Source organism: Rhineura floridana, chromosome 11 (assembly GCF_030035675.1).
Source record: "Rhineura floridana isolate rRhiFlo1 chromosome 11, rRhiFlo1.hap2, whole genome shotgun sequence".
NCBI lineage: Eukaryota > Metazoa > Chordata > Lepidosauria > Squamata > Rhineuridae > Rhineura > Rhineura floridana.
In genome coordinates, this window is record NC_084490.1 from 24,447,852 (window position 1) to 24,519,360 (window position 71,509).

At 42.6% G+C, this 71,509-nt stretch overlaps 4 protein-coding genes across 4 annotated transcripts in view; all 4 read right to left on the minus strand.

Annotated features, from left to right (window-relative positions):
- Positions 1–2,440: 2,440 nt before the first annotated feature.
- LOC133367540 (vomeronasal type-2 receptor 26-like) lies at positions 2,441–14,473 on the minus strand. Its single transcript, XM_061591633.1, has 6 exons — positions 14,250–14,473; positions 13,258–13,549; positions 7,114–7,974; positions 6,079–6,306; positions 3,953–4,079; positions 2,441–3,342 (listed from the first exon to the last, which is right to left on the minus strand). The coding sequence occupies exons 1-6, from the start codon at positions 14,471–14,473 to the stop codon at positions 2,441–2,443; spliced, it is 2,634 nt and encodes an 877-aa protein (XP_061447617.1).
- Positions 14,474–20,497: 6,024 nt separating this feature from the next.
- On the minus strand, positions 20,498–29,243 carry LOC133367541 (vomeronasal type-2 receptor 26-like). Its single transcript, XM_061591634.1, has 6 exons — positions 29,044–29,243; positions 27,766–28,057; positions 25,879–26,739; positions 24,889–25,116; positions 22,387–22,513; positions 20,498–21,396 (listed from the first exon to the last, which is right to left on the minus strand). Exons 1-6 carry the CDS (start codon positions 29,241–29,243, stop codon positions 20,498–20,500), a joined length of 2,607 nt encoding a protein of 868 aa, XP_061447618.1.
- A 20,781-nt stretch (positions 29,244–50,024) lies between these two features.
- On the minus strand, positions 50,025–60,094 carry LOC133367543 (vomeronasal type-2 receptor 26-like). The gene is made up of 6 exons (XM_061591635.1): positions 59,877–60,094; positions 57,675–57,966; positions 54,896–55,747; positions 53,617–53,844; positions 51,398–51,524; positions 50,025–50,923 (listed from the first exon to the last, which is right to left on the minus strand). Exons 1-6 carry the CDS (start codon positions 60,092–60,094, stop codon positions 50,025–50,027), a joined length of 2,616 nt encoding a protein of 871 aa, XP_061447619.1.
- A 5,824-nt stretch (positions 60,095–65,918) lies between these two features.
- Positions 65,919–71,509, minus strand: part of LOC133367544 (vomeronasal type-2 receptor 26-like) — an 18,261-nt gene continuing 12,670 nt past the window's right edge. The window contains exon 8 of the mRNA XM_061591636.1: positions 65,919–66,826. Coding sequence (XP_061447620.1) covers positions 65,919–66,826 — 908 coding nt within the window. The remainder of the gene's footprint in view (positions 66,827–71,509) is intronic.

A 71,509-nucleotide genomic window follows, 5' to 3' on the forward strand; every position in this document is an offset into this window, starting at 1 on the left:
TTCTTTTGACAGCACGGTTGCTATGGTGCTGTGGTCTGCTCGGTAAGTGTAACATAAAGTCTGCTTTCCGACTGCTTCCTGTCCCCCCCCCCAATTTTGACCTCTTCGGTTTTTCCCTTGAGGGCAAATACTATGATGACAGGGCTGTGCCCATGGGATGTTCCATCACATGTACTGCCTTTGAAATATTTAGTACCATGCTGAAATTAGGCAGAGGATTGGCTCTGAGTGTCATCCATTATCTGGATGATTTTCTCTTTGCTGGTGCTGCTGGCTCAGATGACTGTCTCAGGTTCATGCTGGCTTTTGCCTCCACTGTCCTTCAGCTCGGTGTCCCTCTGGTTTCAGAAAAAAACAAGGGACCTTCAAATGTTTTAACCTTATTGGGGCATTGAATAGAATATTAGACATCAATCATCCAGGCTTCCTAGCCAGAGGCTTAGAGATTTGAGGGAAAGGCTGACCCAATAGAGGCTAGGGAACTCTCTTTGATACTAAATTGTTTAGGTTTGTTAAAACAAAAAGGGATTGTGAAGAGCTTCAAAAGGACCTCTCCAAACTGAGTGAATGGTCGGTAAAATAGCAAATGCGATTTAATATTAACAAGTGTAAAGTTATGCATATCAGAGCAAAAGAAAAGTCTTAATTTCACATATACACTCTTGAACTGGCAGTGACTTAAGTTACCAGGAATGAAAACTTGGGGTTGTAGATGGCTTCATGAAGATGTTGACCCAATGTGTGGCAGCTGTGAAAAAAACAAATTCCATGCTAGGGATCATTAAGAAAGTTATTGAAAAAAAAGTCTCTGATAAGGAGTATGACATCTTCCTTGAGGATCTGGGGCAGGGTATCAGATACGACCTCTGGCTCTGGTGGGGGTGTGAGGTGACGTATGCAAGTGCTAGATTTCCTCTGTGGCAGGATCAGTGTGGGATTAGGGGAAAATGGGTAAGTTTGAAACCACATGTTGAGGCAGCTTCTAGAAGATGAAGGTAAACATCCTGAGACATACCCATCAATGTCTCAAGCCCAGATGGTAGGGAGATGAGCCATCCTTGAGGACTGTCTCAGTCACACACTCAGTGTCTCAAGGCTGGAACAGAAGATGAGCTGGACACAGTTAACATGCCAGCGATGAAGGGCAGGGACTAGGTGATGGCTCACTCAAAAATCTGAAGAGTTCGTTTCAGTTTCATAGCTTTCAGATTTTAGGAGTCTGCACTGATCATGAATATTAAATTAATTTTCCTCTGCAGATCAGTGTTTGCTTAATTTGCTTAATTCAATTAATTAGCTTAATTGCTTAAGTGGTTCAACTGGTTCAATTGGTTTAATAAAATTAAATAAAATTATTGCCCTTTTCTAACCTAATATACAATGTCTGCCTCATCATTTTACATGGGTTCAGGTGCAGGCAAAACTTGAAAGCCTTATTATCACCTCATTAGCAAGGTGGCTCCTCAAATTACCTTTGGCTGTGGCAGGTGAAGGCATTGCTCCTGTTCTGAAAAAAACCTCAGAGCTAAGTTTCCTTGGTTCCCACTCCTCTTCACCAGAGCAAAGGATAATAGGGCTTAGAGCAAGAAAAGGACACCAGAAATAATAGAGAACAAGTGTGGATCTGCAACAAGTATTTTAGGGCTTACATCCTTAAAGACTACAGGGAGCAGCTGGAACACAGGGTCTCTTCATTGGCTCTACTGAAAAACCAGCTACATCAGGCTTCTCCCTCAAATGTTATTTAGCAACAACCAATCCATCTGTCTGTAGAAGAGGGAAAGCCAGGAATGCAGGGGCTGTCCATCTGCTCAGCTGACAAAAACCTTTGGCTCTTCTCCTTGAACTCTTTCTTTTCCAGCTGGTTCTTACAAGAACTCAGTAACAATATAATTTACTTCCATGGCACATAGCGCCTTGTACCATATTTGGGGTTAGCGCAGCTGCAACCTTGTCTGGACTTGTGCTTTCTTCTAACTTCTAAGATCGATTACTGCAATGTGTTGTACAGAGGGCTGCTTTTGAAGATGGTTTGGAAACCTCAGCTAATAAGAATGCAGAATGTGAAATCTTGGCCCAGGGCCCAGGGCCAGATGCCTCTGGGCCTCTCTATTGGAGCCTCTATTGGATTTTACCCAGACCACATCCCTCCCCAGACACACCCTTCTGTCCAAGACACTCCCCCCCACCAGCCCTGCTTTGCGCTCTCCTTGAGTGTTTTGGGCTGTCCAGAATGTTTCTTTGAACTCTGATGATGCTTTTGTTTACATGGATTATAGAATGGGGTGTGTAAGGAAATTGCTTGTTGCTCACCCTACTTCTGCTTCTTGCCCCTCCCTCCAGTGGCATAAGGCCCTTGGAGGGTTGCCTAGAAGGGGATATAGCCCTCTATCTGAAAAATGTTCCCCACCTCTATAGCAAAGCAATAGCATTAAATACTTCATTCTTTTCTTATTATTAGCTGTTCCTTGTTGTTCAGCTCAGGCTTTAACACAATAATATAACATTTGGGTGAAAAGATGCAAAGCAATAGCCCAGCACTGGAAGCTAAGATAGAAAAGATCTCCACAGCTACCATATATTTTCCTTTGGTGCTCAAGTAGGTTGGAACAAAGGACAACCAAACACTGCAAAAAACCAACATGCTGAAAGTGATGAACTTGGCTTCATTGAAACTGTCAGGTAACTTCCTCGCGAGGAAAGCCACAGTGAAACTCACAATTGCCAGGAAACCCATGTATCCAAGGACAGAATAAAACATAGTCACAGAGCCCTCATTACATTCTATTATAGTTTCTTCAGTTACTGAGTGCATGTCCACATCTGGGAATGGGGGAGAGGTTGCTAGCCACAGAGTACAGATTCCTGCTTGAACAAGGGAGCAGGAAAGAACAATGGAATTGGCCAGTCCTTTCCCCACCCACTTCCTCATCCTGGATCCTGGTTTGGTGGCCATGAAAGCCAGAACCACAGTGATAGTTTTTGCCAACACACAAGAAACAGCCACTGAGAAGATGATGCCAAAAGCAGTTTGTCGAAGGAGACATGTCACCTTGTCAGGTTGGCCAATGAAGAGTAAAGCACAAAGGAAGCAGAGCAGGAGGGATGTAAGGAGAGTGTAGGTGAGATTCCGGTTGTTGGCTTTGACGATGGGAGTGTTGCGGTGCTTCAGAAATGTTCCTAGCACCAGTGCTGCGATCAAGAAAAGGGAACAAGCAAAGAAGGCTAAACAGATGCCCAAAGGTTCTTCATAAGAGAAGAAACTCCTAACCTTGGGAATGCATACATCCTGGTTCTTGTTTGGATAGTTTTCCTCTGCACATTTATAACAGTCAGTCATATCTAGAACAAGAAAGATGTGGTCCTGATCTCACATAGAGTACTTTCCATTCATTTCAAAGACATGCCATAACTATTCACATTACACAGATCCATTCAATTCCTAGAGTACAGTCAGTGGCTGTATTATCAACTGTGTGTAACTGCTAAAGGGTTACATGGCTTTAAAATGGCATCACTGAGTGGGGAGGGATTCTTCATTGAAAACGAAGTGGTAAGCTATCTGTGATTGTTAATGCATGTGGTAATATTCTCTATCTATGCAAGCTGCCCATGTCCTAAGTACAGCAGTAAACTTTAAATCAGACAGCAAACATTTTTAAAAGTAACACTTTCTGTGACATGATTTGATATGTACATTTCTTGGGATAACAGCCATTTTGTGTAATAAGTCTATTCATATAATTCTGTTCATATACATTTATATACATATTGAATATGAATAGGTTTAATAATGCTGTGCTTCATGTGTTTGCTTGAGACTAACCTAAATACTCTTACGTTACTCTAAAATGAAGTTGTGATGCATGATTTAATTTAGATCCCAGTTATTTTAAGTTTACAATGTTCAATTAACTCCCTCTGGATCCAGCCCTCTATGTGTAACTCTTACCCTTCTTGTTTGAAATCTTCCCTTCTGGACAGAGGATGCAATCGTAGCAGCAAAATGGTTCCCCTTCCTTCACTTTCTTGCTAAATCCAGGTTGGCAACTCCCAGTACATACAGAAAGAGGATAACCCTGACCCGTGAATGAAAGAGAAGAATGATGATGAATGGTAATGAACATTAGTTTGAGAATCCTTCAGTGCAAGGCCCTTCTGTATGGGGAGAGGGAGAAATTACCTACTATGACACACTACATATTGATAAAGATGCTTTACTTGGGTATTGGAAAAATATGTTGAAAAGGGTCACACATCTCTTCATTTCACCTAAACAAACCATTGCTGCTCACTGAAAGCTAATAAGAACACCTTCTGTTTTGGATTGGTATGGAAGTGTTTGAGGAGTAGCCTTTTTATCCAAGCTCACATAGTACAGAAGAGCATACCAAGCACAATATAGTTATATGTTTATAAACTAGTGTGTGTTTTTGTCATTGCAATTACTTAAAATATTACAGAAGATCCTCAGAATGTCTGGTTAACTCTTATTTCAGAGAATACCTGGTAGACCCTTTGCTCAAGGGATCCCTTCTTATCAGATGACCTTAAGAGCTTTATCATTCTTAATTCCTCTATTCCTCCCACTTTTTTCCTGGCTCACCACTGGGTCCCTCAGACCCAGAATTGTAACCTTATGTTAATTATACTGTCCCCAAAGCCTGGTCTCTCCTTGGTGCTTTGCCTCCAAGGAGACCATGCTCTTCACAAAACTTATTGTACGCTTGAGACTCAAGTGCTCTTTTCACCTTTGCTCTCTTGTGTTTTTCCTGCTTGCTGAGGAAGAGGGCAACACCTCCTAATAGCCAAACAGCCCTTTCCCCTGCAAGGTGCTGGGATGCTACGTATGCCAAAATCTGACTAATTGCTGCTGTTTTCCATTATTCACTCTCCCTTCCCCACTATTTAATTCTACTCTCCCTTTCCCTCTAATGCTATTTAATGGCATGGTGGGGAGGGATTGAGGGATTCAATCCAATACTGTTGCTTGAAGGGTGATAGGATGTGGCAGAATCATTTATGTCAGGTGAACCAAGGTACACCACCACCTCAGGAGTTACTGTGTATTGGGAGAGAGATACTTTACAGCAGCACTTCACCAGTTAGCAGGTATGCTGCTACGCTCCTGATGGCATGGGGAAGGGCTGCAGCTCAGCTTTGGATGCAGAAGTCCCCAGGTTCAATTCCAGGGTAGGGCTTGGAGAGACCTCTATCTAAAATGCTGGAGAGCTTATGCCAGTCAGTGTAGACAACACTGAGCTAGATGGACCAATAATTTGATTCAGTTTAAGCCAGCTTCCTATATTTCTATAGCAGCCAAAACAAGTGTGGGATTTGAGAAGGATATAGGGGGAGATTTATTTCTAATTAGATACCCCTTCAGATTCAGAATATGGCCCTAATGATGATGGGATGTTAAAGAAACAGGAGAAGACAAAAGAAACACATTATGTAAAAAAAAATGTACTGCCTTCAAGTCGATTCTGACTTATGGTGACCCTATGAATACGGTTTTCATGAGGCTGAGAGGCAGTGACTGGCCCAAGGTCACCCAGTGAGCTTCATGGCTATGTGGGGATTCGAACCCTGGTCTCCCAGGTCATAGTCCAACACCTTAACCTTATCTCATATCTTGCCCTGCCCATGTAGCCACAATAGAGTGTGTGATATGCTGTAACTCTGTACCAAAGTACAACATACTAGGATCTCTATAATCACTGTATAATTCACCTTAACCATCTCCTTCCCCCTCTTCTACTGGTCCTTATAAAACATTTGGTGTTTCCTATACCTTTTCCTGTCTGCTGTCAATTTCTCCCTCTGGTTTTCTTATGTCTCCTGCTGATTCATCCCTCTGTATCTCTTCCTTCATGCTTTCTGGCACATCAACCAGGGCAGAAATTTGTCAGCTCTCCTTTTTGTATCAATTCACACACATTAATCTTCTTTCAATCAAAAACATTTTTATTAAGTGTTTACAATTGTCAAAGGACATCAGGTTGTGATCACAGGACAGATGACCAGTGCTCATTCAATACTGAAAACTTTTAAAAATAGCTGCCACTAGGACCCCACCTGATTAAACCAGCCATGCCATGTTATGGCATCTTCATCAATGGTGAATGCTTGGCCTGGGGGAGCCTGGGGATCCATCCTCCCAACTTTTACTCTATGGAAGGACTCATTGCAGGAAATAATCCAGTTGACAACATCGAAGCCAGACACGACCTCCCCATTCTGGTTGAAGGAGACCTCATCTCCTGCAGTGTTGTTAAATGAGACACTTCTCAGAAAGTGGTGGAGCTAGATTGAAAGAAGAAAAGGCAGGAGTCTAGAAAAGGCTGCAGATGGAAATTTCAGATTAAGATTTAAGTTGAGAAACAACTGAAGTTTGAACTTTTAGACAAAGGTCTAATGTACGACTGGAGAAAGTTTTTTTATGAAGTGCTGTTGACAAATAAGAAAAAAACACACCTTACAGTGAGCAGATCTGAGAGCCAATGGTGGATGGTGACTGAGTTAGATGTGAATGGAGTCAGAGAAAAAAACAGAGTGAGCTGGACAATTTTATCCCTCACACACACTTCTTTCTCGTTCTATTTATCAGCACCCCATCTGTTTGGAGTGGCGTGGGACCATTTGCTTTGAAGAAGGATTTCGGGGACAGGAAGATATTGGGAGAATGGTGTACATCTCTCTGGTCATTACTACTGCTTTCTGTTTGTGACTGGAATTTCAACACAATTAGCTGAGTGACATCTCACATACAAACCTTTCCTCCTTGCATAATACCTTCCTGCCTCAACACTTTCTGCTTGGAGAAAAAAATGGCCGTATTTAGTTTTCCTCCAACAAATGTTGCCATTGTACAGCTCTACTTTGCAAGAAGCACAATACATCATGAATCAATCAGGCTACCATAACCTAAACTCTTCCTTCTTCTCTGTCAGCAAACTATAGATTCAGTTTTCTCCTTACTCACACTCATGTGCAAAGTCCTAAAACCAAACAGCAAAGAGAAGGTCCATAGTATTGAAGAAGCCCAGACGTTGGGAGGAGGTAATACACAATGTACAGTACTCTGCCACTTGAAAATGTTCAGCCCTTTACCTGCCAAAACTGTGGCTTCTGATTCTTCAGTCTGCCTCTATGCATGATTCCTCTGTGTCTGAACCCAGGTGAGGACATCACATGTAAAGCATGTGCCACCACATACACAGCATTGTGGATGCTGTAGCTGTGACCTGTCATGCTCATTTCAAAAAAAGCCGCAGGAAGGCTCTCCAGCTTCTCCTCTCCTGTACAAATATTCCCCTCTACATCCCCAACAATGGTATTTGGGAAGACACAGTCAAAGGCCTGTTGCCAGAAGTCTTTGATAAAACCATCTCCTTTAGTATTGGAAGGATTTCTGTTCTCAACATAGTGATGAAACCCTGGTAGGTCATTGAAGTGGATTCTGAAAGATATAGTGCCATGGAACAATCCTGAACCCCAATTCCGTTGAAAAACCAGTGAAGTGAACTCAATCTGGTCTGTTGTTATCCATACTTTTGCTTTTATGTTCACTGTCATGTGCTCAAGTTCTGACAGATATGTAAGCCATCTAAAAAATACCATGGAATAAGATTCTCCATAGAGAACCACTACATTGGCTTTGCTGCCCATCATTGTGTCATGTATTCTCCACCCCTGTTGTATACTGTTATAACTTTCAGTGGCAAAACTAAGTGTGGCGATTCTTTCTAGAAAGGCAAAGCAAATACCACTTTTGGAAAACAGTGGGAGCACAGTTTGCACAAATCGCTCTCCATTGTCATTATCCATCACAACTATCCCAATCCATGTCCATCTGAAATGCAGAAGCAAAGAGAGAATCCCATCAAATTGGTGGCTTTCCTGGGGGGCCATTTGATAGAAGAAAAGTCCTGAGATTTTATCATTCATTACAGGAGCAGGGCCATATGTGAGCTGAAGAGAGATTAGAGGAAGGGTCAAAACATAGTATCATTTGTATAGCACACGTATGGAGAAGCTTTATTCTTCGTGGTGTTGCTGAACTACCACTCCTGTCACTCCCGACCGTTAGGCATGCTTGTCTGGGCTGATGTTAGATGTAGTTCAGCAACAACTGGAGGGCCAAAGGACCCCCATTTCTGGTATAGCAGTTTCAGTTGTTGAAAGCCATTCAGAATCATTATAATTACCAAAGTATAGTTAGGTGCTAGGTTGTGATGTCAGATAGATGTTTCAAGGCAAGGAAGGGCTGGATGTAGGCCAGCATACTGAAACTGAATCCTGAAAAGACAGGTGTTATTTATTGCAAGTTCTCAAGTCCAGGAGAATTTAAGAGTCTGTTCTAGATGGGATTGCACTCCCCTGAAAGAAGCAGTTTCATAGCTTGGGGGTACTCCTGGATCCATTATTGTCACTTGAGTAGGGTTACCATTATTTTGTCATTTCAAAAAGATTACATTTGGCTTTGATAAGTGAAAAGTAAGAGTATGCTGTTGCACCATCTCAAAAAGAGTACATGTACTCTTAAAAGAGTACGGTTGGTAACCCTACAATTGAGGCCCAGGTGGCCTCAGAGGCATGGAGTGTCTATTTCCAGCTATGGCTGGTTCACCAGCTCCTTCTCCATTTGGCCAAAGATGACATGGCCACAGTACTCCATGCTTTGGTAATTTCCAGATTGGATTATTGTAATGACCTCTATGTAGGGCTGCCCTTGAAGATGACTTGGAAACTTCAAGTGGTCCAACATGCAGTGGACAGATTACTGGCTGTGGTTGCTCTTAGAACTCATGCAACCCTTGTTCTAAAACAGCTGCATTGGTTGCCAGTTTGTTTCCAGGCTTAATGTCAGGTGCTCATGCTAGTGTGTAAAGCAGCCTTTCCCAACCAGTGTGCCTCCAGATGTTGTTGGACCACAATTCCCATCTTTCCTGACCATTGGCAATGCTGGGTGAGTCTGATGGGAGTTGTGGTCCAACAACATCTGGAGGCACACTGGTTGGGAAAGGCTGGTCTAAAGCCTTACACAACTTAGGCCTCAAATATCTGAGAGATCACCTCCTTCTCTACAGACCCTCCCAGGTGTTAAGATAAGCAGGGGAAGGCATTATTGATAGTTCCACCACCCTCAGAAGTTCAGGGGATGGTGGCCCAGGAGAGGGCATTCTCTGTGACAGCCCCTAAATTGTAGAACTCCCTCCTCACAGAGGTGTGCAGTTTTTACTGAACAGTAAAGTCACACCTCTTTACCCGAGACTTTGACAGATGTAGGTTTTCAGTACCCATCCTATTCCTGTAATTTTAATCTGTTGTAATTGTTTTTAACATTGTATTTTAAACTGTTGTAACCCATCTGGTGACCCGCTGGTGAAGGGCAGATAATACATTTGATGATGATTTATAATAATGGAGCTGAGAAAATAGAGGTTGGTTTCACTTTTATAGCACGAGTGGAGTATCTTTAGCTTTCCAGATGTTGCTGAATCACAGCTCCCATCACCCCTGGTCATTGGCTATGCATCTGGAGGATGAAAAGTTCCCCATTCCTGGTATAGCATTTTCAAATGTTGAAAGCCATTCACATATATTATTTTAAGAATCATTAGAACAACCATGCAAGGTATTTTGATTTTATGATTACCAAACTATAGTTAGGGTGCTGAGAAAATAGAGGGTGGCCTGAGAAAATAGGGTGGGTAGGTGGGAATGTGCACTCTTGTAATTATTTAGTGCAGAGATTTGGGGAAAGAAGGGATTATTATGAATGGGCTTGAGATTGAGATCGAGGTCATCAGCTTTCAAAGATATCTTGGTATGATATACATGATCACATCATGTGTTTTTCAGTCTGCTTTAACTTCCACAAGGCTCAAAATAAGATGATATGCAAGTTGTACATGATCACTGGCAGACTGAATAAAATATATTGATCACATTGCTTTAGATGCTGAAAATGTGGGGCAGACCATGCAGATTTTATCTTTTTTTGGTGGAATTGTAGCTTGGTGTAGAGACCCTGTTTGGAAATTGTGGAAGTAATAGATCAAAAAGCACAGATTAATCACAGTGGATGTCCTATGGTTGTTTTGTCAACTGCCCTCAAATTTCTTTAAGACTTTCCATTTTGAAGATTTACTGCCTGGTAAGATTATCATGCCTGGACACTGGCAAATATTCCTGCCTTGGCTAGTTTCAGAATCAATTGGGCAGGCCCCAGAACTGATACTCAATATTTTCTTCCAGCCTAATGTAACTCAATTGAATTGGGAATAAAAGTCTCTTTGTGATAGAATATCCGCATCGCAGGTGATGAAGACCAGCTTAACATTCCAGGGTCACATCCTATCCTAAACTAACATTTCTGTGTCTCCTGCCATAAAACATTAAGTTAGGGCATTTGTCGTGGATTGACCAATATCAATTACAAGCAATAAAACAAAGCCACAAATTACATGCCTTGGAAATTGCTAATTGAGACACATAAAGTGTTGTCACAGAGTTAATGAGATATATAAAAATTCCTTACTGGACAACTTTTAGTTTATCAGATGCATACCAGACTTTCTCAAATGTCCAAGAGATTTACCGTATATTCCGGCGTATAAGACGACTTTTTAACCCAGGAAAATCTTCTCAAAAGTCGGGGGTCATCTTATACGCCGGGTGTCGTCTTATAGGGCGGGTGCTGAAACTTCCGAGCCGGACTGGAGAATCTGCGGTCGCCGCATATGGTGGGGGGAGCTCAAAAACGGCCGCGGACGCATCACCGCCGTTGCTTCCCTCATGGGGGGCTCCTTTTCCCCTTCGGATTGGAGCGAGGCGACGCGGAGCTGGAGCCTGGGGATTATGCGAATTCCCCGCCTTTGGAGCTCAGCACTCCGCTGCACTTCTACGGCTCCAGCATCAACTCCCTCTATGTAAGTGCCTGCGGAGCTATGGGATGGGAAGCAGGCTGAGGGGAGGAGCGGTGAGTGAGTCCAGGCAAGGGCAAGAACATGAGGGGAGGGGGCAGTGGCCTGGGGAAGGACTAAGGCAGGGATCTCCATGGAGTGCTCCGCAGACAGTGCAGGGCTGAAGGATGAAAGGCGGAGTGAGGAGGGGTTGCTGTCACTGCTCTAGAAAATGGGGGCGGAGGGTCTGCTGTCCAGGCTGCTGGCCAAGCCAAACCGGGCGCGGAGTAAAAGGCTCGCTGCCTGTGGAGGATTTATTTCCTAAAAGGGAGAAATGCTGGGTCTTAAGCCTGTTTGGAACTCCAGCCCTTTGAGCTGGGGGAGGAGCTCTTTGATTCCAAATGTGTTGCATGTCATAAGCAGGGGTAGTCTTATACGGCGAGTATATCCCAAACTCTATATTTTAACTGGAAAAGTTGGGGGTCGTCTTATACGCCCAGTCATTTTATACGCCGGAATATACGGTAATATACTATGTTATTCTGAAGCTAACATTGATTGCATTTCTTTCATACATTCAGATATCTGAGTACTGTACTATCCTGCTATAATTTAGAATGGTTTTTTCTCTGATGATTGTGATAGTAAGTAGTTAAACTCAGGAATGTATCATAAATGTATACTCTTCAAAGGAAAAAATATAATGTTTTCTTCCTTTGAACATTGAGTCAGTTATCAAATTAGAGGCTCACACTTTGCTTGCACCCAGATAGCCTTGTGAATTCAGGTAATTAAGATGGGTATCTCAACTCTTCATCAATGCTTTACATCAATACTGCAGTGCTTTAAGAACTGTAATGCCTTAACCTGTATCTTACTCTGTTTTTAATGTTATTGACTAACCAGATTTGTTTTCTCTTCTGTAATGTTGGAATAGTTTTAATAAAGAAATGAAATGTGTTAACTAAACTATGTCGGAGACTCAATCCTGGATCCTAAATGTTCTATGTGCTGAGATGAAAGGGGGGTAGCTTTCCCCCTGTGTGTGGCAGCTGTCACGGAGGGAACTAGGGTGCATGCTTAACTGTCAGACCTTGGCTCTGGTACACAGAAAGCATGCTTAGTCTTCCATTCTGGACAGAGCAAAATTTGCCATAAAAGATTCTACTCATGCCACCACTGGTTTGTCACAGAAATAAACTGATGAGATATGGTTTCACTGTTAGTAGAAAAGAAGGCAAAGGTTGTCAGTTACTGGAACAAACTTTGTAATTTTATTTGCTTGAGTTGTTTTTTAAGAGTGATATCCAATTAAGTCATAAGTCAGGGGACCCACTGAAATCAATATACTTAAATTCACTGATTTCAACATGTTCAAGCCAAAGGATGGCAGTTCTCTATGTCTGATCTACATAATACATGATGGGCTTGACAAACAGCTCAGAGAAGCCCAGCTTTTTACCTACTCACTTGTGTGTATTAGGATCTGCATCCTTGGCACCAGAAAACACTTCCTCTTAGCAATAAGCAATTGTGTATTCCCAATCCACATTGCTCCACCACACAAAATTTGCACTGGGAGAAAAACAACAACCATTTTCAATGCAAATGCAGGACCTTCTAAGATGGATGGGGACCTTAATGCATGTTTGCAAGGATTTAAAGCCTCAATGCTGTTCATGCCAGAGAACTGATCCTGATTAGTACTCCCACCCCATGGCCCTGCAATTTGCTTTAAAAAGTTAATCATGCAAATTCTATTTCTGTAATTGTCATCTTGTCTGGTTTAGACCTCACATGGATTAAAGTAACTCCATTTTCAAAAGTTGGTTGCATCAATGAAGATCACAGTCCACTTTATTAAGGGAGGCTTCCTCCAAGACCTACAGATGCTCAGTCTCACATGGGAATGGACCTGGCCGTGTTATTGACAAGACACAGTAGTAATCATTAAAGGTATTATGAAAAAATATAAAACGTAAAAGGAATTAACAACTTGGAGCATTAAAAACAATGAATGGGATGTTTATGGCCTGTGACACTGCAGAGATGGTATCGATTTCCAACTTCATAGCTACTCAAATAAATGTAGTTCTCAATCTTGGTTATACTTAATGAACATCATGTTCCAGTTAATTTTTCTTCTTCTTTAAAAATGAATGGTAAGGTTTGGTTTTCTTAGTCTGGGTATGGCATTTACCTTCCTGGGTAAGGAAGTGAAATGAAAAACTGGTTGATAACCCATTTCTGCTTTCAACCCTCAAAATAAAATCTGGAAGAAGCAAAAAAGTATGAAAGCAGCATTGAATTCTCATATTCCACATGAAAACAGACACAAGTACCCTACCTGTGGGATCTTATAGATATGCAAGATAGTGGCCACATGAAGGGAGATTTCAGAATCGAGTCCCCCAATGATGGCTGTCAGATTATTCTGGATATTACATATATAGTTGGGGACAAATTTCTCCAGTGTAGATAAAAGTAGCATTGTGGCATGATATGTCTTCTCTGCAGATGAATAGCTGTCAAAGATGTGGAAACCCAAGGTGTGATTAGGTAAGAGCTGAGGGTGTTCATTGATCTCTTTGACTGCAAATGCCAAGGCCAAGATGTGCTGATAACCCTTAGGCACCACCCTAGAATGAGAGTTGCAACCTGCATCAGAAGGATCTTCAATACTTAAATCCTTTATATACTGTCCAGGCATATACCTATCATACCAAGTTCAGTGTGTCTTACTCCCTGGTACTTGGGTATTAAATTGAAAGACTTGGCCCTCATATACCCTTACCTGGGAATAAACCCTAATGAACCCAATGGGATTTGTTTTCCACCGTGGTGTTAGTTTATTTCCACTGTGCTCTGTATTTTATAAGTATTTCAGTGTGTATCTAGCACATTTCCTGAGAAGGTTTTTCGCCTATGGTTGCCTTTGCAAATATCATAAAATAAAAAAATGCAAATATTCAGCTTCAGAACATAGGCCTTCCTATTCAGTTACGTAAATATTCAGAGGAAGTTTATCAAAATGAGCTATTCAAAGGTGCTATTTCAGACACACAGGTATACATTCCTTCTAATAAAGTTTTATTCATTCTCCTATGGAGAAATGGGAGCGTCTGTTTCACTGTATTCCTTTAATTGCATTAACTTAACAGCACAGTCCTGTGTGTTTTCACCCAGAGTTGGGTCTCATTTAATTCAATGGGAATTATTCCCAAATAGGTTTGTATAGGTTTGCATCCTCAGCTGATGTTATGAGGCTTTAGCTCTAGGTCTGACCATGGCTATGACATAATAAATGGAAATAAAAACAATCAAAAATTAAATTCTTACATAAGATCTTCATGTGATGCAGGTGGGGGTTCTTCAGTGAATGATGTGGAACTGGAAAAGAAGCCACCATGAGAAGCAATGCCACCAATGATAAAATCTCCTGACTGATGATACATGTGAAGTGGAGAGTATGGATTATGGACTCGGCATTTGACGATGTTGGCCTTCCATGCCTTGGCAGAAAATAGTACTAGCACCAGCAGCAAGACCACTAAAACCACCATACTCAGTACAAGGACAATTTAGACAGATTCCAGTATTCTCCTTTTCAGCACTTTCATTAGTCTCCAAGATTAAAATGGTCTAATGTGAATTGTAGTTTAGTTTCCGGAGAAGCCAGAATCTGGGACTAATCAAGATCAGACTAGTGGATCCCACACCCTCCCTATTTGGTCTTGGTTATATTCATGGCAATCTTCACAAACATTTCTGTTAGTTTTGCTTGTGACCACTGATACTCCACAGGGGTTTTCAGAAGCAGCAGAATTAATTACAGTCCTTTTGATAATCAAACAGGAAGGTTATTAATCAAAATTGGGCATCCCCTGTGGAATTGCTGAAGAAAATGTTTGTCACATATTCAGAACTCTCATCTTAAAAGTCTTTCTAATTAGATAATAAAGGACTAGTGGTATAGTGATGAATTTTGAAGTTAGAAGTTACCTCTCCCCCCATAGCCATGCCCCCAACATGCACGTTGGTGTAGTCAGCATCTTGGAATTTGACTTGTAAAGAAGGTTACCATATAAACTGTGAATATAAAGGAGGAAGTCCATCAAAGGAAAGAAGGAATCAGTTTCTGCTTGAATAGTTTCTCATTTTCTGATTTCCAGTATGCTATTCTGTTACAAGCAATAGTAAAACTTGAAAGCCTCATTATCTCCTCATTAGTAAGGAGGCTGACTGAATTACACTTATGTTATGGCAGATGATAAGATTGTTCCTACTCTGTAAAAAAAAAAAAAAATCCCAGACCTGAGCTCCCTTGTCCTGCTCCTCTTCACCATGGCAAGGGGCGATAGAGCTTGGAGCAATAAAAGAATACCAGGAAAAAAAGAGAACAAGTGTGGTTCTTTAACAAAATATTTTAAGGATTATAGCCTTAAAGGGTAGATCTATGAGCCTTTCTCCAAGCCTTGTTCTCAGCATCTGTTTTTAAGAGGTATACTTGCTCTAAAAATAGGGGTATCAGTTTTAGTAGAGAAAGGGATACTCAGAAGATTGTTATCAAAGACTGCTTATGATCTCTTACATGTTGGGTGGAAGATTTTCTTTGATGAAGATCACAAATTTGAAAACAAAGATCGCTCTTTAGTGAAGTCTGTCACAATCCTCAGTTTAGAACAAGAAATACACCAGAAATACTAGAGGACAAGTATGAATCTGCAACAATATATTGTAGGCCTCATAGCCTTATGTCTTTGTAAACCACTTGCCACTTAGAGGGTGCTTTTTTTTCCAATCAAGCAGTACATACTTTTTAAAAATAAATAATATCAAAAGAGTACATTTATGAGGTTTCCTCCAACTTTTTGAGAGGTATACTTCCTCTGAACAGTGAATATCAATTTTTGTAGAGAAAGGGATAAATTAAAGCTGTGTTTAGAGAAGGAATTCCTTGATAGTCCTAAAATATTACAGTAGAAAAGAAGCAAAATGACAATAAAATAGTTTATGAAGTTAAAATATTATATGTAAATGTTAAATGCAATCAGCAGGCTTTTTGCTTATTTTGAGAAAACAGGAAAAAAGGGAGGGGAAAGGTTGGACTACAGGGTCTCCCCATCAGCTCTGCTGAAAGACCAGCTCCACCAGGCTCCTCTCTAAATTGTCATCCAGCAATCTGGCAATCATCTAGCAATGTTTATAGAAGAGGGAAACCACAAATCCAGGAGCTGTCCATCAGTTCAGCTGAGAGTCCAACAACATTTGGGTCCTCTTCTCTTTGAACATTTTTCTTTCCAAGGTTCTTACAAGAATCCTGGAACAATGGCCTCATCTGCAGTATATGTTCAAAGCAGCATTATACCACTTTAGACAGTCATCACATCTCCCAAAGTTTCCTGGGAATGGTAGTTTTGTTAAGAGCACTGAGGGTTTTTAGGAAACCTCCATTCCCCTCCCAAAGCTAAAGTTTCCCGAATTAAACCACTCTGGGATTTGTCATTCTGTGAGGGGAATAGGGGCCTCCTAATAACTCTCAGCACCCTTTGCAAACTACACTTCCCAGGATGCTTTGGGGGAAGCCATGACTGTTTCAAGTGGTATGATACTACTTTAAATGTATAGGGCTGTGGAAGAAACAAGCTTCACAGTGTGGTTGAACCATATCAAGCCAGAGGCACTTTATTAAAAGGGAAAAAAAGCACGCAACTGCTTGGAGAAAAGATTCAAACGGACAAAGAGGCTCCTTGCCTGCCAAAACAGAAGTTCTCTCTCGTATACAACTTTCAACACATTCATGTAGCAAAATTTCTAAGGCGTACAGAAGCAAGTCTCTTATCAACACATAAATATATTTCCATTACTTGGAAAAGAAACACCCAAGCTATGCACATAAGCTTATCTATTTGTGGCCTCCTAGAAGGCTGAACATCAGCAGTTTTCTTGGAAGACTTTGACAAATCCTGTGCATTTACTCTGCAGTATTTCAGTGCCATCATACCCATCACTCCTTTTGTTTCTGCAAGGTTTTGACCAAAGAAGTGAGGCCTATAGAGTTTTATTCCACAGGGCCAATATAACACCAAGGTGACCTCTGTGGCATGGAGTGCTTTCTACTAGAATTGACCAGTCGCCCAGCTATGATCTTGTCTGGACAGGAAAAGCTTTTCTTCATTGGCTATATTCTGCAAATGTCTAGGCTAGATTATAGCAATGTTGTAGGCAAGGTTACCTAGGAAGAGGATTTTGAAATTTCAACTAGTATAGAAAGCAGCAACCAGACTGTTAATGATAACAAGAAGGCATTAACACATGGTATCAGTGTTTACTCAGCTACACTGACTGCCAATTAGTTTCTAGGCTCAATTTAAAAGCCCTATTTGGCTCACATCTCTTTGCACATGAATCTGCCTGGACACTGCAATTGTTACCCAAGGCCCCCCTCTGTGTCCCACTTCCAAAAAAGAATGGATAGAGGTCACCAGAGAACAGATCTTCTCAGTAGAGTATTCCCCTTTTTTTGGAATAATCTTTGTTTTAAGCACCATTCTCAAGGGCTTATGGGCAGTTTTAATAATCATGTTACAGTTAGTCCAAGATTTTGTGTGCTTTTAGCTCATATTATCTATTGTTTTGTCATGTTTTTATCATGTCTTACTGTATTATGTATATTGTAAACAAAGAGCCTTGTGGCATTGTGGAGAAATGTTGTGCATGTGTTTGTGTTTGGGGAAGTGTTGTATGACCTCCGTGACTGCCATGAGGCCTTGTTTTGGTATATTGTTGGAAGTCTGCTGGGCACTGGTTGCTTGGTGACAGGTTCTGAGAGGAGAGAGACACATCACCTTTAAGAATCTAGTAGATGGGGCCTGATCAGGTAAATTATTTCTGATTGGATGAAGATTCCAGGCATTAGGGAATTAACTGTCAGTCAGGGGTAGCAGTTATAGAGCAGTTAGAGAGAACAGTTGGAGTTGGTGAGACTTTGAGTGAGGAACTGGCTGGTGTGAGTATATGAGGGAAGAACTGAGGCCGATATATAGATACATGCTCAGGGTGTCACTAAGAGTGGTCTGGTGAAGATCAGAAGAGAGCTGGTGACTGACATGGTCTGAGAGGCTTTCCTGCAGAAAGCTCTTGCCAGAGGGAAGTAACACAAGTGGGGTTTTAACACTGGCTAAACTATCCAACATCCAGGAGTGCAACCAGAGGAGTTTTGGGGGCACAGATTGGCCCCAGTAGCTGGACTGGGTTATGGAAATAATTGGCTGTGGTGAAGGATTAGGGAAATTGGCTTGGAGGGAGAGTCACTTAAGGCTGGTGACAGCAACAGTGTCTCTGGAGCAGAGCTTGGAAAAGTTATTTTTTTAAACTAAAACTCCCATCAGCCCAATCCAGTGGCCATGCTGGATGGGACTGATGGGAGTTGTAGTTTAAAAAAGTAACTTTTCCAAGCTCTGCTCTGGAGTCTTTAAAACCCATCAGCAAGCACCTATAAAGTCCGCCCAAATAAGTCACAGAATTCCCTTTTGTAAATAACATCCTTTTAATAAACCTACAAACATAATTTAACATTTATACTATCTCTCAGTGGTGGTGTAATCTCACACCTAAAGCCTTCTATACACACTTCTAGGAGTATTTAAATTTTCCTTGTGAAATGGTGGCCAAGAAAGGATTAAGGAAGCCTGTTTCACATGAAGTGAAGCTGAAGGACCAGAGGAATCCCTGACAGGCATCTTAAAGACTGATGCCACATGGCACCATCCTGTCTCATTTTCCTCACTCAGGCATCAGGGATGGATGCTTTTCCACCCTGTTGATATTTTGGACTTTGTGTTCTGGATTGTATGAAATCCAGGGGGCATATTAAATAGGCATGTTCCTTAATTCAATATAAATCTATTTAACCACATATGCTTTTTTTATAGCAATGCTTTATTTCATTAATGTGTATTTTATTCATAAAATGGTCCGTGCATCTGCTGAAACATAATGGTCAAGATAATTTATGTTTTGAATATTTGTAGGAAGTATCTTTTTGTGACAGCTTGAAATCCTTTTTCTGTACCAATGTACTCCTGCCATTTTAAAAGGAACAATGTTCCATTGGTTTTGAAATTTACAGTACAAAAAATTGAGTAATTGCTGCACCCAGCAGTGAACAACAAATAAGACAACAAAACTTTTTTTTGGGGGGGGGGGAGGTACCCATCGGGAAAGTGACAATTATACTTCAATCAATATATTGCAAAACAATTTACATATCTATTGGCATATATTGCGTGTAGTAAAAAAATAGCTGAGAAGTCTGTGTCAAAATGGTGGTCAAACAGGAGGGTGGAAGGAAAGACACTTGATAATCTGTATTCAGTTGACATCCTTACTCACAAAGAAACATGCAAGGGGGAGTGGGGGCACACTGCCAAGCCCCACCTCCTAACGTCCATAGCCTTGATTGCCTTGTAGCCCTCCATGAGCTTGAGGGAAAAATCTGAAGTGGGGAGCCACCTCAACTTCATTTATTTATTTCATAACATGTATATAACGCTTGACTGTAAGAAAATCTCTAAGTGGTGCCCAAACTTTTTTCCCCACTGACCACTTGAAAATTGCTGAGTGTCTTGGTAGACCACTTAACGTTTTTTCTACCTGTTGTAACAATTATAATGTGCTGTGCTAGATGCTGCATGGTATTTAGTTGTATTTTCATTGCTCTTTTATTCCTTATATTGTATTTTATTGTATTGCAGTTTGCATTCTGTAGACTGTAAGATACAAGCAATAAAAATACAATTAAAATCAATGTGAATATTTAATGAAGGCATGCTGCGGACCACCTGAATAAGTCTCATGGACTACTGGTGGTACACGAACAGTAATTAGGAAAATCCTGCTCTAAGTGGTTCATAAGAAATTGTGACTGAAAAGAGTTTAAAACTAATAATTAAAATGTTAAAAACAATTTAAAACTGCAGTGAACTAAAAAAAGGATTAAAACAGATTAATATCTAGGTTTACCTAATCAAATGTTTTAAGCAGGTGCCTAAAATAATACAGTGAAGGGACCTGCCTGATATCAAAAGGTGGGGAATTCCAAAGTTTCGCTGCTACCACACTAAAAATAAAATTTGTGGAGCATCCCTGCATTATATAGAACCCTGATTATGTTTTGTGACTGGAGGAGAGGCTCCCCACTCCAAATTGTAGACCTCATGGAGGGCTGCAAACAGGCAGAAAATGATGTCCTGGTGGGAACAACACTTGGCATTGCAGCCTTACTCCCTTACCCACTTGTGTGTGTGAGCGGGATTGGGTGAGCCTTTGGTCTATTCCACCAGTGCTCCTTGTACAATTTTATGGTATTACAAGAAGGGTGGACTGTATATTCATAATAGCTTCTGTGCAGGCAAACCTTGATTCCATTTTCCCAACACATTTTTCAACATCATAGGAAAAATTATCATAAGGCTTCTGCTGAGAATGGAACTCTTAGAAATATTCTGCTCTGCACACACACACACACACACACACACCACCTCTTGATTACAATCTACAGCAAAGAAATGACATTAAATAATTCATTATTTTCTTCTTATTAGTTGCTCCCTGATGTTCAGTTCAGGCCTTAACACAATAATATAACATTTGGGTGAAAAGATGCAAAACAATAACCCAGCACTGGAGGCCAAGATGGAGAAGATCTCCACAGCTACCATGTATTTTCCTTTGGTGCTCAAGTAGGTTGGAACAAATGATAACCAAACACTGCAAAAGATCAACATGCTGAAAGTGATAAACTTGGCTTCATTGAAACTGTCTGGTAATTTCCTTGCTAGAAAAGCCACGGTGAAACTCACAATTGCCAGGAAGCCCATGTAGCCAAGGACAGGATAAAGCATAGGCACAGAGCCCTCGTTACATTCTAGTATAATTTCTTCAGTCACAGAGAGCATGTCAATATCTGGAAATGGGGGAGAGGTTGCCAGCCACAGAGTACAGATTCCTGCTTGAGCAAGGGAGCAGAAAAGAACAATGGAGGTGGACAGTCTTTTCCCCACCCACTTCCTCATCCTGGATCCTGGTTTTGTGGCCATGAAAGCGACAACCACTGTGACAGTTTTTGCCAGCACACAAGAAACAGCCACTGAGAAGATGATGCCAAAAGCAGTTTGTCGAAGGAGACATGTCACCTTTTCAGGTTGGCCAATGAAGAGTAAAGCACAAAGGAAGCAGAGCAAGAGGGAGACTAGGAGAGTATAAGTGAGATTCTGGTTGTTGGCTTTGATGATGGGAGTGTTGTGATGATTCAGGAATGTTCCCAGTACCAGAACTGTGAGCAAAGCAAAGGAAAGAGCAAAGAAGACTAAAATGATGCCCAAAGGTTCTTTGTAAGACAAGAAGCTTCTGTCCTTGGGAATGCATACATCCTGGTTCTTGCTTGGATGGTCTTCCTCTGCACATTTATTACAGTCATTCATATCTAGAACAAGAAAGATTTGGCCCTGATCTCTCATACTAGCCATCAGTTTCAACAACATACGATAACTGTTCCCCTTTCACAAATCCATTCAAATCCTAGAATACAGTCAGTACTTATACTATCAAATGTGTGTAGGGGTGGTGGTGAAATTAATTTCTTAAGAGTTGCATGGATCTAAATAGCATCTCTGAAGGGGGAGGAATGTTCTAATGAAAATGATGTTGTATGCTATCTGGGATCATATATATTTTCTAAAAGTGGCAGTGATGCCATTCTCTAAGCAAACTCCCCATGTCCTCAGTATTTTAATAATTCAGTATCCTATTCATTGGAACCTTATTAAATTAAATACACTTAGGTTCCTTTGAAAGCAACTTGTTAGCCATGACTTGATTAAAATTCCATTTATTTCAATGGGAATGAAGTGCAGTTAACAGAGTTAGCATTGGTAGGCCTCATCTTGAGTACTGCATCCAGTTCTGGACACTACAGTAAGAAGAATGCAGACAAACTGGGACAGGTTCAGATGGCAACAAGGATGATTGGGGAGTGGAAACAAAGCCCTATGAGGAGAGACTGAAAGAATTGGACATGTTTAGCCTCAAGAAGAGAAGGCTGACAGGAAATACAATAGCACTCTTCAAATACTTGAAAGGTTGTCACACAGAGGAATGCCAGTATTTTTCTTCTATATTATCCCAATGTGCAGGACATGGAACAATGGGCTCAGGTTACAGGAAGCCATATTTCAGCTGAACATCAGGAAAAATGTCCTAATTGTTAGAGCAGTACAACAATGGAACCAATGACCTAGGGAGGTGGTGGGCTCTCCAACACTAGAAGCATTCAAGAGGCAGCTGGACAGCCATCTGTTGGGTATGGTTTAAGCTAGATTTCTGCATTGAGCAGTGGGTTGGACTCAATGACCTTATAGGCCCCTTTCAACTCTACTATTATATTATTCTATGGACTCAGCCCCTTATCTCTTACCTTCTTGGTTTGAAATCTTTCCCTCTGGACATGGGATGCATTCGTAGCAGCAAAATGGCTCCCCTTCCTTCACTTTCTTGCTTGATCCTGGATGGCAACTCTCAGTACATACAGAAATTGGATAAGCCTAATTCACAAATGAAAGAGCAGAATGATGATAATAATGAGACCAATGAGTTTCAGATTGTGGACCCTTCTGTATGGTGAGTAATTCCTTGGTAGGATATATCAGATACTGATGAAGCTGCTTTATTTGGATATTAGATGAGTATGTTGAAAATGGTCATGCATATGTTCATGTTCATGTCAATGAGCATTGCTGCTCATTGGAAGCTAGTAAGAACTCCTCGTATTTTGGATTGGTCTGGAGATGTTTGAGCAGAGACTTACAGTATTAATCAAGCTCACACACTAGAGAGGAGGAAGACAAGCACCTTATAACCATGTATTTATAAAGTATTGGGTATTTTAAGACTTGTCTTTTTTATTCTTTCAGTCAGTTACATCTTTACAGAGGGTCCTCGGTAGGGTTGCCAGGCTCAGGGCCCGAGACTGATCCTGTATCTTTAGGAGAAGAGAAAGTCAGCCAAGTGCAGGTGTTCTTGCAACACTGTAATGGGAAAAACCACAAGGTGGAATTCTCCCTTCCCTCTGCACAACTTTTAAAGATACAGAAGACATCTTGGAGGCCGGGCTTGGCAACCAAGAGGTCTTCTGTATCTTTAAAAGTTGTGGAGGGAGAAGGGAGAATTCCACCTTGTGGTTTTTCCCATTACAGGGTTGCAAGAACACCTGCACTTGGCTGACTTTCTCTTCTCCTAAAGATACAGGATCAGTCTCAGGTGCTCGGTGGAAGAGGATGACCATCCCAGATAGAAGTGTGTAGCTTTTGCCTTTCAGTTGTCTCTTAAAGACGTTTTTATGCTGATAGGCCTTTGCAGCTCCTTAAGGTGACTGGCTAAACAAAATAAAAATGGATTGTTATCTGTATTTTATTAGTATTTTTAAATGGTGTTTTATATTTTAACATTGGAAACCACCCTGATATTTTATGATATGGTGGTATAAAAATACTTTTATAAACAAGTAACTTAAATAAATAAATAAATAAATAAATAAAAACCATATATTTTTTATATATACATGTATACAATTGTTTTATATCTGCAATTGTTTTTCTTTTTTTATATGTGTACCTTTTATATATATTATTATATTGTAAATTGCTTCAGGATGCCTCATGGGTAGCAATTAATAAATTAAATTAAACTAATATTAATATTATCAATGGCTTGCTCCAGTTATCAGAGGCAAAATGTAAATGTACTGCCTTCAAGTCGATTCCAACTTATGGCAACCCTATGAATAGGGTTTTCATGAGGCTGAGAGGCAGTGACTGGCCCAAGGTCACCCAGTGAGCTTCATGGCTATGTGGGGATTTGAGCAGTCCAACACCTTAACCACTACACCACACTGGCAATATGGCTCTAAATACCATTTTGGATTCTGGTGAAAAGGTGCAGTTTATGAGGCTGCTGTGGACTACCCCAATATTTTTCACCTGGCAACCCTAGTCCTCAGTGTCAAGATCAGTGGAACCCAAAACCCTGAGAACCAGCTCTTATAAGGCATCCAGCAGTTGCCAACTTACCAGGGCTTGAAAACCAACCCTGAAAAGTATAGCATTGCTATCACTTGTTAGGTCCACCAGTTTGGGTCAGGAGAGTCCCAAACTTTAAATTAAACTAAACTCTCTGCTTCCTGGAGTCCTGAGCCAGACTATTCAGTAGGAATTAGCCAAAGAGGTCAAGATCCTGGACTTGGTACTAAGGCTTACCTGAAAGAACACACACCAGTAAATATGAGATAGCTTTATTAAAAAGCTAAGTGCATAAAAATAGCAGCATGAAAGAACCCAGAACACCTGTAAAAATTACAGCTAAATCACCAATATGGCCCCAATATTGATCGAAGCTTACGTTGATGAAAGAGCTGATGAAACAAGAATGGGATTTGAGAATAGAGGACATTTATTTCTAAATATATACCCCTTCAGATGCAGAATATAGCCCTAATGATGATGGAACTTTACATTAAAGAAACAGAAGACAAAAGAAGCACATTGCAGAGGGGTAGAATCACTGCCCTCTCTCATCTCTTGCCTTGCCCATGTTGCCACAACAGAGTGTGTGATATGCTGCAACTGTATCAAAGCACAGCATACTAACCCCTGTATTATTGCTGTATAATCCACCTTAACCATCTCTCCTTCTTTCTCCTCTTCTGCTAGTCCCTATAGATATTTAGTTTTCTCCTATGTACTCTCAGTTTCTCCTGCTTGTCTTATGTCTCCTGTTGACTTCTCCATTCATAATCCTCTTTAAATAAAAATGAGGTTTTCATAAGTGTTTATGATTGACAAATGGCATCAGGTTCTCAAGACAGATAATCAGTGTTCATTCAATACTGAAAACCTTTTGAAATAGTTGACACAGGCCCTACCTGGTTAAACCAGCTGTGCCATGTTATGGCACTTTCATTGATGGTAAATACTTGGTCTTGAGGAGCCTGGGGATCCATCCTCCCAACTCTTACTCTATGAAAGGACTGGTTGGAGAAAATAATCCAGTTGATAACATCCAAGCCAGATACTACCTCCCCATTCTGGTTGAAGGAGACCTCATCCCCTGCATTGTTGTTAAAGGAGACACTTCTAAGAAAGTGGTGGAACTAGATTTAAAGAAGAAACAGCAGGAGTTCAGAAGTCTGCAGTTTGATCTTTCAGACAAATATCTAATGTAGGGCTGGTAAACGCTGCTTGTATGAAGGCTTGTTGGAACATGGAAAAAATTAGGCTACACCTAATAGTGAGCAGAGTCAAAAACCAATGGTGGTGGTGACAAAGTCAGATGTAGCTACAGTCAGATCCAAAAGTGGAGCGAACTAGCCAATTTTCTTTCTCACTCAAATGTATATCTTGTACTTTTTGTCAGCCCTCACCCCCGAGGTTGTGTGGGAACATTTGCCTTGAGGAAGGATATGGGGGATGGGAAGATTTTGGGAGAATGATGCAGCTCTCTCTCCATTACCACTGCCATCAGTTTGTGATTGGAGTGTCAACACAATTGGCTGTGTGACATCTCATATACAAACCCTTCCTTGTTGCATGATACTCTCCCCCCTGACACTTTCTGCTTGAAAAAAATGGCTATGTTCCCTTTTCTTCTGGCAGGTACTGCCATTGTACAGCCACAATATGCAGGCATCATAATACACCATGACTCAGTCAGGCCATCATAACCTCCATTCGTCCTCCTCCTTTGTCTGCAAACCATAGATTCAGCTCTGGTTTCTTCTTTCATACACGCATGGTGAAAGCTTTAAAGCCTGACAGCAAAGAGCAGGCCCTCAGCATTGGCAGAGCCCAGGCATCAGGAGGAAGTAACACCCAATGTACAGTATTCTGCCACATGAGGCTATTTAGCTCTTTACCTGCCAGAACTGTGGCTTCTGAGTCTTCAGTCTCCCTCCATGCAACACCCCTCCATGTCTGAACCCAGCTGAGGACATCATATTTAAAGCATGTGCCACAGCATAGACAGCATTGTAGATACTATAGCTATGGCCTGTCATGCCCATTTCAAAAAAAGCCCCCGGAAGGCTCTCCAGCTTCTCCTCTCCTGTGCAAATATTCCCCTCCACATTCCCAATAATGGAATTGGGGAAGACACAGTCAAATGCCTGTTGCCAGAAGTCCTTGATAAAACCATCTCCTTCTATGCTGGATGGATTTCTGCTCTCAACATATTGAAAAAATCCTGGTGGGTCACTGAAGTTAATTCTGAAAGATATAGTGCCATGGAACATTCCTGGGTTCCAACCGCGTTGAGAGACAAATGAAGTGAATTCAATCTGGGCTGTTGTTATCCATACTTTACCTTTTACATTCATTGTCATGTGCTCAAGCTGTGATAGATATGGAAGCCACCTAAAATATGCCATGGAATAAGATTCTCCATAGAGAACTACTACATTAGCTTTGCTGCCCATCACTTTGTCGTGCACCTTTGCCCACTGTTGTATATTGTTATAACTTTTACTTGCAAAATTAAGTATGGTAATTCTTTCTAGAAAGGCAAAGCAGATACCACTCTCACTAAACAGTGGGAGCACAGTTTGCACAAATCTTTCTTCATTGTCATTGTCCATCATAATGACTCCAATCCATGTCCATCTGAAATGCACAAGCAAAGAAAGAATCCCTTCAAACTGGTGGCTTTCCTTGGGGGCCATCTGGTAGAAGTAAAGTCCTTGAGTCTTATCATTCATTACAGGAGCAGGGCCATATGTGAGCTAAACAAGATTGGAGGAAGGGGAGAAAGAAAGTAAGGTTTGTATAGCACTGGAGTGGAAATCTTAGGCCATCCATTGCAACAAGGAATTGTGTGCCTGGCTTTTCAAAAGTCATATGCAGGCCTAGGTTTTGGCAGATCTGGATCAGGAACCTGGCATGTGGAGGGTGGGTGGCTCTAACCGTTTGTCCCCATTGTGTTCCCAATCCACATTCCACCTCCAAAAAAAAATTGCACAGGAGAGAAAAGTATATTTATGGAAATACAGGACCCCCAATCTGGATGGAGACCAGAGTGTGTTTATGCAAGGAATTAAAGCCTCAATTGCAAGGAATTAAAGCCTCAATATTGTTCACACCAGGGAACTGATCCAAATTAGCACTCTCCCTCCCCCCAGCCCTGAAATTTGCTTTTAAAAGTCAATCATGCAAATGCTATTTCTGCAATTGTCATCTTGCCTGGTTGGTCCTCAAATGGATTAAAGTTATTCAGTTTTGAAATTTTGTTGCATCTGTGAATATCATAGTCCACTTTATTAAGTGGGCCTTCTTCCTAGACCAACAGATGCTCAGTCTGGGACTGGAGTGCACCTTGCCATGCAGAAGTCACTCACTAGACACAGTGGTAATTATGAAAAGGTACTCACTGTGAAAAGTACAAAAATAAAAGGAATTAACAACTTGAAGCACTAAAAACAATGAATGGGGTATTTATCGTCTGTGACACTGCAGAGGTGGTATCTATTTTGAACTCCATGCTACTAAAATAATTGTACTTTTGAATCTCAGCAATACTTTATGAACATCATGTTTCAGTTAATTTATTTCTCATTTAAAACTGAACTATAAAGTGGAATTTCCAACATCTGGGTATGAAATCTATATGGAAGAAAGAAAGAAAGGAAAGAAAGAAACCTATGGTTGATCTGATTAAAGATAAAATAAAATTCAAATAAATTGGAGGAACCAAGGATGTATAAAAGCAGCATTTAATTGTTATATTCCACAAACAAGCACAGATGTCCTACCTGTGGAATTTTATAAATATCCAAGATAGTTGCCACATTAAGGGAGATTTCAGAGTCAAGTCCACCGATGACAGCTGTCAAATTGTTCTGCATATCACATATGTAGTTGGGGACAAATGCCTCTAATGTGAATAAAAGTAGCATTGTGGTATGATACGTCTTCTTTGCATCATCATAGCTGTCGTAGATGTGAAAGCCCAAGGTGTGATTAGGTAAGAACTGAGGGTTTTCATTGATCTCCTTGACTGCAAACGCCAAGGCCAAGATGTTCTGGTAATGCTTAGGCACCACACTAGAATGAGAGTTGCAATCTGTAACAGAAGGATCTTCAACACTTAAATCCTTTACAAATATATCCAGACATTTATCATACCAAGTTCATTGTGTCATATTCCTTGATGTGTTAGGAGAAGGGCTGAGCCATGTTTACACCAATGGACCATCCTCCACTGCTAGCATGTGAGTATAATATTGTAAGACTGGGACCCTCTCTCTACACGTTACCTGGGAATAAACACTAATGAACACAATGGGATTTATCATTTTACTGCAATTTTATTGCCATCAGTTTATTGCCACCGTATTCTGTATTTTATAGTACATTTCCTGAGGAAAAAAAATCTTTATTACTGTGGCCTACACAAAGATCATAAAACAAAACAATATGAGTGTTCAACTTCAGAACACAAGCCTTTCTATTCCTTCTCAGTTATGTACATAGTCAGAGGATGGTTATCAATATGAACTATTCATCGGTGCTACAGTATTTCAGACACACAGATATACATTCCTTTCAGTAAAGTTTTATTAATTCTCCTGTGGAGGAATGGGAGCTTCTATCTGTCAGTATTCCTTTAATTGCATTAACCTAACAGCACATTCCTGTGTGTATTCACTCAGAGGTGAGTCTCTCTTAATTCCATGGATAGTGTCTAGGACTGCATCCTTAGCCACCATTCTCAGGCTGCAGACCATTCCAGTGACACAATATACTGAAATAAAGAAACAAAATTTAAGTTCTTACACAAGCTCTTCAGGCAAAGCAGGTGTGGGTTCTTCAGTGAAGGATGCTGGATTGGAAAAGAAGGTACCATAAGAAAGAATACCACCAATGATGAAATCTCCTGACTGATGATATGTGTGAGGTGGATGGTGTGGATCCTGGATTCTGCATTTCACGAAGTGGGCTTGATATACCTTGTGAGGAAACAGTGCCAGCAGCAAGACCACTAAAACCACCATCCTCAGTGTAAGGGCAAATGTTCCATCTAGACAAACCTTATATTATTCTGTTCTTCAACAGTGCCATTCAAGTCTGAGATTAAAATGGTCAAATCTGAATGGTAGTTTTGTTTCCTGAGAGGCCGGAATCTGTGATTGTCCAAGATCCCAGACTCTTTGTAAATGACCCTGGTTATATTTCTAACATCCTTCATAAGTGTTGCTGCTAATTTTTCCAGCGGCCACTGAAACTCCATAGGGGTTTTCAGAAGCAGCAGAATTAATTACAGTTCTTTAGATAATCAAACAGGAAGGTAATTGTTTAGTAAAACTTGAGAATTCCCTGGGGAATTGCTGATGAAAATGTGTTTGTCACATATTTAGAACTGCATTTTTAAAATTTCCCTTGGTTAGATAATAATAGGGTTGCCATATTCCAGTTCCACAAATCCGGGCAGGTTAATTTGCATATTATGCAAATTTGCATATTAATATTTGGATTGTCCAGTTGTTTTGTTTTTGTGCCTAGGAATTACCACCAAAACCTGGGGAAAGATGTGAGAAATCTTTTTTTTAAAAGCAACATTTTTAGCCTTAAATGCCTAGACTCTAGTTTCCAACACTATGGAGTATTTATTGATTGATTAAGAGGATTTATATCCTGCCCTTTTGCTGTTAAAAACAGAGCTCAGCACAGCTTACAAATATAATAAAAACAATGAAAATACACAATCAACATAAAAACATAATAAAAACACAAAATAGCAACAAACAAAGTAAGCCAGGGCAGCAGTACGGTTAACCATATACGATATATTTCAAAGTTGTGGTGGGTGGAGAAAAACAAGAAACCAAAATGTTAGGAAAAGGAGTCTTTCACACAACATGCTCAGTTGTAAATACCGTTGCAGCAAGCTTTACAAGTTCCTCCAGTATTCCACTGGTGCAGGCACTCAGACATTCAAAGTATCTGTATCTTTCTTAGGTTTTATAAAAGCAGAGCTTTGCTTAACTCAAAATTTCCAACCCTACCTCACAGCTCACAACAAGAAATAAAGCCATTTAAAATCCAATAACCATAAAAACAAGATTCGGAATTTTGGGTTGTGTGAATGAAGTTGCTTATTAAAGCAAGTAGGCAGGGCTTACTTAGGTATTACAGTTTTTATTCTGTAGGAAAGTAATACTGATTTTTTAAAAACTAATACTAATCAGTATTACTTTCCTACAGAATAAAAACTGTAATACCTAAGTAAGCCCTGCCTACTTGCTTTAAAATAGGACTGGAGGGCACAAACACAATTCTTTTTTACATTCACTTTATTCTCCCTTTGATCAACCACATCTACACAGGTTCCACCTCCATACTCAAAATGAAACTGGGCCTGGAAGTGTGCAACAACCCCACACATACTTTGCTAATTAGATTACCAATGCCAGGATGTCTGTCTTATGGACTACTCATCTGCTCCCCCCGGGCATCATGAAAGATCTAGTCCTGGGCTCAGAAAGAAAATAAATATCTGGTCCTCTTCAAAGTATTGATAAGCCTCTTGTTTTAATTGAAATAATAATTATAAATTCTTGTTCTTATCACTAATGGGAGTTAATTATCTTGCATATGCTGCTGTTGCTTCTATGGCTGTAACGGAGTGAGGTTAAAGATAAGTGAAATGCAAATAGGAATTTTGAAGTTAGGAGCCCATAATTACAGCCCCCATAGCTATGCCTCCTATGAAGGCTCCAGAAGGCATGGTGGTATAGTGAGAATCTTGGAAACTGGCTAGTAAAGATGGGTTACTGTCAAATGAAAGAGGAATCCAGTCTCTGCTTGATTATTTTCTGTAAATCTCTGACTTCCATAATGCTGTTCTGTTCCATTCTGATGCTTCCCATAAGCTCATTTCAAAACAAAACATTACAAAATTTATAGTCCTAAACTCAGAAATGCTTGCTTAACAACTGTCTAAGGTTTCATAGTGATACACAATACAGTCAGAGAGAATCGAGAGTTCAAAGTCTAAAATGAGAAAAAAAATTCTGTCAAAGTTCTCATAATTTGTTGATAAAAATCAGCCATGTTCACGGAATACCTGTAATCCTATTACTGACCTTGCCCCATACTTCTTGCTCTCATCTTCTGCAGTTTAAAAGTTAAGAAAAATGCCTGGCTGATTTTTAATTAATTTAAGATATTTTATACTGAATTCAAAGATAAGCCCTGGCATGCTCAGTAAGAACCAACTGTCAGTGTTCTAAAAGCCAGAGTCACAGCTGCTTGGCTTGGCTGATCAGGGGACCATACCCACACCAGACCTTTATTTCATTTCTGACAGTCATGGCTTCCCCCAAAGAATCCTGGGAAGGGTAGTTTGTGAACAGTGCTAAGAGGAGACTCCGATTCCCCTGACAGAGCTCCAGTGGCCAGAGTGGTTTAACAGTTAGCGGCTCTGATTGAAGCTCCATGAGGAGTACAGGGCATCTCCTAGCATCTAGTGAAATAAAGGTCTGGTGTGGATGTACTTTGGTTTAAATTTGGGTGGGAGACTACATATGCTTGCTATAGAATAAAAAGCTGGAGGAAACCCTGAAGAGCAATGTTACTGTTCACAATGTTTTCCTTTTGGTAAGGAAAGGGGCTTCCCCTCTGCCAAGTGCCCACCACCCAATCTCCTCTCCACACCCTTCCTCCTTTGCTCTCCCCTTCCTGCCCTCCTCCTCCCCTTCCTGCCCTTCCCACAGGTCTGTTTCATTCCCACTGCGAACATACCCGTTGGCTGCGCTCGACGTCGAAGGCCCTTCTCCGGGTTCCAACTCACAAGGAGGCCTGGAGAGCAACAACGAGATCTCGGGCCTTCTCGGTGGTGGCCCCCGAATTATGGAATGCCCTCCCTGATGAGATACGCCTGGCGCCTTCTTTGATATCTTTTCGGCGCCAGGTAAAGACCTACCTCTTTGCCCAGGCATTTTAGTTTTAATTTTAGTTTTAGTTTTGGTTTTGTGTTTAATTTAATTTTAATGTTATCGTTAATTAGTTGTATGTTCTATTTTTGTCTTAATCTGTTTTAATGTGTTTTTATATTCACATGTTTTATCCACATTCGCTGGTTTTAAATGTGGTTTTATCATATTGTACACCGCCCTGACAGCCTGTTGCTATAGGGCGGTTTAAAAGTGTAATAAAAATAAATAAAATAAATCTATCCTAAGCATGATTGCACAAGAGTAAACCCCACTGAACTCAAAAAGCATGCAAATTATCAAATCTGCCCTTCCCTCCTCCCTCCTATCCCCTTCCTCTTGCCCCTTCCCTTTCTTTTCTTTGCCCCTCCCTCTCCCTCCCCCATCCCCTTCCAATCCCCTCCTTCCCCTTCCTCCTCCTTCCCCTCCCCTCTCCCCTCCCCCCACTTCCTCCATGGTCAGCTTTACCTATCAAGCATGATTGCATGGGGGTAAATCCCATTGAAGTCAATAAACATGCACATTATCAAACTTGCTTATCTGCCAGAATATTTTTATGTTCCATCCAGGCTTGAAGTTTCCAATAAAGATGCCTGGCATAGTGCTTGCTAATTATGGTTGATAAGCCAATTGGGTGCTAATTTGCTGGACTGTCCTTCCTCCCCTTTTTGAAAATGGGAATAACAACGCTAAACCCCAGTTGGGAGGGATATGCATGTTTTTATCTGTATAAGTAAAGAGGTTTGCCAGAACTGAAGTCAACCATTCAATGTTTCTTTTGATTAACTATGGGGGAATGTAATCACAACCCGGGCCTTGTCTGTTTTTAGATGGTTTACCAGATCAACTGCCTCAGAGATTGAAACAGGGGACCATTTAAGTAGAGATCCAGAGGCATATTCCAAAGGAAGGGTTGGTATCTTCTCCTTAGTGTACATCCTGTGAAATTGCACTTCCCAGGACCCAACAGGGATATGGGAATCAATGCAATGGACCACAATTAGAAGAGACTGATGTTTGATGCCAAAAAAAGGCCATATCCTTAGTCTTGACTGCATGGATGAGCTCTTCTCATGCTGTTCTTTGTGCATTCTTCTTTTTTGCTTTGAGCAGGATTTTATATTGTTTTTTATGGAACATTAAGTCACCCAATGGTACTGTGAAAGGTTTTTTCTTATGCATCCTACATTTCATGATAAGAGCATTTTTGGCAGCAATGCACTCATGATCAGCCCTTGGATCCAAATTGGTTGGTCCATGACTTTCATGTATTTTTTAGATGGGCCTTTAGCTCATTAATCAGTGTATCATAGTGATCTAGGATCCCCTGATTTGTACCTATTGAAAGAACAGAGGAACGGATCATGTGAAGATGGTCAGTGTGTAGTCATTGTGTGATGGACCTATCGACCCTCGTGGACCATCTAATTCTGGTGGTTCTAACATCAGCCTCAATATTAGGCTGAAAAGCAACATCTACAAGCAGGTGCTGTTCTATGAGCTTCAGGGCCAGGGCTAGTGGGAGATGGTTACTGTCAGAGTGGCTGTCTATCTTGAGTTGGACCACAGATTTTAGCAAACTGTGGGAAGAAATCACATGATCAGACACTTGTCCTATCACCTGACCAGAATGTAAATTCTCCTGGGGTATCACATATTATGTTGCCATTTATGATACACATAAGTTGTACCATTTGAGCCAGGCAAAGGCCTGCATAGTTACAGGTGTTGTCTTTGGAATGATGTGTGTTTATCAAGGAAGAAGTAGGCCTTTCTGGGAGGCAGGCTTGATGATATGCATAGAGATCCTTATAATCAGGCCCCAATCTGGCATTAAAATCTCTCCCAATGAGTACTTCCGTAGCAGGGGTAGTTTGTAAAAGATCTCCCATATAAATTTCTAAGCCTTGCCATATCAGATTTATCTGGGAGCGGAGATGTTGATAGGGGAGGTATATGTTTATGAGTAACATGTTTGAATGTTTTCATTTAATCATCACAGCTGTTGGTATTTCGTCAAGGAAAGACAGATTAATCAATGAAACACGAAGCTTGGTGGACACCAATATACCTAAGCGGCCCCTGAGCCTGCCCTTCTTATCACTAGGGGAGGCATGCAATTGATGGGCAGTAAAACTATTTAGTTCTATATAATCGAGAGCCCAGGTGTCTTGTAACATCAAAATGTCAAATTTAGAGAGCAAGTTATCTCTGCTCTTTGCTCCTGCAATATTCCAGGAGATGTTAGGATGCAGGATTGGGGTCCTGGCACTTCAGAGGATGAGGAGGGGGAGGAGATCATTTTCCCAGAGTTGTGTGAAGAAGAACCAGAGGAGGGGAGAGGAATCCCAGAGTTAGTGTTGCCCAACAGTAAAGACCTTGAAACTCTAGCTGACACAGACACAGACTCTTCCCAGGAACTTCCCACGCTCACCCCCCTTCCCAGGTCAGAGCAGTTAGAAACGGGAGGGGGAATTCAACTCCCTCCTCAGCCAGAGAAAAGCCCGCCTGATGGGCATGGCATCCACCCCCCTCTTTCCCCAATACCAGAGGTAGAATCCTCAGAAGGGGGGGCAGCGCTTCCCCCTTCACCACGAACCTGGAGAAAACAAAAAAGAGCAAGGGGGAGAGAGAGGAGGGATGTAGAAGAGAGCACCTTGAGGCGGAGTGAGAGAATTCACGCCAGAAAGCCCCCTTTATAAGATTCAGGGGGAGCAGGGATTCCTTGTTCTGTCAACTCTCTTGCATGTTGCTTGTTTTATCTTTTATGTACACCGCCCAGAGAGCCTTTTTGGCTTAGGGCGGTATATAAATTAAATAAAATAAATAAATAAATGTCGCTGGACACGTGTTATTGTGTTGCTTCATGAGAAGGCATAGTTTCTGTTTGGATATTACTTTAATAAAGACTGAATTGCTTTCACCAACTGGTCTGGTTCCTGAGTCCAGTCCTGGACACGACAGATTGACAGAACCACCTACTTCACACTCAACGCTCCCACCGCTTGAACATGACAAGATGGAGAAGGGAGCAGGGGGAACAAATCCCACTTCTGAGACGGAGGAAGTGAGACAACTGAGAACAAATGTGGTGGATCTACAGGCAGATGTTCAAACCTTGTTAGCGGTGGTCAGGACATTGAAGACTGACAATCAGACCTTGAAAACCACGATAGATCAGATGCGAACAACCCCTCCAGCCGCTGTGGTGAAGATTCCTATAGGATTACCACCAAAATATGCGGGACAGAGTGAGCAGCTCTCTACCTTCGTGGCTCAATGTGAATTGTATTTGGACATCAGGAATGCAGAGTTTCCTAGTGATGTGGCCAAAATGGCCTTCATGATCAGTCTCTTGGAAGGAGAAGCTGCCAAATGGGTAACTCCGTACCTGGTCAGAAAGGATGGCCTTCTGGGAAGATATAGAGAATTTATGCGAGCCATGACTGAGATGTTCCAGGACCCTCAAAGGGCTGAGACTGTGGCTAGGCAGTTGGGCGCCTTGAAGCAAGGGAAAGGAACCGTGTCAGAGTACACTAACGCCTTTAAAATTCTGTCCCAGGAAACTGGTTATAATGATGCAGCCTTGATGTTTATGTATAGGAGTGGACTGAGTTCTGAAATCTTGGATGACTTGGCTAGAACTACCCCCCCAAATAATCTGCCTGGACTGATTAGGCTGTGCCTGCAGATCGATCACCGGTTGGAAGGAAGGCGCCTGGAAAAGAAACAGGAGATCCAGAGATACTCAGTTTCAGCATCTCGCAGCAAGACCCTTTCAACCCCAGGAACATCAGGTAACGCGACCGAAGGACGGGGGGGGCTAGGCCGAAGCTGTTGGAAGTGTCAGGCCCAGGATGGGACTCAGGAACCAGGCTTGTGGTTGAAAGCAATTCAGTTTTTATTAAGGTAATATCCAAACATAGACTGCGCCTTCTCATGAAGCAACACAAAGTTACAGGTCCTGCGACGTGGAAGAAAGTTGACAGAGCAAGGGACCGCTTTCCCGCCTGTCTCTTAAGAGGGGGGCAAATGGGCGCGAAGCCATTCGCTCCTCCTTACCGGACCCTCGGTCACCACCCTCCTGCCCCCTTCCTTTCCTGTCTTTTCAACTATCTTCGCGTACGTGGCGACGGGGGAAGCACGGGCCCCTCCTCTTCTGAAGTCTCCAACTCTGGTATGAAGGAGAGAGGGGGGTCGAGCTTCAAACTGTCTTGCAATCTCTCGCTGCTTTTCTCTGGCTCAGGAGGCAGCGTGGGAACTTCGAGGGAAGACTCCAGTTCTGTGAGACCGTCAAGGTCTCCGTTGCTATGCAACGCTATCTCTGGAATTTCCTCTCCTTCTCCAGTCTGCTCTAACGAACTGGGCCCCTCCTCCTCCGTTTCTGAATCCTCATACCCCCAACCTGGCACCTGGACGTCTGACGCCCTGACATCATCCCCTCTCCCATGCTGTGCCCCCCCTCCCGACAGGCTTGGGGCGATGGGGAAACCTTCAGTGAAAACGTTTTACCAAATCTGGAGCGTGCACATCAGTTTCAGCTTCCCAAGATCTGTCTGCCGGCCCATAGCCCTTCCAGTGAATCAAATACTGCAATTTGTTATGCCTCATTCGGGAGTCCAGGATTTCTTCCACTTCAAACTCAGTTTGCTCATTCACTATTAACGGAGCCCCTGGAGGCTCCTCTGGCCGCAATTCGCTGGGGGGGGGCTGCTTTTGTTAACAAGGATCGATGAAACACAGGGTGTATTTTAAACGTGTCTGGTAGCTTTAGTCGATAAGCCACGGGATTAATTTGAGCCTCTATTTCAAAGGGCCCCACCCTTTTGTCCTGTAATTTCCTACATTTGCCCGGCATCTGAAGGAAACGAGTGGACAGCCATACCTGATCTCCTGGTTGAAGGGGGGGGCTCCCTCCTGTGCAGATCAGCAGCTCGCTTGTACTCCATCTTGGCTTCGTTTAGCTGCTGTTTCAATGTCTGTTGAACGCCCTGTAACTCCTTCAGATAGTCTTCTGCGGCCGGCAGCAGCACCCCTTCTGAGCTGCTTGGGAAGGCTTTAGGATGAAATCCATAATTAGCGAAGAACGGGGTTTGCTCAGTGTTGGAGTGCAAAGCGTTGTTATAGGCAAACTCTGCAAAGTGCAAATATGACACCCAGTCAGTCTGTTGATAGGACACATAACAACGTAAATATCTTTCCAAAACAGCGTTCAGGCGTTCCATCTGACCGTTCGTCTGGGGATGATGAGTGGAAGAGAGTTTTAGCTCCGTCTGCAACTGTTTCCACATTGCTCTCCAAAATTTAGCTGTGAACTGAGTTCCTCGATCCGAGACTACACTGTTTGGCAATCCATGCAACCGGTAGATTTCCCTGATGAATAACTTGGCTGTTTCTTTTGCCTCTAAGGCCCCTGAACAAGGGAGAAAATGCGCCATTTTGGTGAGTAAATTGACCACCACCAGGATGGCCGTCATTCCTTGTGACTTTGGTAGATCAGTTATAAAATCCATGGAAAGGTCCTTCCAGGGTTCGTTTGGGACAGGTAGCGGTTGTAACAGCCTGGCTGGCTTTCCTGTTTGTGTTTTCGCCCGCACACAGACAGAACAGGATTTTACATAGTTCTCAATGTCTCGACGCATTTTAGGCCACCAAAAGTCCTTGGCCACGTTCTGAATGGTTTTATAAATACCAAAGTGCCCTGCGGTGATGGAGTCATGGCACTGACGTAGGACTCTGAGTCTTAATTCTCCTTCTGGCACATACCTGGCTGCTTTGAATCATAACAGTCCATCTCGCCAGTGGAAACTTACTTCTGGATCTTGATCTTGTCCCGCCTCCTGAATATATTGTTGCAGGTCTGCATCTGCCTGTTGTGCCCTTTTGAGTTCTTCTTCCCATGAAGGCTGACATGATCCCAATGTTAATTTCTCCGGCAGGATCACGTATTGAGGCTGGTCATTGTATTCACTTCCTTGGAATTGTGGCTGTCTGGATAAGGCGTCTGCTCTCTGGTTTTTAGCTTGAGCATGATAAGTAATCTTGAAGTTGAACCTAGTGAGGAACTGAGACCACCTTATCTGTCTCTGGTTCAGCTTCCTGGCTGTTTGCAGGCTTTCCAGGTTCTTGTGGTCGGAGTGCACTTCAATCTGATGAGAGGCCCCCTCCAAGTATTGTCTCCAGTTCTCAAAAGAATCCTTGATGGCTAGTAGTTCCTTCTCTCAAACTGTATAGTTCTTCTCTGCAGGCTTTAACTTTCTAGAGAAGTACGCGCAGGGGTGCAGCTCCTTCCCTTCTTGGTCTAATTGCAGAAGGACCCCCCCAATGGCAAAATCTGAAGCATCGACTTCCACGACAAAGGGGCGGGTTGGATCGGCGAAGCACAGAATGGGCTCAGTAGCAAATCTTCTTTTCAGCTCCTCAAAGGCGTTTGTGGTGTTCTCTATCCATTGGAATTTCTTCTTTCCCCTTAAACAGTCAGTCAGGGGGGCTGTTAATTTGGAAAACCCTGGAATGAACTTTCTGTAGTAATTGGCAAACCCTAGAAAACGTTGTACATCCTTTTTGGTGACAGGTTGACCCCAGTCCAGTATACAACTCACTTTCCCTGGGTCCATCTCCACTCCCCCCGCTGAGATTCGGTACCCAAGGAAGTCCAGAGACTTGAGGTCAAATCCACATTTCTCTAGCTTAGCATACAGATGATTTTCTCTCAGTCTCCTCAACACAGTTTTTACGTGCTGGTCATGGTCTTCTTGATTCTTTGAGAACACTAGGATATCATCCAAGTAACAAATTACATACGTGTCCAACAGGTCTCTAAACACGTCGTTCATTAACTTTTGAAACACGCCTGGACTCCCCGAAAGTCCGAACGGCATGACCAAATACTCAAACTGACCGTAAGAAGTCAGAAATCCTGTTTTCCATTCATGTCCCTCCTTCATCCTGACCAGATTGTACGCTCCTCTTAAATCCAGCTTCGTGAAGATTTTTGCTGAGCGCAGGCGGTCTAGTAGCTCTGAAATCAAGGGCAGTGGGTAACTGTTAGGGATGGTGATCTGATTCAATGCACGGTAGTCGTTACAAGGTCTGAGCTCCCCCCCTTCTTCTTCACAAACAACAGGGGCGCTCCAGCAGGGGACTGTGAGGGACGTATGAATCCTCGCTTCAGGTTCTTTTCCAGAAATTCCTTCAGGGCCTCCCTCTCAATCTCTGTGAGAGAGTAAATTCTCCCCGATGGGATGCTGGCTCCTGGCACGAGATCAATCGCACAGTCATAAGGGCGGTGGGGGGGTAGAGTCTCTGCCTCTTTTTCATCAAACACATTTATGCTTTTATTGTTCGAAACCGGGCCATGTGGCCAGAGATTGTGGACTGAAAGGGGGGAAGGCAGAGCCGTCGGGAAACTAGAACACCCAGTCCAAGTGCAGGCCGGTGGACTGGGGGCAGCGTTGTATAAAGGCCCTCCAATGTTCCAACCCCCCTCCAAAGGAGTGTTGGTTCTACCTATTCGGATTACAACTTCCCAATGAGTGATGTTTAACTCTACTGCATTTGAATTCCTCATACTTTGAACGAAGGGTCACTTGCTCGCTCTCGTGTACTGCCCCCGCTAAGGTGTTCTTGATTCCTTCGGGTTGACAGTTCTCCTGACAATACTGAGAGGTGAACCACACCACCGCCTCCTTCAGCTTATTTTGGGTTTGTGCTTGGCTAGCCAGGGCATTCCCAGAATCACCTCAAAGTTTGAGAGATCTGACATGTACAGCAAAATGAGCTCCTCATGCCCAGGAATTTGAAGTTTCAATTCCTCCATGGCGTGTGTCACCCCTCCTGACTTCAGGGGTCTCCCATCGATGGTCTCCACAGATAGGGGAACGTCCAGTTTCCACCTAGAAATTCCATAATGCTTGGCTAACTTGCATCCATAAAATTCGTGGAGGCCCCACTGTCAATTAATGCAGTAGAGTTAAACATCACTCATTGGGAAGTTGTAATCTGAATAGGTAGAACCAACACTCCTTTGGAGGGGGGTTGGAACATTGGAGGGCCTTTATACAACGCTGCCCCCAGTCCACCGGCCTGCACTTGGACTGGGTGTTCTAGTTTCCTGATGGCTCTGCCTTCCCCCCTTTCAGTCCACAATCTCTGGCCACATGGCCCGGTTTCGAACAATAAAAGCATAAACGTTCTCGGCGGCGTCTCTCTTTTTCTTCTTCTGACAGTCTCAGCCTAGCCCCTCCCTGTCCCTCGGGTGCATTACCTGCCGTTCCTGAAGTGGAAAGGACCTTGCTGTGGGATGCCGAGGCTGAATATCTCGGGACCTCCTGTTTCTTTTCCAGGCGCCTTCGTTCCAGCCGGTGATCGATCTGTAAACATAGCCGGATTAGCCCTGTCAGGTCAGTGGGGGGAGAGGTCCTGGCCAGCTCATCCAGGATCTCAGCATTTAGTCCACTCCGGTACATAAACATCAAGGCTGCCTCATTATAACCAGTTTCCTGGGACAAAATTTTAAAAGCATTAGTGTACTTGGAAACAGTTCCTTTGGCTTGTTTCAGTGCGCCTAACTGCCGCGCTACTGTTTCAGCTCGTTGCGGGTCTTGAAACATCTCGGTCATTTCTTGTATAAATCCTCTGTATCTTCCTAGGAGGGTATCCTTTCTCACCAGGTACGGGGTCACCCATTTTGCAGCATCTCCCTCCAGAAGGCTGATCACGAAGGCCACTTTAGCCCCATCACTCGGAAATTCTGCATTCCTGACATCCAAGTATAACTCACATTGAGCCACAAAAGTTGCCAACTGATCACTTTGCCCCACATACTTTGGGGGTAATCCAATGGGAACCTTCACCGCCGCGGCTGGAGGGGCTGCCCGCATCTGATCGACCGTGGCTTGCAAGGCCTGATTATCCGTTTTCAGCGCCTTGACTGCTGCCAGCAAAGTTCGAACATCCGTCTGCAGATCAGCCACATTAGTCCTCAAAAGTCTCACTTCTTCTGTCTCAGAAGTGGGATTTGCTCCCCCTGCCGCTTCCTTTGACATCTTGTCACGGTCAAGTGAAGAGAGCGTAGAGGGTGAATTAGGTGGCTCTGTCAAGCTGTCAAGCCCAGGATGGGACTCAGGAACCAGGCTTGTGGTTGAAAGCAATTCAGTTTTTATTAAGATAATATCCAAACATAGACTGCGCCTTCTCATGAAGCAACACAAAGTTACAGGTCCTGCGATGTGGAAGAAAGTTGACAGAGCAAGGGACCGCTTTCCCGCCTGTCTCTTAAGAGGGGGGCAAACGGGCGTGAAGCCTTTCGCTCCTCCTTACTGGACCCTCGGTCACCACCCTCCTGCCCCCTTCCTTTCCTGTCTTTTCAACTGTCTTTGCGTACGTGGCGACGGGGGAAGCATGGGCCCCTCCTCTTCTGAAGTCTCCGACTCTGGTATGGAGGAGAGGGGGGGTCGAGCTTCAAACTGTCTTGCAATCTCTCGCTGCTTTTCTCTGGCTCAGGAGGCAGCATGGGAACTTCAAGGGAAGACTCCAGTTCTGTGAGACCGTCAAGGTCTCCGTTGCTATGCAACGCTATCTCTGGAATTTCCTCTCCTTCTCCAGTCTGCTCTAACAAACTGGGCCCCTCCTCCTCCGTTTCTGAATCCTCATACCCCCAACCTGGCACCTGGACGTCTGACGCCCTGACAGGAAGAAGAAAAGGAGAGGTGACATCAAGAACATATCTGCTTTTACTGTTCAAAGCCGGGCCACATGGCTAGGGATTGCGGACTGGAAGGGGGAGAAACAGAGCCGGCAGGAAACTAACGAACCCAGTCCACGTACAGGCCGGTGGACTGAGGGCCGTGTTGTACAAAGGGCCTCCGGTGGCAAAACCTCCTTCAAAAGGAGTCTTCGTGCTACCTATTCGGATTACAACTCCCAAAGGAGTAATGTTTAACTCCACAGCGTTAATTGACAGTGGAGCAACCACAAATTTTATTGATGCAGAGCTAGCAAAGCGTTATGGAATTTCCCAATGGAAATTGGACACCCCCTTGTCGGTGGAGACCATAGATGGGAGACCCTTGAAATCAGGAGGGGTAACACGAGCCATGGAGGAATTGAAACTACAGATCCCGGGGCACGAAGAGTTCATTTCGCTGTATGTGTCAGACCTCTCAAACTTTGATGTGATCCTGGGAACGCCCTGGTTAGTCAAGCATGACCCAAAGATAGTGTGGAAGGACGTGGTGGTGTGGTTCACTTCTCAGTACTGCCAGGAAAACTGTCAGCCAGAAGGAACCACCAACACTCTGGCAGGGGCAGTGCAGGAAGCCAAGCAAGTGACCCTTCCCTCGAAGTATGTGGAATTTAAAGATGTATTTGATGAAAAAGAGGCAGAGATCTTACCCCCCCCACCGCCCTTATGACTGTGCAATTGATTTAGTGCCAGGAGCGAGCATTCCATCGAGAAGAATTTACTCTCTCACAGAGAAAGAGACAGAGGCACTGAGGGAATTTCTGGAGAAAAACCTGAAGCGAGGATTTATACGTCCCTTGCAGTCCCCCGCTGGAGTGCCCCTGTTGTTCGTGAAGAAGAAAGGAGGTGAGCTCAGACCCTGTAATGACTACCGTGCCTTAAATCAAGTCACTATTCCTAACAGCTATCCGCTGCCCCTGATTTTGGAGTTGTTAGACCGACTGCGCTCTGCAAAAATCTTCACGAAACTGGACTTAAGAGGAGCATACAATCTGATCAGAATGAAGGAGGGAGATGAATGGAAGACAGGATTTCTGACCTCCTATGGTCAATTTGAATATTTGGTAATGCCATTCGGACTTTGTGGAAGGCCTGGCATGTTTCAAAAGTTCATGAACGAAGTGTTTAGAGACCTCCTGGACAAGTATGTAATTTGTTATTTAGATGATATTCTGGTGTTTTCAAAGAACCAAGAAGACCATGATCAGCATGTGAAAACTGTGTTGGGAAGACTGAGAGAGAACCATTTGTATGCTAAGTTAGAGAAATGTGGGTTTGACCTATCGTCTTTGGACTTTCTTGGATATCGCATCTCAGCAGAAGGAGTGGAAATGGACCCAGAAAAAGTGAGTTGTATATTGGATTGAGGGCAACCGGCCACTAAAAAGGATGTACAACATTTTTTGGGATTTGCCAACTACTGCAGAAAGTTCATTCCAGGCTTTTCCAAGTTAACAGCCCCTCTCACTGACTGTTTAAGGGGAAAAAGAAAATTTCAATGGACAGAGGACGCTGCAAGTGCCTTCAAAGAGCTGAAGGGAAAGTTTTCCTCTGAGCCCATTTTGCGTTTTGCCAACCCTACCCGTCCTTTCGTCGTGGAAGCGGATGCTTCGGATTTTGCCATCGGGGGGGGTTCTCTTGCAGCTGAATGGGGAAGGAATGGAGCTACACCCCTGCGCGTATTTTTCCGAAAACTAAAGGATGCTGAAAGGAATTACACAGTGTGGGAAAAGGAGTTACTAGCCATCAAGGATTCTTTTGAGAATTGGAGACAGTATTTGGAGGGAGCTCAGCATCAGATAGAAGTGCGTTCAGACCACAAGAACCTGGAGAGTCTACAGACGGCCCGAACGCTGAACTAGAGACAAATACGCTGGTCGCAGTTCTTTGCCAGGTTTAACTTCAAGATTACTTACCATGCCCATGCCAAAAACCAGAGAGCAGATGCTCTATCCAGGCAACCGCAATACAAAGGAGGTGAAATTGACAACCAACCCCAGTACATTGTCCCGCCAGAGAAGCTGATGTTGGGATCATGTCAGCCTTCTTGGGAAGAAGAGCTCAGAAAGGCTCAAGAGGAGGATCCATGCATGCAACAGTATATTCAGGAGATGGGACAGAGTCAGGATCCAGAAATAAACTTCCATTGGAGAGATGGACTGTTGTGGTTTAAAGCCGCCAGATATGTGCCAAAGGGGGATCTAAGACTCAGAATCTTGCGTCAATGTCATGACTCTATCACAGCTGGGCACTTTGGCATCTTTAAGACCATTCAGAATGTAGCCAAGGACTTTTGGTGGCCCCAAATGCGCAGAGACATTGAGAACTATGTAAAATCCTGTTCTGTCTGTATGCGGGCAAAAACAGACACGGGAAGACCACCAGGACTGCTAGAGCCTCTCCCTATTCTGAACGAACCCTGGAAGGACCTATCCATGGATTTTATAACTGATTTACCGAAGTCACAAGGAATGATGGCCATATTGGTCGTCGTGGACTTCCTTACAAAGATGACACATTTCCTCCCTTGCCCAGGGGCCTTAGAGGCTAGAGAGACAGCCAAGCTGTTCATAAAGGAAATCTACCGGCTGCATGGTTTGCCAAATAGCTTAGTCTCAGATCGGGGAACTCAATTCACAGCTAAGTTTTGGAGGACAGTTTGGAGACAGTTGCAGATGGAATTAAAACTTTCTTCGGCTCATCACCTCCAGACGGACGGGCAGACGGAGAGACTGAACACTGTTTTAGAGAGGTATTTATGCTATTATGTGTCCTATCAACAGACTGACTGGGTTTCCTATTTGCATTTCGCAGAGTTTGCCTATAATAACTCCTTGCATACCAGCACTGGGCAAACACCCTTCTTTGCTAACTATGGATTCCATCCCAAAGCCTTCCCCAGTAGTACAGAGAGTGTGCTTGTGCCTGCAGCAGGGGAATTTCTGCAGGAACTACAGGCCGTGCAGCAGGTACTTAAACAACAATTAAACGATGCCAAAATTGAGTATAAATGAATTGCTGATCAGCGTCAAAGAGAGGGGCCCCCCCTCCAACCAGGAGACCAGGTATGGTTGTGCACTCGCTTCCTTCAGATGCCGGGCAAGTGTAGGAAGCTGCAGGATAACAGAGTGGGGCCCTTTGAAGTAGAGGCACAAATTAATCCCGTGGCTTATAGACTGATGTTGCCAGCTACTTTCAAAATACATCCTGTGTTTCATCACTCCTTGTTAACGAAAGCAGCCCCTCCCAGCGATTTACGACCAGTGGAGGTTCCGGGGGCACCCATTCTAGTGGATGGACAACCAGAATTCGAAGTGGAACAGATTCTTGATTCCAGAAGGAGGCGTAATCAATTACAATACTTAATTCACTGGAAGGGTTATGGGCCAGCTGACAGATCATGTGAAAATGAGAGGGATGTGCATGCCCCAGATTTAGTGAAAGAATTCCATCAACGGTTTCCCCATCGCCCTACACCGACCAGTGGGGGGAGGGCACAGCATGAGAGAGGGGATGGTGTCAGGATGCAGGATTGGGGTCCTGGCACTTCAGAGGATGAGGAGGGGGAGGAGATCATTTTCCCAGAGTTGTGTGAAGAAGAACCAGAGGAGGGGGGAGGAATCCCAGAGTTAGTGTTGCCCAACAGTAAAGACCTTGAAACTCTAGCCGACACAGACACAGACTCTTCCCAGGAACTTCCCACGCTCACCCCCCTTCCCAGGTCAGAGCAGTTAGAAACAGGAGGGGGAATTCAACTCCCTCCTCAGCCAGAGAAAAGCCCAACTGATGGGAATGGCATCCACCCCCCTCTTTCCCCAATACCAGAGGTAGAATCCTCAGAAGGGGAGAGGGCAGCGCTTCCCCCTTCACCACGAACCCGGAGAAAACAAAAAAGAGCAAGGGGGAGAAAGAGGAGGGGTGTAGAAGAGAGCACCTTGAGGCGGAGTGAGAGAATTCATGCCAGAAAGCCCCCTTTATAAGAGTCAGGGGGAGCAGGGATTCCTTGTTCTGTCAACTCTCTTGCATGTCGCTGGACACGTGTTATTGTGTTGCTTCATGAGAAGGTGTAGTTTCTGTTTGGATATTACTTTAATAAAGACTGAATTGCTTTCACCAACTGGTCTGGTTCCTGAGTCCAGTCCTGGACACGACAGGAGATGACTGAGAGATTTCTTTAAGAAGTTGGAAATCAATCAAGGTGCCCTGAGAGGAGAGCTATTTGTACACAGTGTGAACCACTGTGCTTCCCATTTTAACTGACCTTTCTGACTGAACAGAAGATTGTTCACCTCCTGAATCCAGACACGCAAGTTCATCTTTAAGTGGGTTCAATCTGCTGATGTTAGATCTCAACAACTAGATAATATCTACTTGGGGAAGCTTTAAATCATTTGACATCATGTCACTTCCTGTGGAGAAATGCTATATATGTGTTTGTTTGTGTTTAGAGAAATGTTATATGACCTCTGTGACTGCCATGAGGCTTTATTTTGGTACATTGTTGCAAAGCCTGCTTGGCAATGGTTGCTTAGTGACACGTTCTGAGAGGTGACAGACATGGCCACTTTAAGATTCTATTAGATGCAGCCTGATCAGGTAAATTCTTTCTGATTGGCTGGAGGTTCCAGGCAGTAGAGGGTTAACTAAATGTTAACAGTTAGAGAGGGCAATTGGCAGTTGGTATTGGAGATGGGAGAGATGGAATGAGGAGCTGGCTGGTAAGAATAGCTGAGGGAAAGATTCAGGGTGTCACAAGGAGTGGTTTGGTGAAGATCAGAAGGTGGGCAGTGACTGAATTAATCTGAGGGGCTGCCCTGAAGAAAAGTCTTACCAGAGGGAAGTGACACAAGTGGGACTATAATACTGGCCAACTGTCAGGAGGGCAACCAGAGGAGCTTTGAAGGCACAGACGCAGTTTGGCCCCAGTAGCTGGACTGGGTTGTGGAAGTAATTGACTGGGGTGGAGGTTTAGGGAGATTGGCCTGAAGGGAGAGCCACTTGGAAGCTGTGTCAACAACAGTGTCTCTGGAGATTTTTGAACCTATAAAGCACCTATAAAATCCCAAAATAAGCAACCCTATACCTTTATATAAATAATATCCCTTTAATAAACCTACAATATAGTTTGAGATTTATACTGTCTCTCAGTGATGGTGTCATCTCACACCTAAAGCCTTCCATACACACTACAAGGAGGGTTACAAGAAGTATTCTGTGTGAATTGGTGGTAGCAAAAGGGTTAAGGAAGTTTGTTTTACACGAAGACAAGCCTCGAGCCTCCGCATGGGGCGCCAATTGTGGGGTGGAGCGCACCCCAGGCAGCGACGGGAAGGAGGAGTTAGAATCCTTCCATCTATGACACAGCTCTCACAAGATTACCCACAATCCTGGGCAGTCTCGTGAGAGCAGCCAAGGGGTGGGAGCCAGACCCAGGCCTTTAAAGGCCCCAGTCTCCTGAGAGCTGGCCTTTTTCTTTGTGTGCCAGCTTTCCCACCCACCATCCCTTGGTCTTAGGGCATCACTGAGCTGTGTTTAACTGGGTTGCTGGTTGACAGGGCCGGATAGGAATTTTTCCTCTCAATGAATCTGGCCCCATGGTTGAGCAGGTTTTTCGCCTATCCCTCAGTGGCTCGCTGTGCAATTGTTAGGCGTTCACTCACTTCTGTCACAACTTTAGGCGGAAATGGCATTGGGCAGGATCAATCATAAGGGGGACTCCCATAAGGAGTCCAGTGGGGGTACACGATGGCCATCCCCCTAGCTCGGGAGGGCCGCCACCTCATCCAGCTCACAACCCCTCCCACTGGTTGGTCAGCGGGACCACAGGTGCCTTGGGTTCACACCCCACTTGGTTCTAAAGCGAGCCAACTCCCAAGGGTAGTTCCCAACTGCTTGTTGGTTGATTCAGAATTCCTCCAGCATGGGCTGCCGGAATGAAGCGGATCCTTGCCCTACTGCCATGCCAACCCCGCTTTATTTGCTCTTATCAATAAAGTTGTGGCCTTACTTCACCCATAAACCTGTGTCTGGCTGTGTTATTCTCATTGCTAAAGGGGGCGCAACATGCTCCTACCACACAAGTGAGGCTGAGGAGCCAGGGGAATCTCTGACACCTCGCAATTCATCCTCTTCCAGATATCACATTTCAAGGCCCCTTTTACATGCTTAGTTGATGTGGTGTGGTCTCTCTTGAATTGGTTCAGGCCCCTGTCCATTGCCACAGGTTTTATCTCTACTATAACAGCCTCTGCTCTCCCTCCTTTCTCTTTACTAACAAACATTACATCCACAGGTCCTTCTCCTAGTTGGAATTTCTCATCTGCCAACTCCTATTTCATCTATAATTGGCTCATTGCACTTCTCCCTTCTCTCCTTGAAATCTGTCATTGCATCTAACAACACAAGGCTGTTTTTCCATTAAATAGGTTCTTGGTAAATTGAGTCTTTCCAAAATCTCTGCCTGGATAGTAGCTGACAATGTCCAAAACACATTCAATATTTGTTTTTTTAAAATGTATTTTATTTACTGTATATCCCATCCTTCCTCCCAGAAGGACCCCAGGGTGGCAAATAAAAACACTAAAAGCACTCTAAAACATCTTAAAAACAAGAGACTTTAAAACATATTACAACCAAACAACTTTAAAAAACAGCTTTAAAAATATTCAAAACCAGTTCCAACATAGATGCAGGCTGGGATAAGGTTCCACTGACAAGGTTTGTTGAAAGAGGAGGGTCTTCAGTAGGCACTGAAAAGATAACAAAAATGGTGCCTGTCTAATATTTAAGGGGATGGCATTCCAAAGTGTCAGTGCTGCAACACTAAAGGTGCACTTATTATGTTGTGCAGAACGGATCTCCTGATAAAATGGTATCTGCAGGAGGCTCTCACCTGCAGAGCACAGTGATCAACTGGGTATATATGGGGTAAGACAATCTTTCAGGTATCCTGGTCTTAAGCTGCATAGGGTTTTGAACACTTAAACTAGAACCTTGAACTTGGTAGGCCTATAAGGCTTTCATCTCTGGATCAAACGTTTCGGCTTTTCCAGTGAAGGTTTGTTTTATGTCATAGGTGGGAGCCAATTCTCTCAGATGTATTTCCTAAGGCAGCGCTGGCTTCTAAGACTCCTCCTAAACACCTGATATGTACCCAACAAGACCCACCAACAAAACCTAACTGAACCACTTATCCTAGTAGGCCTATGAGAGAATTGAGAACAGTCAGACCCACTCAATATCTTTCAAACAGGGCACATCTATTCCTCCCATCTCATACCCAGGGAGGGCCAGCCTTCTGCCAGTTACAGACTCTCACTCTGAAGACATCTGATGACTTTCTCCTATCATTCAGTTCACTGCACAGGCTGTCACCCTGCACCAGAACTACACATGCATCATACACCCTCCCCACTATCAGTCTCCTCCAGATTGGTTAAAAAAAACAGTAGGGGGTAGTGCCCTCACCCTTGGGACTACCTAAGGGGCTCCCAAAGGGGAAACCCCCTTTGGTTTCACCGCTTCAGTGGTGACCCCACCAGTGGTACATCTGCTGCCCAAGGGCAGCTGGGCTTTTATGCCCCCTGGCCCAGCCAGGAGCTGATGCAAGAGGCTGCAAGATTAACTGCACTCTCTCTGGAGCCAGGGTCAGGTAGGGGGCCCCAGTAGGGGCCTCAGCAAAAACCTCCCTCTACTGAGCGCACCCCTCAGGGGAACACCACTTAAGGTTTTTTTCAACAGTTTGCTCTGACATCCCTACTCACATGTAAAGAAGGAAGGAACGGGGGACACACTGCCATGTCCTACACCCCTAAGATTCATAACCTTAGCTGCCTTGCAGCCCTTGAGGATAAAGATATGAAGTGGGGAGCCACCTTCCCTCATGGAGTTCCCTCGCTTCATTTTGAACCCTGATTGTGCACCATGACTGGGGGGGGGGGCTCTCCACTTTAAATTTTAGATCTCAAACTCATGGGATGCTGCAAATTAGAAGAAGGTGATGTGCTGGAGGGGGCATCCCTTGGCATTGCAACCTTGCTGGCTTCCCCACGTGTTTGTATTTGAGCTGGATTAGATGGGCCTTTGGTCTGTTTCTCCAGGGCTCTTTACATGTTTTTGTCATATAATAAGAAGGTTGGAGGGTACATGCATGATAGTTTCTATGTGGGGAAACCCTGATTCCATTTTCAAAATTAATTTTTCAACAACAGAGAATTTGAGGAGCTATGGATAAGATTAATATAAGGATGCAACTGAAAAGGAAACTTACAAATATTCTACAAAACACCTCTAGATTACAATCTATAGCAAAGAAATGCTATTAAAGAATTCATTATTTTCTTCTTATTAGCTGTTCCCTGTTGTTCAGTTCAGGCCTAAACACAATAATATAATATTTTGGGGAAAAGATGCAAAGCAATAACCCAGCACTGGAGACTAAGATAGAAAAGATCTCCACAGCAACCATGTATTTTCCTTTGGTGCTCAAGTAGGTTGGGACAAAGGACAACCAAACACTGCAAAAGACCAACATGCTGAAAGTAATAAATTTGGATTCATTGAAACTGTCTGGTAACTTCCTGGCAAGGAAAGCCACAGTGAAACTAATAAATGCCAGGAAGCCCATGTAGCCAAGGACAGAATAAAACATAGTCACAGAGCCCTCATTACATTCTACTATAATTTCTTCAGTCACTGAGTGCATGTCAACATCTGGGAAAGGAGGAGAGGTTGCCAGCCACAGAGTACAGATTCCTGCTTGTACAAGGGAGCAGGAAAGGACAATGGTGTTGGCCAGTCTCTTCCCCACCCACTTCCTCATCCTGGATCCTGGTTTGGTGGCCATGAAAGCGACAACCACTGTGACAGTTTTTGCCAGCACACAAGAAACAGCCACTGAGAAGATGATGCCAAAAGCAGTTTGTCGGAGGGGACATGTCACCTTCTCAGGCTGGCCAATGAAGAGTAAAACACAAAGGAAGCAGAGCAGGAGGGAGACTAGGAGGGTGTAGGTGAGATTTCGGTTGTTGGCTTTGACAATGGGAGTATCATGGTGCTTCAGAAATGTTCCCAGGATCAGAGCTGTGATGAAAGCAAAGGAAAGAGCAAAGAAGGCTAAATTGATGCCCAAAGGTTCTTCATAAGACAAGAAGCTTATATCCTTGGGAATACACAGATCCCGGTTCTTGCTTGGATAATCTTCATCTGCGCATTTATAACAGTCATTCATATCTGGGAAAAGAAAGACGTGATTCTGATCTCACATAATTGCAGTTTATCGCAACAATATGCCATAAATGCTCCCCTTCCATACATCCATTCTAGTCCTAAAATATCATCAGTCCTTATACTATCTAATGTGCGCAGGAAGCTGAATTTAATTACATGGATCTAGAGCAGCATCTCTGAGGGATGAGAAATACTGTAATGAAAATGATGTGGTAAGCTATCTGGAATCATATAAGTAGGCTAAATGGAAAAGTGATGTCGTTCTCTAGGCAAACTGTAAATGTCCTCAGTATTGTAATTATGTTTCAATCAGATTTCAAACATTAAACCCTTGGAGTTTCATAATTTGATGTGTATATTTATTCAGATTACTGCCATTCTGTTTTGCAGTTCTGTAGCCTATGTGTTGGATCCAGACAAACTTAAATATACTTACATCTCTCTGAAAGCAATTGAATACCTCTATCTCTATCTTACCCTCTTGGTTAGAAATCTTCCCTTCTGGACATGGGATGCAATCGTAGCAGCAAAATGGCTCCCCCTCCTTCACTTTCTTGCTAGATCCAGGTTGACAACTCTGAGTACATACAGAAATTGGATGAGCCTAATTCACAAATAGAAGAGCAGAATGATGGTAGTAATGAGAAGAGTATGTTTGTAATCCATCAGGTTGTGGGCCCTTCTATATGGGGAAACTGAGAAATTACTTGATATGATGTACCAGATACCGATGAAGCTGCTTTATTTGGGTATTAGATGAGTATGTTGAAAATGTCTATGCCTCTGTTCATTTCAACTGGACAAACCATTTCTGCTCACTGGAGGCTGGCAAGAACTGTTTCTATTTTGGAATGGTATGGAGGAGTTTGGGCAGTAGACTTTTTAATGAAGCTCACACAAGAAGAGCAAAGCAAGTACAATGTAACTGTACTGGAATAAAAAAAATACTTGTCACTTTTTTGTACTTGCAATCAGTAGATTTTTTTTTACAGGGGTTCCTCGGAATGCCAGGTTTATGCTGTGAATACACTAGTTGCCTACCCCAAAGTGTTTCCATTAGCCACACCTGGAGGGGGAATGGGTTGATCTGCCAATCAGTTGTGAAATCTCTTTCAAGATGAATTTAAAAAAATGCACTCAAGATGGTCCCATTGGTTTTTACAGCAAAAAGGGGTGGAGTTTGACTAGCTTCCTGTGCCCCCAATTTCAGAAGAGAGAGGTGCAGATGCATTGGAACTGGCAGAACAATGAACGTGTTTCTACCCTAAATCTTACTTCAGAATATACCTGGTTGGCCCTTTGCTCAAAGAACTGTTGCTTATAGTTTGTCCCTGAAGCTTGGCCTCTCCTTCTTGGTTTGCCTCCAAGGGAGCCAGTCTTCTCACTAGTCTTTCTGTATGTTTGAGTTTTCAGTGCTCATTTATCCTTTGTTCCTTCATGGTTTTGCTGCTCACTGAGGAAGAGGGCATCACCCTCCTAGTAGCCCAACTCTACTTTTCCCTGCAAGGTGCTGGGATGCTCCCCATCCCACATCCTTGCTAGCTGCTGCTGTGTTCCACAATTTACCTTCTGTGGTGCAATGATGCTGCTCTCCCTTTCCTACTAATGCATTTTAAAGGCATTTTGGGGAGGGATTAAGAGTGCTCCCCAGCTAGTCAGTGCTCCGCTGTCTCACCCTGGTGGCTGAACCTGCAGTAGAAGAGCACAGAGGTGTGCCCCATCTGACATCCTCTCCCCACAATATTATTTCTCCTCATATTTTCTCTTGTTTAGGATGCAATCCAGTGCTTAATATTTATTGGTCGAGGAGTTATAGGATATGGCAGAAGCTGAATGTAGTTCCATCTCATCACAGGAAGTACACTGAGGGACAGATACTCCAGATGAGCCCTATGTCATTTAGCAGATGTGCTGATATGACTCTGGTGACATGGTGAAGGGCCACAGCTCCAAGACAGAGCATTTGATTTGCATGCAGACGTTCCCAGGTCCAATCTGCGGCATGGCCAGGTAGGGGTGGGAGAGTCCTCTGTCTAACATGCTGGAGAGCTGCTCCCACTGACAGTAGATAATTCTGAGCTAGATGGACCAATGACCCGACTCATTGTAAGGCAGCTTCCTATGTTTCTATAGTAGCCCAAACAAGAATGAGATATGAGGAGAATGTCAAATATGCCCCTAATGTTGGTGGAACTTTACAATGATGAAAGAGCTGATGAAAAGAGCACATTGAAAAGGGGTAGAATCTCTGCCCTCCCTCATCTCCTGCCCTGCCCAGGTTGCCACAACAAAGTATATGATATATGCTATACCAAAGCACAGCACACTAACATCTGTATAATTGCTGTAAAATCTACCTTAACTATCTTTCCTCCTTTCTCCTCTTCTGCTGGTATCTATAACCCATTTGTTGTTTCCTCTACCTCTTCCTGCCTGCTCTCAATTTCTTCCTCTGGTCTTCTTGTCTCCTGTTGACTCCTTCCCTCACATCTCTTCCTCCATGCTTTCTGGCATATCAGCCTGGACAGAAATCAGTGGGCTTTTTGTATCAATGCACACATATTAATCTTCTTTCTATCAAAACCAGGTAGTCATAAGTGTTTATGATTGTTAAACGAAATCAGGTTTAGAGCTCAGGATAGATCATCATGCTTATTCACTATTGAAAACCTTTTTGAAATAGACTTGGACCTTACCTGGTTAAACCAGCTGTGCCAAGTTATAGCATCTTCATCTATGGTAAGCGCTTGGTCTGGAGGAGCCTGGGGATTCATCCTCCCAACTCTTACTCTATGGAAGGACTGGTTGGGGGAAATAATCCAGTTGATAACATCTAAGCCAGATATTACCTCCCCATTCTGGTTGAAGGAGATCTCATCCCCTGCAGTGCTGTTATATGAGACACTTATCAGAAAGTGATGGAGCTAGGTTGAAAAGAAAAGAAAAGAAAAACTGGGAGTTCAGAAAAAGCTGCAGTTTCAGACAAAGATCTTTCAGACAAAGAGCTAATGCTAGGCTGGTGAATGTTTCTATGAAGGGCTGTTGACACAAATAAAACAAATTAGGCCACATCTAATAGTAAACAGAGTCGAGAGTCAATGGTGGATAGAGACTGTGTCAGATGTGGGTGGAGTCAAAGTCAAAAGCGAGTAACATGGCCAGTTTTTTCCTCTTACACACAATTCTTTCTTATTCTTTTTTTCAGCATCACACACCACTCTCACGAATGGTGCAACATCATTTCTTTGAGCAGGGATTTGAGGCATAGGCCAAGGCTGGGAGAACGGTGCAGATTTTTCTGTCTATTGCCACTGCCTCCAGTTTCTAATTGGAGTGTCAACTCAATTTGCTGTGTGACATCTCACATAAAACCCTCCCTCCCTCCACAATGCCCTCCCCACCCCACAAGGACACTTTCTGCTTGAACAAACAGAGGGCTGTATTCCCTTTTCCTCTAGCAGATGCTGCCTTGATACAACCAGAATTTGAGAGCATCACAATATGTCCCGTATCAACCAGGTCATCTTAACCTGTCTTCTTCCTACTTCTCTGTCTGCAAATGATAGATTCAGATCTGTTTTCCTCTTTGCAACACATACGCAGAAAGCTTTAAAGTCTGACAGCAAAGAGAGGCCCCAAACCAGCAAAACCACAGGAAATGAGGGAGGATGAAGCAGAGTGTTGTCCCATGGGGAACGTACCAACAGTGTGCTATCAGGGAGAAATATTAGTATGTTCTGTGTATACGCACCAAAAACTGCACGAGGTAAATGTTTCAAAGATTTGGCTAATTTAATGGAAACACCTTGCAAAGGAGATATAATCATGGCAGGTGACTTTAATGGGGTTATAAATTTTAAACAAGGCAGAACAAAAAGAGAGGCCCACATTACTGAGGAAGCCTAGACATCGGGAAGAAGTAACATCCAATGTACAGTACAGTACTCTGCAATTTGAGGATGTCCGGTCCTTTACCTGCCAGAACTGTCGTTTCTGATTCTTCAGTCTCTCTCCGTACACAATTCTTCTCAGCCTAGCTGATGACATCATATTTAAAGCATGTGCCACAGCATAGACAGCACTGTAGATACTATAGCTATGGCCTGTCATGCTCTTTTCAAAAAACGCCCCTGGAAGGCTCTCCAGCTTCTCCTCTCCTGTGCAAATATTCCCCTCCACATTTCCAATAATGGAATTAGGGAAGACACAGTCAAAGGCCTGTTGCCAGAAGTCCTTGATAAAACCATCCTCTATGCTGGAAGGATTTCTGCTCTCAACATATTGATGAAATACCGGTAAGTCATTGAAGTGAATTCTGAAAGATATAGTGCCGTGGAACATTCCTGAATCCCAATTCCTTTGAAAGACCAATGAAGTGAATTCAGTCTGGGCTGTTATTATCCATACTTTACCTTTTACGTTCATTGTCTTGTCCTCAAGTTCTGATAGATATGGAAGCCATCTAAGAAATGCCATGGAATATGATTCCCCATATACCATCACTATGTTAGCTGTGCTGCCCATCACTTTGTCATGCATTTTTGCTCCCTTTTGTATATTGTTATAACTTTCACTTGCAAAACTAAGTTTGGCAATTCTTTCTAGAAAGGCAAAGCAGATACCACTTCTGGAAAACAGTGGGAGCACAGTTTGCACAAATTGTTCTCCATTGTCATTATCCATCACGATGACCCCAATCCATATCCATCTGAAATGCAGGAGCAAAGAGAGAATTCCAGCAAACTGGTACCTTTCCTGGGGGGCCATCTGATAGAAGGAAAGTCCATGTATCTTATCATTCATTAGTGGAGCAGGGCCATATGTGAGCTAAAAAGGGAGTGGAGGGAAGCAGAGAAAGACAGCATCATTTGTATAATACAGAAATGGAATACCTTTAGCCCTCTCAGTGCTGCTGAACTACAGTTCCCATAACCCCTGGCCATTGGCCATGCCTGCTGGGGCTAATGGGAGATGTAATTCGGCAACATCTGGTGGGCAAAGGTTCCATGCTCCTTTCCTATGTTGAAAGCCATTCATATATTTTAGGAATCATTAGAACTGTCTTGTGAGGCATTTTGATTTTATACTTACTAAACTATAGTTAGGGTGCTGTGGAAATAGAGACTGGCCTGAGATAATAGGTTGGTTAGGTGGGAATGTATTCTCTTTTATTTTTATTTATTTATTGTAGGCTGGCCCTAGGATAACTAATGCCCTGGGTGAGGAGTGTCTTCAGTGCCTCCCATGGTCAGTTTTTCAGGGGCCCCCTGAGAATTTTGGGGGCTTGGTGTCTGGGGCCCTGCTGCTGCCACCTACGAGGACCCATGTATGTGTGTACACAGCTGAGGGCCACACGTGACAATTACTGCATGTCCAGACTACATGTGAGAATTCTTACCTGCAGTTCTTTCTTGCCCTGAGATCAAACAATGATAGATGTGCTTCGTTTTTTCTTACATGGGGATATAGGAATAGGGATCAGGTTGGGCTTTTCTTGAGTACTATTCCAAATTGCAAGCCCCTTTTTGCAGAGCTTCTTTCTGCTTCCTGGGACTCAGTGTCAGAGGTCTTCTGTTTGCGGCCTGCTGCTGGCTGTCTCTGCTACTCACTAGGGATGGGCAAGAATTTCAATGAATTTAGATTTAGCATCTGATTTTTCAATGGTCTGCACCCCTAAATCTGGCCTTGGATCTTGGAGAAAGGCAGGATTATTATAATGGGCTTGAGAAAGAGATTTAGGTCATAAGGTTTCAGAGAAAGCTTGGCATGATATACCGTATTTCATGGCATCATGCATTTTTCAGTCTGCTTTGACCTCCAGGAGGCTCCATATAAGATCATATGTAGATTGTACATGATCCCTGGCAGAGATCTGGAACAGGAACTTGGTATGTGGAGGATGTGTGGCTCTCACCCTTTGCCCCCATTGTGTTCCCATTCCATATTCCTCCACCACACTAAATTTGCATTGAGGAAAGCATTTTTAGTGCAAATGCAGGACTCCATAATCTGGACTGGGACTTTAATGTGTGTTAAAGCCTCAAAACCATTCCTATCAGGGAACTGATCTGCATTAGCACTCCCCAGCCCAGCCCAGCCCTGTAATTTGCTTTTAAAAATCAATCATGCAAATTTCTCTCATTGTCATCTTGTCTGGTTTCAACCACACATGGATTAAAGTCAGTCAATATATGCCTGTTGCATCAATGAAGATCATTGTCCACTTAATTGAGTGGGGCATCTTCCTAGTTCCACATATGTTCAGTATGGGACTGGATTGGACTTTGCCATGCAGACATTACTGACAAGACACAGAAGTAATTATTGAAAAATATGAAAAGCAGAAGGAATTAACAATTAGGAGCATTACAAAGAATGAACAGGAGGTTTATGGCCTATGACACTGCAGAGAAGGAATAAATTTTCAACTCCATGGATACTCAAATAAATGTAGTTCTGAATTTCTGCCTTACTTTATGAACATCATGTTTCAGTTAATTTTTCCCCTGTTTACAAATGAAGCATTTGGTATTGTTTTATTAGTCTGGGTATGGCATTTATAAGAAAGAAAGAAAGAAAGAAAGAAAGAAAGAAAGAAAGAAAGAAAGAAAGAAAGAAAGAAAGAAAGTCTGATTGTTTTTATTGCATCCATTTCAGCTTCCCACACATCAAATACAATCTGCAAGAACCATGGAGGTATGATAGCCTTACTGAATTCTTATATTTCACATGAAAACAGACACAAGCTACCGACCTGTGGGATCTTATAGATATGCAAGATAGTTGCCACATGAAGCGAGATTTCAGAGTCAAGTCCCCCGATGACAGCTGCCAGATTATTCTGGATATAACACAGATAGTTGGGGGAAAAAAATCCTAGTGCGGATAAAAGTAGCATTGTGGCATGATATGTCTTCTTTGCATTGTCATAGCTGTCATAGATGTGGAAGCCCAAAGTATGATTGGGTAAGAGCTGAGGGTTTTCATTGATCTCCTTGACTGCAAATGCCAAGGCCAGGAAGTGCTGGTAACCCTTAGGCACAACCCTAGAATGAAAGTTGTAATCTATGTCAGAAGGATCTTCAACATAAGCTCTTTATATACCTATCCACGTTAATCACACCAACTTCAGTGTGTCTTAATCCCTAGTATGTGGGTATAAGATTGAAATACTGTGACCCTATACATACTTACCTGGGAACAAACCCTAATGAACACAATGGGATTTGTTTTCCATTGTGGTGGTAGTTTATTTCCACGCTTGTCTGTATTTTAAAATAATTTCAATAAAAATATATCCTGAGACAGTCTTTAGCTGAAGGCCACCTATGCAAAGATCATAACATAGAACATTATGAGTATCCAACTTTAGAACACAAGCCTTCCTAATCATTCTCTGTTACATACATATTCAGAGAAAATTTATCAAAATGAATATTCAAAGGTGCTATCTCAGACACACAAAAATACATTTCTTCCAATGAAGTTATGTTTATTCTCCTGTGGAGAAATGGGAGCTTCTATTTGTCAGTATTCCTTTGATTCATTACCCTAACAGCACATTCTTGTGTATTTCCAGGCAGAGTTGAGTGTCATTTAATTTAATTTTATTTATTATTTTATTTATACCCCGCCCTTCCTTCCAGCAGAAGCCCAGGGTGGCAAACAGAAATACTAAAAACACTCTAAACATCATAAAAAGACCTTAAAATACATTAAAACAAAACAATGTTAAAAAACATTAAAAATAACTTTAAAGACAACTTTTTTAAAAAAAGGGTTAAAGATATTAAAAGACATATTAAAAGCAATGCTAACACAGATGCAGACTGGGATAGGTCTCAAAAGGCTTGTTGGAAGAGGAAAGTCTTCAAAAGGTGCTGAAAAGATAGCAGAGATGGTGCCTGCCTAATATTTAAGGGGAGGGAATTCCACAGGGTAGGTGCCGCCACACTAAAGATCCTTTTCCTATATTGTACAGAACGACCCTCCTGATAAGATGGTATCTGCAGGAGGCCCTCACTTGCAGAGCGCAGTGATCGGCTGGGTATATAAGGGGTAAGACGGTCTTTCAGGTATCCTGGTCCCGAGCTGTATAGGGCTTTGTACACCAAAACTAGAACCTTGAACTTGGCCCGATAGCAAATGGGTAGCCAGTGCAGTTCTTTCAGCAGCGGGGTGACATGTTGGCAATACACTGCTCCAGTGCAGTCTTGCCACTGCATTTTGCACTAGCTGCAGCTTCCGGACCAACCTCATGGGCAGCCCCATATAGAGCACATTACAGTAATACAGCCTAGAGGTTACCAGTGCATGGACAACAGTGGTCAGGCTATCCCGGTCCAGAAACAGCCACAGATGTCTTATCAGCCGAAGCTGGTAAAAGGCACTCCTAGTCACAGAGGTCACCTGGGCCTCTAACTACAAAGATGGATCAAGGAGCACCCCCAGACTAAGGACCTGCTCTTTCAGAGGGAGTAAAACCCCATCCAAAGCAGGCAACTGACCAATTATCTGGACTCGGGAACCATCAACCTGTCTTGCTAGGATTCAGACTCAGTTTACTGGCCCTCATCCAGCCCACCACCGAGTCCAAGCACCGGTCCAGGGCTTGCACGGCCTCTCCTGTTTCAGATGTTATGGAGAAATAGAGCTGGGTGTCGTCAGCATACTGCTGACACCTCACCCAAAATCTCCTGATGACTGCTCCCAAGGGCTTCATATAGGTGTTAAACAGTATTGGGGACAAGATGGTACCCTGCGGCACCCCACAGCACAACTGCCAGGGGGCCGAAAGATAGTCACCCAATGCTATTCTCTTAATGGGACTCATTCCCATGTAGGTGGCTAGGATTGCAGCCTTAGGCAGGCAGCATTCTCAGGCTGCAGACTTTAGACTGATCATCCCAGTGACGTAATAAAAGAAAATAAAAAGAAACAAACATTAAGTTCTTACAGAAGCTCTTCAGGCAATGGAGGTGGGGGTTCTTCATTGAAGGATTCTGAACTGGAAAAGAAGGTACCATGAGAAAGAATACCACCAATGATGTAATCTCCAGACTGACGATACATGTGAAGTGGACGGTGTGGATACTGGATCGTGCATTTCACCACGTAGGCCTGACATGCCTGGCAAAGAAACAGTGCCAGCAGCAAGACCATGAAAACAGCCATACTCCATACAATGGCAAATCCGTATAGAGAGATTCCAGTGTTCTCTTCAACAGTGTCATTAGAATCTCTGAGATTAAAGTTGTCCAACTTGAATGGTAGTTTATTTTTTGCGAAGGCCAGAATCTGAAATATCCAAGATCAGACTAGTGGATCCCAGACCCTCTGTAAATGATCCTGATATTTGTACCATCCTTCACAAGCTTTGCTGTTAGCTTTCCAGTGGCCACTGAAACACCACAGGGCTTTTGAAAGCTGCAGAATTAATCACAGTTCTTATGGTAATCTAATATGAAGGTTATTATTAAGTCAATATTTGGGTTTCCCTGTGGAATTGCTGAGGAAAAGGTGTTTGTCACATATTCAGAACAGTGATTTTTAATTCCTTTTGGTTAGATATTAAGGGAGCAGTGGTGTAGCGATGAATTTTAAAGTTAGGAGCTCAGAATTACAGCCCTCATACCTATGCCTCCCATGAAGGCTCTGAAAGGCATGGTGGTATAGTGAGAATCTTGGAATTTGGATGGTAGAGAAGGGTTACTGTCAAATGAAAGAAGAATCTAGTCTCTGCTTGATTATTTTCTGTAATCTCTGACTTCCATAATGCTATTCTGTTATGAGCAAGAGAACAACTTGAAATCCTCTATCTCCTCATTAGCAAGAAGGCTCCTTGAATCACCCTTGTGCTGTTGCAGATGAGGACATTGCTCCTGCTCTGAAAAAAATCTCAGAACTGAGCTGCTTTGGTTGCTTATATTCAGAGCTTGGAAAAGTTACTTTTTTGAACTACAACTCCCATCAGCCCAATCCTGTGGCCATACTGGCTGGGGCTGATGGGAGTTGTAGTTCAAAAAAGTAACTTTTCCAGGCTCTGATTCTTATAGATTTATTTGGCTTCCTCCAAGCTTTGTTCCCAGCATCTGTTTTTGAGAGGTACTGTATACTTCACCCTAATAGGTTGTATCTATCTTGGTAAGGTAAGGGGTAAATTAAAGCTGTTTTTGGAGAAGGAATTCATGGGTCATTCTATATTACTTTCCTGGGCCAATAATGACATCATCAGGAAATGCACAAAACAAGCAGTATCTGTTGAGGAATGTACAAATTCCCAGACTGTCCAATCTGTTGGGGCTTACCACCTTTCTGACCTCTCTAAAGTGGGATAACAAGAAGCGTTAATAGTAAATGGATGAAATGGGTAGCACTTATCACCTTCTGCATCTTAAAATATCTACTCTGACTGCTTCATTGGGGGGGGTGTCTCAAATCAGAGCATTTAAAATGGCTGGAGATGTAACAATTTCTATTCAACTGGAAGAATGAGTATTGATTCTGAAATTATGGACTCTCAACAATAAAGTGAAAATAAAAAAATAACTTGATAACTCTATACTGTTGTCTCATTCACCAACTCTTACTAGGGAAGAAAATGCATCATGTGCATTTTTATTTCTTTCCAGAATCTTTCCCTTTCTTGAAAAGTCTGCTGTGTAGCCGTGTCCAATGGAACAATGGAATGTAAGGAGGGATTCGCGCATTGATGATTCTGATGAATCAGCTATCTTCCGCACATATATGAGCCTAAAATTGTTCTTTGAGTGCACACCTCCTATCTAACATTTACTTCAGCATTTAAGTGAGACATGTCTTACAAAAGAATGACTAACACAATTGTGTGTGTATGATGATGTTACCTTGGTAAGGACACTGCAAGTTGGCAAATCAATCAGGAATCCACCTCTTCATGGATTCATCCCAATGAACTCTCTTCGCTGCATTATATGCTACCATCCACAGTATGCAGAATATGTATGTTCTTTCAAAGATGCATGCTATACTTTGGGATGAGGATTATTGACATAATTGACAAACACCCACACTTTCACTAGAAAAGGCACCAGAACCTCTTTGGTTCTCTTTGGGCCTGCAAGGGCTATCCAGCTTTTAAATTATTTCCCTCCCTCTGAAAATATGTTTTTCAATTCTATTTGGTTTTAGTCTTTCTATCACACAGGACTTCTTTCTGTTTTAATTTGTTAGCTATTACTTCCTTAACAGTATAACACAAATGGAATACTCTAGTTGGAGTGAGAGTGCCTCTGGAGCTCTTACAATCATGGTTCATCCCATTGTGGTGATTTTCATATTCCAAATTGTTATCATCATTGCAATGATAGCTTTGGTGACATGGATCATGTCATAAATGAGTCAAGTGCAGATGCTGAAAGACTGTGTGTCTAGTGAAAGCTGAGTACTAATGTGATAAAATTCATAGAAATTTTATGTGAATTTATTGATTAGGGGAACTATTAGGAGGGTCTGTGGTTAACCTCCATTTGGTGTTCACAAGTAGACCAGAAGTTGGCATAACCGGTGGTGTATCCTGGGTAATCACTCCCTCTGCCTATTTCTTTTCTGACCCTATTTCTAGCACATTACTATGTGTCAGGAATCTTAGTGATTGAATCACTGAAAATGCTGACTTGTTGTGATGATGATAATGAAAGACATTGGCAAGGAAAAGGTCACTAGATGCAGACAGTTGTCTTAATTTCCAGAGACAGGCTTTCTCGATGAAATATTCATACCACTGAGATGTAAATACAGGATGCGTGGAACAATAGCCACTCACCCCAGGTGACATGGCAAACCAGGAAACAACACACAAAATATTAGTTTTCAGGCAAGACATCTACTCAGTACAGCTATATATATATACACTCATACAGAAAGACACACACACACACACACACACACACTTCTTAAAAAGTGACACTAGGATGAACAAGGAAAACACATGAAAAAGAAGAATCCAGTCTCTGTGTGATTATATTCCCCATTATCTGGCTTACCCTATGTTAGTCTATCACAAACAATAGTAAACTTCTAAGTCTTGTGATCAGCTCATTAATTTGCAAAAGCTTAGTAAATAATAACTATACTTGGAAGCATCTTATACTCTGGGAAACAATGACATTTCACTCTTTCTGCACCTTTACAATACTTTGAGGGATAACAGACTTGGAATAGCCCAGAGAAAGAAAAGTTTTGATCTAAAATATTTTTGCGCGCCTCCCCAATCTCCGAACGGTGAGATTTTGGGGGTCCCTGCGCTCATCCAGGGTTGGTTTCCTTTGCGAAGAAGTTGAGCGGAGACTGCGGTGTCTTTATGAAATATGGTTTATTTATTTACACACATTCCAACCTGAGCTTAGCATGGAGGGGTTCAAGGCATCAGCAGTCCAATATCCAGCTTTCCCATCAGTGTTACAGGAGGCATCCTAAAGCTATGGTGCAGACAGATAGCCTCTCTGCCTGCCTTCAGTTCCTAGCTTTTCTCTAGACACTCATTACATACACTCTCTACACAAGCCTCTCCTAGGTGCCAGGAGGGGGGGGAGGCTCTCCTGAAGAGTTTCAATGTCAAAAGGGTCTTCCTGGCCCATTCACCAGTTGATGGGCACCTGAAAGACCCATTAGCAAACTGGTCATTCTATTAGCTTAACAAAAGAAACTCATCTGGCCAGCAGAGCCAGCCCCTCCCCCCAAGTCACAGGATTCCAAATCAGAGGCTGGAAGGGGACTCAAAGGGATCATCCATTCCAATCCCCAAACTCACAACACTATCTTCATATCTCTCTCTTCCCCACCATGCTTTTCTGTCCCTCATTGTCCTTATTGTTGGACGTTTCACTTCAATCAATGCATTGTCATGCTGTGTGCTATGGATAGATACAGTCAGTCAGTTAAAAGGGCCCCTGCTTGAATTCTCTCTTTGTTACTTTCCTCAAGTTTAAGCATGCCTCTGATTGGTTAGACTGATATTCCCAGGGCTATCATCACTTCCAATTCCTCCTTCTTCTTCCCACAATTCTCTCTCTCCCTATCCTTTTGAATTCAGCTAGTGTGAATTATTAGGCTTTCCTATCCACATATACTTTCTTTAAAAAAATGAGTTTATTTAACAACACTCTCTTTCATATTCTTTTTATATCTCCAATAACTCTGCTGCATAAAGCAACTCTCTTCACTTATATAACTGGTTGTCTCTTGTCCTGACACTCTCAACATTCCATTCAACCCCTCCTCCTTCATATTCCCTCATCTTGTAGTGAGCATGTACAGGGGACACATATGAAATATCATTGGCTACTACTGGCCCCAAAAACTTATCTTTTATTTAAAACTACGAATATCTTAGACAATTCATTGCTCAGGACACACAATAGGCATTGCCCTTGACTTAACAGAAAAAAACAATTTCTCAAAGATCCGTTACAGAGAAATTTTCTGATCCCTTTTGCCTCACATTTGGCATGGACTGTTCTCCTCCAACCTACCTCTTATGAGCTACCAACTTCAGTCAGTACATGGAACTGTTTTCTAACCATTTCCAATTCAGCCCTTAGGCTCAGCAAGCTCCGAGGACAGGGGGCTTTTTGGCCCCACCAGAAATAAAGCCTGTCATGGCTTCAGCCACGTAGCATGCGTAGGATGCACATTATGACACCTGGAGGGTGAGGACTGCTGTGGGCCTTTTAAGCTGGCGCCCACCCTCCATCCCCCAGCACAGTGCAGGTTACAGTGGAAGCCTTTAGGGGGCCAAGCAGGAGGTTTTTTGTTGGTTGGCCATTATTTGGTGACTGATTTTGTTGCCTACTCTGCACTGTGTCCCTCATTTGGCTGATCTGGTTCTTAATTCCATTTTGGTTTAATTCAGCTCTTGATTTGGATTTGGCATGTTAATTTATGTAAATAGGTTAATTTGGTCATGTTAGGCAGGTATGTGCAGGAAGTTTCACAGATTAGAGTATTGGTGAGCACCCTTAGGAACCTCTAAGGTGAATGGTGATACCTGAGACTGGCCTTTTGAGTTTGTGGGGGCTTGTTAGCCAGGTAGTGATCGACTTTGGGGCTAAACTGTGCTACACACTTGGGGTTGTGGGGCACTGGGAGGGGATGAGTCTGGAAGGCCTCCCTGCCCACCCTTATGGGTGGAGTCTATGGAAGAGGGTGGAGTTAAGGTCACCTCTTTTTATGAGGCAGTGTGGGTCTTGCCCACGAAATTAACACCTAGCTTACTGCACAGTCACACTGCAGATACTTGGTTTATTTGAATAACATTATTAATGTTTATTAAAGTATTAATAAGTATATTCATTAAGTGTAGTGAATGTGGTCCAAGTTTTCACCCAACTTCACCTGTGTCACACCTCTTTATTTCATGGTTGTGGTCGCAAAATGTGTGGAACTTACTTCCCTTCTCATTGTAATGACAAAATGTGATTCAACCAACTCAACCTTAAGATAAAATAAATGTGGCACTATAATAAGAATGATACTCATTCACCCTCAATTGGAATGTTAGTTAATTATTATTTTTTCTGATACAGTAAGTCATCTCAATGTATAACAGATATGGCACTCTTATTAATCGAGAACTGATGCTCTGAGACAACATATTTTATTGTTTAGAATTAGGATCAGGGGCAGAATTGCTTAGATGTAATTTAGATGTAATGTAGTTTAAAAATTGGTGAGAGAATCAACAAATGCCACAAGACAAAAACAATTAAAATACAGTTTATTGTTTCGAGAAGAGCCACTTAGATGAAAGATAAAGTAAAATGAGGCAGGAAGAACACACATATAGGATTATTTCTATGTAGGCAAATCTTTTCCAAATGAATATTTCAACTAGGGACAATTTGGATACCTTTTGATAATATTAATATAAGCAAGATGCAGAGAAGGTAATTAGAAATACTGCACTCTACACACAAACACACACCACTCTACCACTTGATTACAACCTGCCGTTATTTAATTATACAGGGTTTTTTCTTATTATTAGTTGTTCTCTGTTATTCAGTTCAGGCTTCACCAAAATAATATAACATTTGGGGGAAAAGATGCAACTCAGTAAGACAGCACTGGAGGCTAAGATAGAAAAGATCTCCACGGTGACCATGTATTTTCCTTTGGTGTTCAGATAGGTTGGAACAAAGGATAACCAAACACTGCAGAAGGCCAACATGCTGAAAGTGATAAATTTGGATTCATTGAAACTGTCAGGTAACTTCCTGGCAAGGAAAGCCACAGTGAAACTAATAAATGCCAGGAAGCCCATGTAACCAAGGACAGAGTAAAACATAGTCACAGAGCCCTCATTACATTCTACTATAATTTCTTCAGTCACTGAGTGCATGTCAACATCTGGGAAAGGAGGAGAGGTTGCCAGCCACAGAGTACAGATTCCTGCTTGTACAAGGGAGCAGGAAAGGACAATGGTGTTGGCCAGTCTCTTCCCCACCCACTTCCTCATCCTGGATCCTGGTTTGGTGGCCATGAAAGCCAGAACCACCGTGGCAGTTTTTGCCAGCACACAAGAAACAGCCACTGAGAAGATGATGCCAAACATAGTTTGTCGGAGGAGACATGTCACCTTTTCAGGCTGACCAATGAAGAGTAAAGCACAAAGGAAGCAGAGTAGGAGGGAAATGAGAAGGGTGTAGGTGAGACTCTGATTGTTGGCTTTGACAATGGGAGTGTTGTGGTGTTTCATAAATATTCCCAGTACCAGAGCTGTGATGAAACTAAAGAAAAGAGCAAAGAAGGCTAAACTGATGCCCAAAGGTTCTTTATAAAACAAGAAGCTTATATCCTTGGGTATACACACATCCTGGTTCTTGTTTGGATATTTTTCATCTGAGCATGTATTACAGTCATTCATATCTGAAAAAAGAAAGGTATTCTTCTGAGGTCACATACATCCCATCGATCACAGCAACATCCTGTGACTTTTCCTCATACTCAAAAAAAGAGTTTATATTCTAATTGAAAGATACAATCTCTGCTGCCTGATCCTGTGTAATCAGGGCATAGCTGGGCAGGGCTGGTTTAATTGGGTTAGAGCTGGTTGTGCTAAAGCAGCATTTTGTGGTAAAAAGGTAAGGGTGTGGTAAGACAGGTAAAATAACAAAGGCACACTAAATGCATCCCATGATTGTGAAAAACAAGCAGTAGTGCCATATGAGGTATTTACCAGGGAATAACTGACTGTGTTCTCAGTGTTGTAGTAAAGGAGTGGGGGAATCCTGTCCTTATCCTCCAGAGCCAGGAATGATCAGGGGAAGATGGGGTGGTCATACAACCAGGGCCATTTATATGTATTGTTGCTGTATGCAGTCACTCTAAGAAGGGTGCAGGCTGCTGATGTTATCGGTGATGCTGCTGATCAAAGGTGCTTTTGCCCACTGCTGGCTGCGGAGTCCTCCGCCTCCACTATTCCCTCCCAGCATTATAATATAAAGGTATTTTCCTCCACTCTACCCTCTATTATGTTTTAAAGTCTTTGTTTTTAAGATGTTTTAAAGTGCTGTTAGTGTTTTTGTTTGCCACTCTGGGCTCCTGATTGGTGGGGCATAATATACATTGAAATGTAAACAACAACAACAACAATAAATAGTTTGCATAGCTAACTGCCTCATTGGTCATCTTTGATATGTAGTGATTACCTTGTTCTGTGTTAATTGAAGCATCTTAACAGTGTTGAAGGACAGAGCCAAGTAAAATACATTACAAGAGTCACCTGTCAATTTGAGACAGGCTCTGATGATGGCTACTGATGATAGAAAAAAAAGGTCACCCTCTTTAATGATTTTTCCATCAGAAAAAAACTATCAAAAGTCATATTTGACAAGTCAGCAAGAGAAGTTAATCCCCATGGCTGATATCACTAAAACCTCTCACCATTTGGCTACACCTGCAAATATGTAGTGATGGCCTCCAACCTGGATGGATTTAAAATGACATTTTAATAAAAAGGATAAGGTTGTAAGTAGCTACTAGCCATGATAGCTATGTTTTACCTCTACTGTCAAAGGCAGTGCACCTCTGAATATCAATTGCTGGGAATCACAATTGGGGAGAGTGTTGCTGCACTTATGACCTGCTGGTGGGCATCTGATTGGCCACTGTGAGAACAGGATGTTGGCCTATATGTGTCTTTGGCCTTATCTAGTAGGGCTTTTCTTATGTTTTTACTTAGAATTCATTCTAATTGTTATTCACTTTATTTAGAATACCCAAGGACAGATGATTACACAGAGACATAGACACAAATACATATACATACATAAGAAGAGCCCTGCTGGATCAGACCAAAGGCAAATCTAGTCAAGCACAGCACTTGGAATGAACTAGTTTAGTGCAGTGACGTTCACTGAACTAGTTCAAAAATCTCTGAACTACACCTGAAAAATGCTCCCAGAATAGTTGATTTGACTAAATGTGAATTAAGTTCATTTTGGAATAGACTGTTGAACAATTTTTTATTTATCTTCATGTTCACCCCAGCAGGAGGCCTTGACTCTTAGCTTTCCTTCTTTCTTTCTTAAAAATGTAAGTCAATCAGACATCTATAAATAAAGTTAGAAACCAAAACGTGGAGGCCAAATTCTAAGGGTAATTAGGCAGATCTGGAGGTGCTGCTGTTGCTAATGTCATTTAGTCAATTACAGTTGCTAAGCAATCAAAAGGAAGGGAAGTGAGGCATTTGCTGTATCTTCACTGTTGAAGAGATTATCTTCCAGCAAGAGCAGCTTTCAACAAGTAGTACATGTCTAGGAAGAAAGCAAGTGATGCTTTGTGCCTTTAACTGATGTGTGACTGTCACAAACTAAACTGGCTAAACTTTTTCAAGAATGAAAATATAATTGTGGGGAAAGCTTCACATGTTGCTGATATTCTGTCTGTCAGACATATTACTTTTGTATGACTTTTGATTTACTTTTAGACACTATACTTCAGCACCACAGCTTGTAATATTCAGCATGTTAATTTTTTCCCCTCAGGATGATTTTTTTTCTAAACTAAAAAGTTCATTTTGATGAATTTGAACTGAGCTAGTTCATCTCATAAAATGATTAATTTGAACTAGAACTAGTTCCTTTTGGGACAATATGATGGTGATGAATTAGATTTATTAGTCACTTGTTACCCAAAGGTCTCCAAGTGATTTATAATGCAGTTAAAAACAAAAATAAATATGGCATACCATAAAAACAAAAGAATAAAACAACACCAACCTCCATACAGCCACAGAAAGCTTTGGCAGCACACTAATGAAAACTCAGCTCAGTTTATCAAGTGCCTGGGACAATGACATGTATTTTAAAAAAGAAACATGATTTAAAAAAACCACGGGATCACTACATCCTGTACTAAACAATTTCAGAATTTTGTCGTTAGGTGGTAGACTTTTCCTTTGTGGACTAATGAAAAGTTTAATGTTTAATAACTGAAAGAACATAGGGGGAGTATTTGCATCACATATGGTATGGAGTGATAAAAGAGAATGATTATCCATACCTCCCACCTTGTAAACTTGGTTATGGAGTATATCCCATCCAACTTGTGGGGTATTTACATAGCCCCTCCCAAGACGTTCTGTGACACTTGATGTTTAGGTGAATTTAGGTGGCATGCCAAATACTACTAATGTAGTGGTATGCCATAAGAGCAGTTTTATGCTCAGTGGTGGATAGGAACTCTCCCTTGTCCTTTTATCTATCTTTAGAGGTGCCAAAGGCTGTTCTGAAGACACAGGATTGCAGAGAATATGTCCAACAGCTTTCTGTAGTTTGGCCCAGGTAGACTGAGCTCTGACGTGCTCAGCAATTGACAGCTTCTACTTACATAGGTGTAATTTTTTCCAGAGGTCTACAGGTGCCTCCAACAAACATACTAGAGGTAATATTCTCTCAATTGCCCAGCAGAGGGTGCAACATGGGTCCACCGAACAAAAAAGGAGGTTGGTGCTTTTGCATTTGAGAAACTGTCATGGCTCCTCCTGGTCATGAGCATAAAGAGGGGGCTCCCATCCCATTATTATTACTGCTCTTATGGGTAGAGAGAGTGTGTCACTTTGATAGATCATTAAAATGCTAACATTTGAACAGTTCAGAAGGGCTGGTCCCTCCCTCTATATTAGAACCATTACACTATGGGACCAGTCTGAGGAGGCAGGTGCTTCCCCTTTTTTACCAATTCAGTTTTTTAACCAATTCAGCTTTTAACAGATAGAACTATATATCACAAACACAAACTGAAAGACAGTGGAAAAAAAAACTAATTTGCATGTCATTGTCCCAGAGCATTTACAGAGTGCTCTTATAAATAGTAGCAATTGGGCAGAATCCAATGAACAGGTCCCATCAGTGGGACAGTTGCCACTTATGCAAAGGGACATTCCTCTGAGTTCCCTCTCCTCCCTTCCCCCCTCATTTTCCCCAAGCCCTTCCCACATCTGCTCTGGAATGTTGGGGAAACCCCTTAGAATAGATTTAATGGGCATGCAGAGGAAATGGGGGGATCTCATCATCCCTGGTCATTGGCCATGCTTGCTGGGGCTTATGAGTTCTACTCATCAATCATCTGAAGAACTATATAACCTACCCACTCCTCTTAAACTCACAAAATCCACTTGATACATGTGGATGGTCTCCCTGCAAGGTAGAAGCAGGCATGGAAGCATCCATTCCAGTTGAATAACCCACTAAGCACTTAAGCAATAGGAATAAAACCTGAAGAACACACAACAAAACAATGAACACACACACAAATGAACAACACCCCACCACAGAAGAACACAAAAGACACAGAAAATACAAACACAGAACACACTTATTGCAGCCAAAAATAACACCACCATGGTGTGCTTTGGGAAAGAGCACTGAAAATTTCAATATAAATACATGGAATGAACATAAATGCATAAGCAGTACATAGAAATGGAGATTTCAAAATAAATGTCAATATACTGTGAAAATTACATAATGATTACTTATTTTAAGTGAATAGTTCACCACATGAAGTGGTGGACAGATTAAAAACTTTTAAAAGTTTTAGACCCTTCCGAAGCCTACTGTGAATTGTTTCCAAGACACTTGGAAGGTAAAGTTGCTCACTTCCACAGCAACTGTAATGCTTCATCCACATCTACTGTAGTCCCCAGTGAGATGTCCAGTGCAACATCTGCTGCAAAGTGTTGGGATCAGTTTCAGTTGATGCAGCCTGATGATGTGGACAAGGTGCTTGCAGTGATGAGGCTGGTAACGTGTCCTCTCAACCCTTGCCTTTCTTGGACTTATTAAAGCTTGCTGAGGTAAGATGACTGAGTGGATTCAGATTTTGGTCAAAGCATCTTTGTGGGAAGGAGTGGTCCCAGCTGCTCTGAAAGAGGCGGTGATTCAACTGCACCTAAAAAAGCCCACCCTGGAACTGTTGGTTTATTTATTTATTTAATTTATTTATTATTTGATTTTCTCCCGGCAGGAGCCCAGGGCAGCAAACAAAAGCACTAAAAACTTTAAAACATCATAAAAACAAACTTTAAAACACATTAAAACAAAACAT

What these genes read in the sequence shown, in the direction of transcription:
- LOC133367543 (XM_061591635.1), bottom strand. Translation starts at nt 60,094, where the DNA reads ATGGCTGTTTTCATGGTCTTGCTGCTGGCACTGTTTCTTTGCCAGGCA. An exon ending in CCATTGCCTGAAGAGCTTCT is followed by an intron (nt 57,967 to 59,876) that starts GTAAGAACTTAA and finishes CTTTCATTCTAG; the next exon opens with GGTTGTGCCTAAGGGTTACC. An exon ending in ATATCTATAAGATCCCACAG is followed by an intron (nt 55,748 to 57,674) that starts GTCGGTAGCTTG and finishes CTCCCTTTTTAG; the next exon opens with CTCACATATGGCCCTGCTCC.
- LOC133367540 (XM_061591633.1), bottom strand. Translation starts at nt 14,473, where the DNA reads ATGGTGGTTTTAGTGGTCTTGCTGCTGGTGCTAGTACTATTTTCTGCC. An exon ending in ATATCTATAAGATCCCACAG is followed by an intron (nt 7,975 to 13,257) that starts GTAGGGTACTTG and finishes ATCTCTCTTCAG; the next exon opens with CTCACATATGGCCCTGCTCC. An exon ending in GGCATGGCTGGTTTAATCAG is followed by an intron (nt 4,080 to 6,078) that starts GTGGGGTCCTAG and finishes TTCACGGGTCAG; the next exon opens with GGTTATCCTCTTTCTGTATG.
- LOC133367541 (XM_061591634.1), bottom strand. Translation starts at nt 29,243, where the DNA reads ATGGAGTTTCAGTGGCCGCTGGAAAAATTAGCAGCAACACTTATGAAG. An exon ending in ATATTTATAAAATTCCACAG is followed by an intron (nt 26,740 to 27,765) that starts GTAGGACATCTG and finishes AATCTTGTTTAG; the next exon opens with CTCACATATGGCCCTGCTCC. An exon ending in AAAGATTTCAAACCAAGAAG is followed by an intron (nt 21,397 to 22,386) that starts GTAAGAGATAAG and finishes TTCTTGTTCTAG; the next exon opens with ATATGAATGACTGTAATAAA.